General features: G+C 36.1%; 2 protein-coding genes and 1 long non-coding RNA gene across 6 annotated transcripts in view; all 3 read right to left on the bottom strand.

The window, feature by feature from the left end:
• LOC114269783 (Pectin lyase-like superfamily protein) overlaps nucleotides 1-85 on the bottom strand; it is a 7673-nt gene extending 7588 nt beyond the window's left edge. The window contains exon 1 of one of the 2 annotated variants that reach the window (XM_028211142.2): nucleotides 1-85. This exon is cut by the window's left edge and continues 147 nt beyond it. The gene's annotated coding sequence lies outside the window, so the exon portion shown is untranslated. The other variant, XM_028211143.2, reaches the window with a different exon arrangement.
• A 2159-nt stretch (nucleotides 86-2244) lies between these two features.
• LOC114269787 (uncharacterized) lies at nucleotides 2245-5720 on the bottom strand. Its single transcript, XR_014349116.1, has 4 exons — nucleotides 5591-5720; nucleotides 4035-4083; nucleotides 3647-3699; nucleotides 2245-2569 (listed from the first exon to the last, which is right to left on the bottom strand). It is a non-coding gene; the product is annotated as an uncharacterized LOC114269787 (long non-coding RNA).
• A 35435-nt stretch (nucleotides 5721-41155) lies between these two features.
• On the bottom strand, nucleotides 41156-50829 carry LOC114269784 (putative polygalacturonase). Of its 3 annotated transcripts, none has more exons than XM_082902606.1 (6): nucleotides 50666-50829; nucleotides 49817-50489; nucleotides 44613-44733; nucleotides 43860-44034; nucleotides 42628-42698; nucleotides 41156-41871 (listed from the first exon to the last, which is right to left on the bottom strand). In XM_082902606.1, exons 2-6 carry the CDS (start codon nucleotides 50150-50152, stop codon nucleotides 41225-41227), a joined length of 1350 nt encoding a protein of 449 aa, XP_082758732.1. In that variant the 5' UTR covers nucleotides 50153-50489; nucleotides 50666-50829; the 3' UTR covers nucleotides 41156-41224. The 3 variants fall into 3 exon arrangements, with proteins under 3 accessions (XP_082758732.1, XP_028066945.1, XP_082758733.1); XM_028211144.2 differs by having other exon boundaries at nucleotides 50608-50804; XM_082902607.1 differs by lacking the exons at nucleotides 49817-50489; nucleotides 50666-50829 and adding an exon at nucleotides 44838-46991.
• Between the last annotated feature and the right edge of the window lie 21260 nt (nucleotides 50830-72089).

Below are 72089 nucleotides of genomic sequence, written 5' to 3' on the forward strand. Positions count from 1 at the left end.
GTTAAAAGGAAGTGATGGAGGTAGATAAGAATATGAAAAATACTTGACAGTGTTGCTTTAATAGTGTCTTCAATGATGTGGCAATGGTCTTGCCTACCGTCTATGTCACAATTTTTTTTTTTTTATTTTATCTTCAATACATTAGTGTTATTAATGATTTTTTTTTAATAGCATGAATCATTGTTGTAAGAATATTAATCTTGAGAATTAGTTTAGTTTTTAAATTTAGAAAAATAATTAAAAGTATTAAAAGTGGTGCTCTAATAGTAACATCACTAATGATGGGGCAGTGCGACCCGTTCACTTCCTATGCCTTATTTTTTTTTTTGTTTTTTTTGACATTTTCAATACATTAATGTTATTAGTAGTCTTTTTTTAGTGATATAAATCATTATTGTTAAATTTATATTTGAATAAAGAAATTTAAAAAATATTTTTAAAAAATTTCTCCCCTCCTTTTTATTCTTACGTTATTTTCTCTACTCTCACATTAAATTAATAAACACAGTGGTAATTTTTAGTTAATAAATTATTAATTAATTAAATTTTTTCTCACACTTATTTATTTAATTATAAAAAAAATTAAAAATTATAAATTATTTTCAAAATTCATAATGAAATAAATTTTTAATTTTAAAACTCTTTTCAACAATTTATTTTTCAAAATACAGCTAAAAACTCTTTTCACAAACTAACCAAACAGAGCTTATGGTATACCATATACTTACCTTCAACTACACAAGAAAATCTCATAATTTTATATTTTCTGAGTCATAATTTAAAAAAAAAATTAAAAGCATAACTAAAATTTGAAAATAATGTCATAACTAAAGAAAAAAAAAATTTGTGTAACTAAAGGTACGTATGGGGTGTATATAATAGAATTGTCTTTAAAAAAATTTGTTTTTATATTTTTTAATTTTTTTCATTTTAATTTGTGATTTTAAGTGGACAAAATAAATAATAAATAACGAACGGACAGTTCATTCATATCCATGGGACTGGGCAAATTAAATTGCCGGATTAAGGCGGTCCCATGCACAGTTCGTGATGGATTTTATTAGGCGGGAGGACATTGTTGTAAGATGGCTATTATTATTATTTTTTTTGGGTGTCATTTATGGGTTTTTTTTAATTGTTAATTATTTTGTATCTAAGGTATATATGAATGAAAGAATTTTTATTTATTTATGAACGTGAATTCATCCAAAAAGAATTATTATAGTTTTTTTTTTTAATTTTAAAAACGCAAGATATAATGTGTAGGGAGAATTATATTATATATATCTCATATTATATATACCTTTAGTTACGTCATTTTCTTCTTTAGTTATGATCAAAATTGTTATTAGTTGTGACATTGTTTTAAGATTTTAGTTATAACTTATTTATGTTCGATTATGACTTTTTAATGTTTTTTTAGTTAGACCATCTCCAACGTTATAACAAATGCATCATCAAATTCAAATTTAGTGAAAAAGTCCCTTTTTTTGTACTCCAATGGTTTCATCAAACCTGTATCAAATTGAGAATTTAAAAAACATTTCACCAAACTAGGGATCTGGGCCACCTTTTATCATTTTACTGTGCATAACCGTTGAGGTGAGATTCACCAGACGACTGGCTAGACATCCGGCTAGATGTTCCCCAATCATCCTCTTCTTTGAACAATTCCCACAAAAATAGGTAACACAGAGTGTTGAAAAAATGGTTTGTGCAACCATAACCACTACAAAAAAATTGGTTTTTTGCGACGGTCAGCGACTTTTTGCGACGGCAAGTGGGGGGTCGCAACAAAGGGGTTGCAAAAGGGTTTTGCGACGGCAAAATGCCTTTTTTGCGACGGAAAAATTCTGTCGCAAATAACATGTAAAAATCTGAGTTTTTTTTTTAGACGGCACTGTGTTGCCGTCGCTAAAAATGTCTTTTGCGACAGCAAAAAATACCGTCGCTAAAGGTTTATTTGAGACAGCCCCTGAGCTATCGCTAAAGGACTATTGGCGACGGCAATAAAACCGTCGCTAAAGGCATTACATTTCAACCAATTCCCTATCTTTTGCGACAGTAAAGGTGCCGTCGCAAAAAATCCTGATTCAATTTTTTTTTTGAGACGGTGTGTGCTGCTGTCTCCAAAAAAAAAAAAATGTAATAAAATTATTAAAATTATGAAAATTACCTGTATTAAATGAAAAATAATTTTAAAAAAAATCGATAATTACATAATAATATAAAAAATCCAGTATATAAATAAAAATTCATCCATAATTAAAAATATGAAAATGATCTTCCATTTTTTTCTTTTTGCTGTCATACATTGTATAAGAAAAACTAACTAAGCAATAATATAAAGCTAACAGAAGAAAGGGCATCACTAGCATCATCTCACTAAAGTTTAGCAATAAGAACATATATCTTATTCACATCTTCATGTCTGCCATGGCACAGATGATTTCAAATGAACAGAATGGAAAAACAAGGAAAAATTACAGCTCTCAACACCGCCTTCTCCACTACTTTCACACTATGCACATATTCTTCCTTCAAGTCATCCGGTAGCCAATTACAAACCCTGAAAAATAAGGATTATATTAAAACTAGACTAAAACAAAAAATTTAAAATTAAAATGTGCATCCTTTGAAACCATCATTAGCTAAATTATCAAGACACACCGACAATTCTCCAAGTCACAAAATCATACACCTAAACACCAATCCCGCAACAGGTGACAAACATCAAATGTCTGAAATAAAAGCCACTACATTAATATGGCAATGATATCACAACAATTCAAACTAATTGGCCACTAGTACATGAAATTAAATCCTACAAAACTAACCCAATTAAACATGCTTCCTGGAATACAAGATAACTACATTTGATTATCATCCATGCCGTGATGAACTCAATTAAAAATCCCACAAACCTGATTCAGCTCAACTCAACAAAGTCTGGAATTTCAAATTAAATTCCACTAAAATCATATTTCAACAAATTGGATAGCTTTAATTTCCATGGAACATATTAGCACCACAAAAACCCATTTGAATTTGGGATACAACATTACTACCACTGTACTATATTAACTTTAAACATGAGATAGAACTTAATACCCTTCAACCCTTACTTGGAAAAACTGTAATCACGGTATGATGTAGTTATTGTTGTCTTCAAATATACAAATCTCATATATTTATAAAAAACCTATAAGAAACGTAAACCCAACTGAGATAGAACCTCTCAAATATACAAATCTCATAGAAACAAAAGAAAATCAACTTATTCTAATAGTTACTGTTTACATATATACATATATATATATATATATATAATTAGTTGACATCAATCTCTAATATTTATTCATATTTTATTACATATATTAGAACTAAGTAGAAAACAATGATTGTTAGAAACTTTTATATGCCCCCTCTTGCCCTCACTCCCGCTTCCACTCCCATCCCCGCCCCCCAATTTGTGCAACTAAGATCAAAGCTATACATGATTGTGTAATGCCTATCACCAGAATCACAACAGCAACATTCCACAATTTGTTACAAAAATATATAGTACATGGAAACTGATAATGGAGAAAGTGGCAAAACTAGCATGAGAGCATGAGCAATCATAGAGAAGAGTTCTCTTACATACTTTCCAGGAGCTATCAACATCAGGAAATAGGTTTACATCTGCTTGACCACCACCTAAGAGCCAGAAATAGAACACATAACTGTTTTGAATTCTTTGGGAAGAATGAATACAAAGACCACTAAACAGAATCTCTACGAGAGTTGATCAATGGTAAGCAGCTAATAATGACAGAGTGTACAAACAGCACCAATCTAACTATCAAAGAAAACAGAAAAATCACCAGACCATATATACAGAGCGATATTATGTAAACAAGAAAGACACCTCACAATAATGACAATGATGCCCACACTTAAATAACTAGAATTCTTGATACCAAACATATTAAAAACCAGAAACCAACAAATAACAAAATTTTCCCAGAGAAAAGTTAAATCTGGAATGATACCTGAGATAGAGTCGAGTGCTAACAAGTCATAGTCTGAAACAACACCAACCTGCAGCCACAATATACTTTTAATCAAATAGAGTCAACCTACTTTAAAAAGTTACACAAAGAGAAAGTGAAATGGTTTTCTTTCTCAAAATTCAAACTTTGCCTCGTCATTTACCGATACCACTTCGAGGGAATATCAACCAATTGAAACAAAGAAGCAATGAAGGTGACCAAAAGTGGTCTGATTTACCATATACAACTTCCATTTTTATAATTGGAAAGTACAATAGTCTAATCTACCATGTAGGCGTACACTCTAGGTATCTAAAAGAGGGGACAAGAAGCAATGAAGGTGACCAAAGAGGAAAGCTACAGAGTCAGAAGTTTACACAAAGCCTCACTCAACTGGAACATCAAAGCTGGAATATAATAACAACATGAAGCATGCATGCATAATCTAATTACATATAACCCAAGAGATGAAAATAGGTCATAGTTTGCCTATTCAATACCATACATTGAAAAAAAAAATTGTAATCAATTTGCATACTTAATTGCCTACTTCATTTTAACTTATCCCAATTCTAGCCAATCAAGTAACTTACAAATAACAAACTTTAATTGTAAACATGAAGCCTCATTAGCATAATCAGCATGAACTTCTTGTATCATAATCAAATGAGCACTTCTTTATATATCCCCCCCCCCAACCGCCGTTACACTGTAGAGCAATGAAGGTGCATCCTCTCTCTCCTCCACAGCCTAAACATCCCACCCCTTGTTGCATATTCTTCTAATCTAATAATAGATGGTTAACTCTACCACGAAAGTGCTCTGTAAATGCCTATTTTAAAGAACAGTATCTGATTCTTCTGCCGTAAGTTAGTAGTCAAATTGTGCTACTTACGTTGACAACTTGATTTAAAGCCAGCCTGCACATGAGTAACATGCTTTAGGCAGCTGGATTTATATAAAGCAAAAGAACAAACCAAATTTCATCCAAGATAGCTCTTGAATCACACGTCACATATTGTTTGCTTCTCAAGTTCTTAATTTCCAAAGAAAAATTCATAATAGCTAAAGATTTTCAATTCATGCTGAACATTTCATAAAGGAAGTCACAAGCTTCATCTTCTTTTCCCAATACAGGATTAGGACGAGATTCATGGCCAAAAAAATTCATTCACAAATCCTTTCAAATTTCAAGCAAGAAATTTACCATTTCTTGGCCATGAAATTTATACGTGTCCATAATGACAATTATAATCACTTCCTCACCTAAATATACAATCAAATACAATTCTATTGAAAACTAGAGTGACACATGTGGACACACCAATCACAACATTTATATCATAATTCTCAGAGAAAATTAACTTGTATAATTTGAAAAAAAAAAAATTGTTGTGTCCAATCCACAAGGAGCTGTATCTGCTAGACAATAATATAATCAGACAAATCATCAACCACAAAATCCAATATCTAGAACCTCACAATTTGATTTGTTGTATGTGCATCTTAAAAAAATAAAAATAAATAAATAAAACAGATACGGACAATAACATTACCAATTTCCAATCATCATCAATCACAGGAAAGCCGGTAATTCTTTTATCCACAAGAGTCTCGAGAGCTGTCGATAACAAGGCCAGTCATATTTGATCCACATATTTGATCTACATACCTACTACCCTTTTCTTACAATTTATTAGAACCTTAAATCTTGAAACTATAATTACTAAATATAATTACAATTTACAGTTTCAAAGTCAAGCCAATTTTTTCGAACTATAATTACTAAATATAACTCTATATATTTATATACATTTAAAAATATATATAATGTTTAAAATAAAATAAATTATCGTGTGGAGGTTGAGCAGTCGATTGTCGTGTTGATGATACTGAATCAGCCTAAAATTGTAGTAAAAGAGAAGTTGGTCCAAAACAAACACACAGATTCCAAAACAAACAGAACAGATCTGTTGGTCCAAAACAAACAAACAGAACAGATCTGTTCGATCGGTGCAGAGATGAGAGATCAGAGAGAGAGAGAAAGGCTTACCTGTGAGTCAATCAGTACAGAGATGCAAAACCAGAGAGTGAGACTGATGAGATTAGAGAGTGAGGGAGACAGATCAGATCAGATTAGAGAGATCTGATATATATATATATATAAAACAAAAAAAAAACAATGATCGGGGTGAGAGAGAGAGAGAGAGAGAGATTGAGAGAGAGTTTACCTGTGAAAAGATCGGCGGTGCGATGATCGGTGCGATGAGATGAACAACGAGAGAGTCAGAGAGTGATCGGTGCAGATATGAAGAACAACGAAACGAGAGAGTAAGAGAGAGACAGTGATGAGTTGAACTTGAGATGAGACTGGGAGAGTGAGGAGACGATTAGGGGTTTTTCATTTTGGTAGAAATTAGGGATTTTGGCTCTAAGAGATCGGGCATTTTGGGGGGCGCGGGAATGGAAGAAAATAGGGAAACCGAGCGGGCGGGATTGAGAAAAAATAATAATCATAATAATAATTTTCAACATAAATGAATATTTAAACAATAAAAAAAATAATAATAATTTTTATTTTTATTATAAATGAATATTTAATGAATGAAAAATTATTATTATTATTTTTTATTTGGTAGAAGTAAGGATAATATTTTAATGAAAAATATTTTCTATTAACAGTGATGAGTGAGTGAGAGAGAGAGACGGGAAGAGAGAGAGAAACAAATAGACAAAGAGAGAAAGAGATAAAGAGAGAGAGACAGGAAAAGAGAGAGACAGAAAAAAAGATAGAAGCAAGAGATGAGCGATACAAAAAGAGAGAGAAAGAGAGCGAAAAAAGATGAACGAGAGAGAGAATAGAAAAATAGAGAGATAAAGAGAAGAGAGATGAGCGAGAGAGAGAAAAAAGAGAGATGGGCGAGAGACAGAGAAAGAAAAGAGATGAGAGATAAAGAGAAGAGAGATGAGCGGGAAAGACAGAGAGAGAAGACAAATAAGAGAGATAGAGAGAAAAAAGACGAACGAAAGACACACAGACAGATAGACAACCGAGGTACAACTGCACGAGAACTTTGCTAGCTTCTATTTCATACAATATTTACAATTTTTAGAGATATTTTCATACACTATTCACATACTTCTATTTTTTTTTATTACTAAAAATCATGAACTAATTTTTTGTAGTAGAGGAAAAGGAGCGGCAGTAGTAGTGAAGGTGGTGGATAAGAGATGATGGTGGTGGCGGCGGTGATGGTGATGGCGAAACAGATTAGTGGTGAAGTTGTGGTAGTGGTAGTGTAAATGGAGTGATAGGGATGAAAGAGAGGTAATGGTAGTAGTAGTGGTAGTGGTGGTAGTGGAGTTGTGGCGATAGTAGTAGTAATGGTAGTCGTAGAGGTGAAGTGGCTACAGTAGAAGTAATGGTGGTGGTAGAATGGTGTTTGCAGTAGTGGTGAAGGTGATAGAGGAGATGGGTGGTGAGAGAGAGAAATGAGTGAGAGACAGATAGAGAAGAGAGAGAAAGACAGAGTGATGAGCGAGAGAGAGATAAAGAGAGAAAGAGATATAGAGAGAGATAGAGAGGCAGAGAGAGAAATCGATAGAGAGAGACATATAGAAAAATAGAGATAAACAAGAGATGAGAGAGACATATAGAAAGAGAGCGAAAAGAGATGAACGATAAAGCGAATAGAAAAATAGAGAGATAGAGAGAAAAGAGATGAGCGAGAGAGACAGAGAGAGAAAAGAGATGAGAGAGATAGAGAGAAGAGAGATGAGCGAAGGAGACATAGAGAGAAGACAAATGAGAGAGATAGAGAGAAGAAAGATGAACGAAAGACACACAGACAAACAGACAAACAGATAGATAGACAAACAGACAGAGAAATAAGAGTGATGAGTGAAAGAGAGAAAGAGAAGAGTGGTGGTAGTTAAATGGCATTTGCAGTAGTGGTAAATGTGGTAGAGAAGATGGGTAGTGAGAGAGAAAGATGAGTGAGAGACGAATAGAGAAAAGAGATAGAGAGACAGAGTGATGAGTGAGAAAGAGACAAAGTGGTCGCTAAAAGTGCATTTTCTTGTAGTGGATCGATAAATCGATAGGGAGCTCAATAAATAAAGAAGACAGATAATTCAAAACTCTGTTCAAAACTTAATTCAAATCAATTTTTTAAATATTTTAAATATTTAAATATTTTAAAAATATTTTAATTTTGTGAGAGACAGATAAAGAAGAGAGATAGAGAGAGAGAGACACAGAGATAGAGTGATGAGCGAGAGAGAGATAGACAAAGTGGTTGCCAAAAGTGTATTTTCTTATAGTGGATCGATAAATCAAGAAGGAGCTCGATAAATAGAGAAGATAGGAGTAAGAGAGTGAACAAGTCGAACATAGTGAGGGAGAAATAGACAAATAGACAAGTAGACACAGAGAGAGAAAAGAGTGATGAGTGAGAGAGAGACAGGAAGAGAGAGATAGACAGAAAAAGAAATAGAGAGAGAAAGAAAGAGAGAGATGGAAAGATAGAAAAAGAGAGAGAAACAAGAGATGAGCGAGAGATAGACAAAAAAAGAGAGAAATAGAGCGAAAAGAGATGAGCGAGAGAGAGACACAGAAAAAGAGAGAGACAGAAGGAGAAGAGAAATGAGCGAGAGAGATAGAGAGAGATAGAAAGACAAGAGAGAGAGAAAGAGAGAGAAAAAAAAGAAATGAGAGAGATAGAGATAAGAGAGATGAGCGAGAGAGACAGAGAGAGAAAACAGATGAGAGAGATAAAGAGAAGAGAGATAGGCGAGAGACACAGAGAGAAAATGAGAGAGAGAGAAACAGGCAGACATAGAAAGAGAGAGAGATAGAGATAGAGAGAAATGAATGAAAAAGAGATAAAGAAAAGAGAGAGAGATAGAGACAGAGAGACAGGAAAATGAAAAAATGAATGAAAAGAGAAATGTTATATCAAAAGAGTAAGACGACATTGTTTTTTTTAATTTTTTTTGCGACAGAAAAATACCGTTGAATTTATTCAAATCATTTTTTGACTGTATATATATGAAGCTATCTCAAAACCACAATCATCAAAATCTTTTAAAAATTCACTAAATACCAAAAATACAAAAAAAAAAATACCATAATTTAATACATTTTTTTTTGTATTTTTATGTATTTATTAATTTTTAAAAATATTTTTTCATAAATTTTTTATTTTTTAGATACATCTAAGTAAGGTACATCTAAAAAAAATATTTAAAATTTTAAAAATATTCACTAAAAAAAAACACGAAAGCCACTTTTTGTGACGGCAGAAAATGCCGTCTAAAAAAAGCAGAGTATTTGCGACGGCACCATTTGCCGTCTCAAAAAAGCAGAGCATTTGCGACGGCACTACTTGCCGTCTCAAAAAATGAGAGTATTTGCGACGGCAGAAAATACCGTCGCTAATACTCTCATTTTTTGAGACGGCAAATGGTGCCGTCGCAAATACTTTGCTTTTTTGAGACGGCATTTTCTGCCGTCACAAAAAGTGACTTTTTGAGACAGCAAGTGTGCCGTCGCAAATAGTTCCGTCTCATATACCCAGTTTTCTTGTAGTGAACTTTTAGCTAACTTTTAGCTAACTTTGAGCCTAAATAGAGATAGGCTCCGGACACCGATTGAAGTGTGTCAAGGTGGAAACACGCTCTTTGTCGGGTCGTGATTTATTTTGTATATTTGGTTGTTCAAACCATTTTCCAAGTGAATGCGAAATTGACTCCGAAAAAGGTTTCGGCAATACGATAGTTGAACAAATTCAAATTGAATTTGTCTCTGGTTTCTTCATCAACAATGAGTTCACAAGCTCCTAAATCTTCAAGATCAATCAACAATGAACTCACATTCCCAAATTCAATTTTCACACAGCCCCACCCCCACCCCCACCCCCACCCCCACCCCCATTTCTGATTCTTCATCAACAAAAAAATCAAACAACAATGAGTTCACATGTACTCAAATCTTCAAGATCTTCAAAAACCCAGAACCAACCTTCAAGATCACCTTTCTCTTCATGGTGGAGCTGAAGCAAAGAATCCTCACTTCTCTCTCTAAGCTCTCCGACAGAGACGCCCACTAGATCGCCATTTAAGACCTCGAAAATATCATCCAAAACCTCTCTCCTGAAGGCGTTTTGATGCACCTCAATTGCCTCTACAAATCTACCAATGACCTAAAACCCGCCGTGAAGAAAGAGTCTCTCCGCCTCCTAACCGTCCTCTGCACTTCCCATAGCGATTCTACAATGACCCATTTGGCAAAAATCATTGCCCATATTGTGAAAAGGCTCAAGGACTCCAATTCGGGGATTAGGGACTCGTGTCACGATGCGATTGGGGTGCTTTCGTCGCAGCATTTAAAGGATGAAAGAGAGAATGATGGGGATTCTAGGTCGGTGGTTTTGCTATTTGTGAAACCATTATTTGAGGCTATGAATAAGCAAACAAAGAAAACATGTTTTTCGGATTACCTTGCCGATTGACCTGCCGGACTTCCGACCAGTCGTCCTCCTGGTCGACTGACATTTTGCTGATAGCCAAAAATACACCCCTGGAGAGCTAGACATCAGATAGAGGAATTCCTCAAATTTTTACTCAGTTTGGTGAAATATTTGATACACTGTTGGAGATGACCTTATGAGTCAGAAAGTATAAAGTTATACCATTTTCTTTTATAGTTATAAAATACATATAGTACATACCCAAGATGTGGATTATAGTCTTTCCCAATGTGTATACAATGGGGGTGTTTGGGAAGAGGTGGTTTAGGCTAATATAGCCTCCAAAACAAAAATAGCCTAAAAGCCTCCAAATCAAAAGGTTTTCAAAAAAAAAAAAAAAAGAAAAATTAGGCCGGCAGTGGCTGTCACTGTGACAGTGGTAGGCTGTCACAGTGACAAGTAGTAGAATTACAATTTTGCCCCTATTGATTTACTTTGAAAAATGTGAGAATAGGGATAAAATTGTCATTTTAATTGCAAACATCATTTCAACACATTTTTCAATACACCAACTCAAATAAAAATCTATCCCATCTTCCCAAACACAAAAACTAAAATAGCTGAGAGGGAGATTTATGATCTGGAATTTGGCCGAGGTAACGGCCGAGCAGGTTGAGAGCCTCATGGTGCATGGGACCGAGATGACCGGCGATCCGCCACGGAGATGGGCTGCCAGGACTTGGGCCGGGCAGGAGTTGAGCCAAGTATGTGCCGCCCCAGACCGTAAAGAAGCTGCTCAGCAGGGCAGTGCTCGGTTGGACCGAGCTGCTTGATCAGGCGATGGTGGAGCCAGTCAAGCTGAGTGACTGGCGCCCAGAAAGGCGTGGTCAGCCGAGGTAATCGTTTGATCGGCGGGAAGGCCGACCACAGGAGGTGCCATGGACTCGGCTTTGCCGAGATGCCGCCTAGCCCAGTCCTCCTTGGGCTTAGCCAGTGAAGTGTTTGGGTATGAAGCACAGCACGGCCGTGGATAGAGAAGCTCGGCTGCCGAGCTCCAGCTGAGAAGGCAGGCAGTTGAGATTAGGTGATGTTCAGCAAGGTTTATGCTGACAGATGGGATAGCGGAGCCACGTGTCAGGAGATGACTGGGAGTGGATATGGGGCGCAGAGGGTATATATGCATGTCTGAGCCCCCCATACACGGAGAGACGAACATTCTGTAAGGAATTCCTACACTCTAACACTCCTCTCTCTTTCTCTTTATCCTAAGGTGCGTGCTAACTTAACCGTCGGAGGGGTTTTCCGGCCACACACCGCCGGGTAGCTCACCGTTACTTGCTCGCAGGTGATCGGACAGAAACGGAGCTCGGAAGAAAGGAGTACGGGCTTGCCGGAATATTTGCTCCCCGTACAATAGCCTACTAAAATAGTTAAAAAGCCAAAAAAACTTTAAAATAGCCACTTCCCAAACGAGGCCAATATAGTGCAATGTGAATAACAATATTTAAAAATAAATTAACAAGGGAAATTCGACAATTTGTTCAAAAACAAAAAGTGGACGATTTAACAAATTATAATTGGAATTTTTAATTTAAAATATCTAATCTTAGAATTTTATAAGAGAAAAGACATATGTTTTCATAATAGTTGGGTCCCTCAATATTTTCATAAATAAATTCCTTTGAGAAATTTCTCTAATAATATTATTAAGGGACCTTAACTAATAAGAAAAAAACATATTGGACCTTTTCTACTACTCAAAATTGGAGAGAGATATTTCACTGATTTTTCTATTATAATTCACCCTATATGGTTTTAAATTTTTAAATTTTTGGTTATATTTTAGTCAATTTTTTTTTAGATGCATCTAATTTAAATATTCTTATAAAATACTTGTGATTTTTTTTTAAAAAGAATTCAATATATATAAAAAAATATGAAAATATACTAAATTTTGTATTTTTGTATTTTTGTATTTATATGTATTTTAACTTTTTTTTTGTTTACAAAATTTGTATCTTTTAAGTATATCTAAAAAGTAAAAAAAAATAATGAAAATATTTAAAAAGTTTACTAAAAATAAAAAAAAGCAATACAGATTAAAAACTGAAAAAATTATTTTTAAAACTTCCCAACCAAAAGAGAGTCAATAATCTTCTACTCACAAAATTTAGAAAAGAAATGACAATTCATAAACTTTGAGCTTCTATTGTGTGTGTCAATTATGTCCTGACTTTTTGTTTTTCTTTGCTTGTTATATTACTGGACAAAAAAGAACACATTACATTTGTATGGAGTCCTATGACAAATTTAAATTTAAATATTAAAAATGATATATCATCAATTCATGAAAAGGAAAGTTTATTGTACAAATGGAATGGGGGGCTTTTTCCTAATTATGCTAAAATACTAAACTATTTTCTAAACTGGGGCTAGTTTTGACGAATTTCTCAAAATAAGCTGAAACGTGGTTAGAAATCACGCTTTTACTGTTTTTGTAACCCAACCGCAGAAAATTTGTAAAATCGTAAAAGTGTGATTACAAACTACGCTTTTAATTAAGAAAGTGGGATTACAAACCACGTTTTTAAGAAAATTTGATTAATAAATAAAGCGTTGTTTCTAACCACGCTTTGAAATAATTTTTTTTCTTTTCAGAAAATGTAGTTTCTAACCACACTTTCTTAATTAAGTTATGTTCACGCTTTCAATAACAGACCAAACAACATCACGCACTCACAAACACACACACACACACTCTCTCTCTCTCTCTCTCACACACACACACATCACTCACACTCACACTCACACTCACGCTCACATCAAACATATATAATTTTTAATATATATAAATTTTATTTTATAAAATTATGACCAATATTAAATATATATAATAATAATTTATAATAGCAAATAATAATCAACTATATAAAATGATTATTTTTTTATTTTAATTCTTAAATTTTTTATTTTATTTTAATGTTTAGGGAGAAAATTTATTTTTTTTTTATTTTAGGGTTTAAGGTTTAATTCTTAAAATTTATTTATTTTTATTTTAGGGTTTAGGATTTATAAAAAAAAATAAATTTTAAGAATTAAACTATAAATTCTAAATCCTAAATCCTAAAATAAAAATAAATAAATTTTAAGAATTAAACCCTAAACCCTAAAATAAAATAAATTTTTTTTTTATCCCTAAACACTAAGGTAGCGTTTGGTAACGTTTACGTTTTTTGTTTATGTTTACAAAAATTTTATAAACTGGTTTTTGTTTATTTTTAGAAAAACATAAATTACAAACACGTTTGGTTTGAACAAAATATTTAAAAAAATTTAAAAACATAAACTAAAAAATATATTTGTTCAAACCTAAAATATTTATATTTATATTTATTATTTATGACAATGGGATCACACATATTATAATTGAAAAAAAAAGTAATTAAAAAAATAATTGAAAAAAATTAATTGCAAAAAAAATTAATTGAAAAAAAAATATTTGAAAAAAAAATTATTTGAAAAAAATTATTGGAAAAAAAATGAAAAAAAAGTAATTAAAAAATTAATTGAAAAAAAATTAATTGAAAAAAAAATTATTTGATAAAAAAAATTGAAAACGTAAACTCATTTTTTGAGTTTACGTTTTTGCCTCAAATTTATAAACTGAGACAACCATTTATAAACCAAAAAAAATTATTAAACAAGTTTTTATGACAATTTTTAAAATTTTTACAAATATAAACTGAAAATTAAAAACGGAATGATTACCAAACAGAAAATTTAAAAAAAAAATAAGAATTAAACCCTAAATCTTAAACCTTAAAATAAAAATAAAAATAAAATTTAAGAATTAAAATAAATAAGTAATCATTTTATATAGTTGATTATTATTTGCTATTATAAATTATTATTATATATATTTAATATTGGTTTCAATTTTATAAAATAAAATTTATATATATTAAAAATTATATATGTTTGATATGAGTGTGAGTGTGAGTGTGTCACAGAGAGAGAGAGAGACAGAGAGAGAGAGAGACAGAGAGTGTGTGTGTGCGTGATGCTGAAAGCGTGGTTTAACCACGCAGAGAGAGAGAGAGAGAGAGTGTGTGTGTGCGTGATGCTGAAAGCGTGGTTTAACCGCGCTTTCTTTACAACACAACTTAATTAAGATAGTGTGGTTGGAAACCACGTTTTCTGAAGAAAAAAAAATTTATTTAAAAGTGTGGTTAGAAACAATGCTTTATTTATAAATCAAATTTTCTTAAAAACGTGGTTTGTAACCACGCTTTCTTAATTAAAAGCGATGTGTGTAACCACGCTTTTACGATTTTATAAATTTTTTGCAGTTAGGTTACAAGAACGGTGAAAGTATGATTTCTAATCACGTTTTAGTTTATTTTAGGAAATTTGCCAAAACTAAGCCTAATTTAAGAAATAACTTGGTATTTTAGCTTAATTAGGAGAAACCCCATGCAATGGTGAGTAATTGTTGCAAGAAATAATTAGTAATCATGACATTGCTCATTTTATAATTAAACGGGGCAACTTCATCAATTCACATCTTTTTTGTCTTATTTTTTATTTTTTAAAAATAAAGTTGTTGAAAAAAGGTAATATAATTAGTCAATGCTACATGTTGTTTGATTTCAGTTTTCAGAATTTATTTTTAAAAAATTCTACATTTTTATTTTTCTTATTTTTTTTGTTTTCACTGAATTTTTTTAATTTTTTAAGTAATTTTTTAAAATTTTTAGACACACCTAATATAAATACTCTTAAAAAATATAATATTTGTGAAAAAAATATTTAAAAAATTCACTAAATGCCAAAAATATATATATAAAAATACGAAGATTCAGTATATTTTTTATATTTTTGAGTATTTATTAATTTTTAAAAATATTTTTTCACAAATATTTTATTATTTAGATACATTTAAGTAAGCTGCATCTAAAAAAGTTTTAAAAAATTACTTAAAATTTTAAAAATATTCACTAAAAATAAAAAAAATACGAAAAATAAAAAACTCAATTTTTAAAAAACTAAATTTAGAAAATTAAAACTAAACACATTGAATAATTTTTTTTATTGTTATCAAAACAGTTGAGTGAATCTTTTAAAACATGTGCTTTTTTCATTGTTAGCTTATCTAAAATTGAAAATAGGCATTTTTTTTTATAACACGGTAAAGGTTGTGTTTGGTTTGTGTTTTTTAATTACTTTATTTTTTGGCTAAATAAATCAATTTGTTAACGTTTATGTTTTCCACTAAAAAATGCAACATATGACAATAAAATTATTTTATTTAAAACGACTCACTCAATTTTCACCTAAATAAATAGTAATTCTTTTTAGAACTAGGTAAGAAATTCATAAAATTTGTAAATTGAGCCGGTCCAGTTTAACCTGATAAGTTTTGTTTAGTTTTTTGAATTCATAGTTTAGTTCTAGATTGAAAAATTGAGGAACCATTCCCCATGAAACGGTTTTGGATTTTAGTTCACGGTTCCGGATTAGAACTGATCAGGACTTTGTGTAACTTAGACCATATACATGTCATACACTCTTGATGCATATTATCCTATCCTCTTGTTTTATGGGAGTTTTATGTTTGCTAAATGTTGAACAATATGTTTATTTACTAAATATTATGTTTGTTTAAATTAATGGTGGAACAATATGGATATTTATGTTTCGAAAAATTATGGACAGATTAATATTGAAATAAAAATATTCTATGATTTTTATTTGTGAATAGATTATGTGAAACAATGGTTCAAAACTAAGCTGAACCGTGTTTAAATGGTTTGGTTTGGATAATGGATTGGTTTAGTTCTAATTTTTATGGAATTGTAAATAACGGATTAGTTCTGATTTTATTCCGAATCAAATCAATCTGGACCATGTTTTCCCCTAATTCTTTTAACATTTATCTAATATATTAGTTTCGGGGAATTCTTATATGCACCTTTTTAAAAATAGTGTACCATATGCACCGCTAATTATATCATTTTTCTTTAGTTATAACTAATTTTTTATTTAGTTATGATATTATTTTAGTTATGACTTATAAATTATTTAGTTATATCTCATGTTGTGTTTATTTATGATTTTTTTTAATTATAACTCAAAAAATTAAAATTATATAATTTTTTTTTTAGTTATAAAGTTGTTGGCTTTTTTGGCTTTCGAAGGTTAGTATTGTAATTTTAAACGTACCAGCAAAGATCAATCAATCCTTACAGAAGATTAATTGCCAACCAATTATCAGGCGATTATGTTTTAGTTCTTTTAACCTCAATAAAGAGGACTTTTACTGGTGGCTTGTTTAGGAGAATTTAGTAAATAACAACTATGTGAATAAAAATTTTAGAATTTCATTAAGTAAAATGAAAAACTTCTAATAATCTGACCCAGCCTTGTAAAGGTTTACAGCAACAAACTATTTGAAACTACTCCTATGAATGAAATGCAATACAGGAATTTAAAGTACATAAATGTAAAGAACTGTAAAAACTGGAAGGGAAATAAAGTAAATAAAACTAGTTTTTTGACCTAAGTCTCGATCCTCCTTTCTGGGGCCTTCTCTGCTATTTATACTTCTCAATGATAACCGTCGAAGTAGGCTTCTAACTGTCGAAATGTCCCTCCATGATTGCTGAACATGCTCTCTCATAGTCAGTCCCACTACGCTACATTTGCAATTAGGTTTCTCTCCTGATTTTGAATTTGAACCTTGTGAGTAACCGTTAGGTCACATCACCTTATATCCCTCGATCATTCTAGTGCTACGCAGACCCATTATTACCAATATGGGCTGACACATGTCTGACTATGGTTGGCAACTTGTATTAACTCCCCAAATTGCCCTTTTCATGCCACGTGTTGAATTGTGATTAGCTTATACAAATTAAACAGCCAACATTACCCCTACCCAATACTTAGTGATATTAGTGGATCAAAACTAATGAGTCGTTGAACACACCAAAAATAAATCACTAAACTATATCAAATTCTTTTAGAATAATGGCAAGTTCAGGTATCGATCCACAGGGCAAATGTGAAACTAGGTTAATTCAATCGCTAAATTCCTAAATTAATTTTGATTAAAAAGATAAAATTGATTTCACAACTAAACAGCAATTAAATGAAATTAAAGAATTATATTGACAATTAAAATTAGGGTTTGAGATATTAATTTTCGGGAAAAATCCTAGGGCAGAGAATTCACCGCTAACCACATGAATGAGACTTAACATTGGCCAACAATCACGATTTGGTTTGAACTACCCAATATTTCACAACTACAAGTTTGAAATATTGATCAAGAGAGTTGTCGCATTCAACGTACAGGCACGAATCATCCCAAGTAGTATGAGGCGTTTGCTCTAAACTATGGTACCAAAACGACCCGTCTCTCATAGCATGACTCGTCTCGTACTTTGAATACAAACACAAAGAAAACTAATGTATGGAAAGTATTAAACAATCACAGAGAGTAAAATGCTTGAACAGATGAAAGAAACAATTATTAAAAACTTATGAATCATCCATACATCCATTCAAACCAATTCACAATTAAAGCTTAGGAAAAATCCTATTACATGGCTAGGGTTTCATCAAAACCCTAGAAAAGACTACTAGCCACTCATAGAGGAGTGGGAAGAGGAAGAAGATGAGGAAGAAACCCCCATGGAAGTGTGTGTCAAGCTTTAAGAGAAAGTCACCTCTTTAGAACCCTAGCCTCCCTTTTTCTGAATTAATTTTTCAAACCGTAGGTCTGGTTATTTTTCTTTCTTTTATTCTGAGCAAAACAGACCACAAATTCTGTGCACGCATCCCTAGGTGGGCCGCATGTGCGGTGATGCTTGGCCGCACGTGCGGTGGTTTGGATGGCTCGGATTCTTCACTTCTCGCACGGAGGATTTGCTTTCGCGCCATTTTTTATTGAATTTTCATATTTCCTGCCAAATTTGTACAAGTGCATGAAATGCATCATCTTCATCAAATAAACAAAATTGAAAGACTAAAAATGTAACTTAAGTAGCCTCAATGTGGTACCTTTCGGCCTACATCACACCCCCCAACTTACATTTTGCTAGTCCTCAAGCAAAACAAAATAAATAAGAAAAGTAAAATACTCTTAGCCATTTTCATAGGGATCACGATTGCATTTAGCATATGCAACAAGCCTTTAAACCACAAGGTTACCCCAAGTGGACGAGTATAGTTTCGTGAGGGTTTTCAGAAATGATACCCAGAAACATCAACATATATTCATATCCGCTCAACAACAATTAACCACACTACTCCACACAATAACCAACTTATGTGCCACTACGGTGTGATATATGATGAGTCATTGAAAGCATAGTAGACAAGTATGAAGGAATCTATTGAGCTAAAACCACAATTTAGTTAATACAAAAGTAAAGTCCCCTGTACTTGTGAATGCTAGTAGACACATCATTGGTACCCTCGGTGTAAAGTGCAATCTCCATATTAGTTAACTGTCCACTATAATAGCCCAATGTAACTCATAATAACACTCAACATATACAGAAAAATTAAACTGTTGCAACCAAGATTCTCAATTTTTTTTTTGAAAGACTGTGCAATGTTCTGATCCATTAAGCTTTCTAATCAGCCCATGTAACAAGTATTGGGCCAATGACTCACAAACCAGATGGTTTTAGGGCACTAGGTGTAAAGACACCCCTACGGGCTTAATAACTCGAGCTGAAAAGGCTACGAACCCGAACAAGTCATTCTTATTTTTCATTAACTGTGCAATGTCTAAGTCCCTTAAGCTTTCTAATTAACCCATGTAGCAAGTATTGGGCCAATGACTCCCAAACCAGATGGTTTTAGGGCACTAGGTGTAGAGACATCCCTACGGCTTAGTAACTCGAGTTAAAGAGGCTACGAACCCAAACCAGTCAACTATTTTTTTTTTTAACAAGAATCTTGGCTACTCATTTATTCTTTTCTGCAACCTTAGCCATTATCAATGATGTACACCAGAGATTATAATAAAGAGGTCACTGCTATGATAGTGTGTTCATGTGAATTAAGGCATATTCATGACAAGTATACTAATACCACAAACACAAACAATTATCCTAGTGCAAACATCACATGTGAGTATTTACCCAATAAACCATTTTCATACAAGCCCACTATGTTCCTCAATTAACATATGCTCATATCATTACCAGATTGGCACAACGTAAACATTAAGTGAAGTGGTGCAATCAAGTGCAGCAAGTACAAACATGAATGGTTATTACAAATACCCTCACCCCCCCAACTGCAATATAACATTGTCCTCAATGTAAGAAATTATACATTAGATAGTAAAATGAGAGAGAGGATCTTACCAGACAGCGTGGGGCGCACATCCAATGAGGCAAGGACACCCAAACACACACACACTTTCAATTTTTTTTTGGTACAGTAGAAAAGAAAAAGAAAAAGAAAATAAAACAAAACAAAATGAATAAGGAAAGAAAATAAAGGAAACATACAAAAATCACTGTTGTGGATCTGGCGGTGGTGGGAAATGCTGCTCAAATAGGGCATGCATCAGTGTCCGAGTCTCGAACGCCTCATCATGAACCTTAGTGCCAAGCTGATCAAACCGCTGTTCAAATCGCTGATCAAACCGTTGCTCACTCGAATCACGGTATGCATAAAAGTCAGTTTGCAAAGATGCAACTGACTGCTGATACCCATCAAATGCCACTTGTAAGTAATCCCGATATGCCTGGTAGTCGGTCCAAAGATCAACCACAGATTGCTGAATGGCGGCTTGATTATCCAGAAGAGCCTGATATTGTACCCTTGTCATACGGAATGGCGGTGGTGTTGGCGCTGGTGCCGCGACGGGCTCGACTGGGGCATTATTAGGGTTGGCCAGGACTTCGATAAAGAGTAGTGAAGGCGACAAGTAAGCATGGTTTGGCGCCAGTAGGTTTTACCATAAAATGTAGGCGGTGGAAGCTGAACCTCATTGGCCTAAAGTGGGTATGTCTCTTGGCCTTTTATGAGCGCAGTAATGAGATTGGCAAAAGGGAGGGCCCATGTAGAATTGCCCCGGGTATTGCGTATTTTGACTTCATTAAAGATTCGGTGCATCTGGTTGTAGATCAAAGTAAGGATGTCAACCCAAAACTGGAAGTCAAATCGATGCAAGGCACGGAGGAAGTCCCCTCGCCGCTCTTCCTTGTGGCCAAGAGGAATGACATTCTTTTTCAGTACCACATCAATGAAGAGAAGGCAGCGTGGTAAATTAGCCCGCCGGATGCTAGTACGGTTGTCATCGTCCTGACGCCCCTCATAAAACTCAGTTACCAGTGCCAGGACAGTGAGTTCCCGAGCGAATATCGGGAACTGTTCTGCATACCTCGGCAATTAAAGCTGGAGTGACCACTAACTCCACTCCGTCAACAAGGGAGCAAAGAGCTCCCGGGGCCTTGTCGTTGATGCACATATGTTGATAGAAGAGTCGCACAATGCGCGGGTATGGTGGTTCAGTGACGGTGCAGATGCCCGAGAGGCCCCGGTCTTCAAGTTGTTAAATACTCCACGCAATGGTTTGATGGCGACGAAAGAAGTCCACATCAAATGATGTATCACGTGCAACTGGTTTGGTGGCCCAAGCATCGGTTGGCACATCCCTAAAGGCAATGTTGGCATTCCGAGGCCGTTTGGTTGATCGGCGGGATGGTAAAGACATATCTACACAAAATAATTCAACCAACACAACCAAAAATGTAAAACCATTATATCAGCACTCATCAAAAACAGCATGTATGCATGATTCACTCAAAACCGCATTGTCCTCACCTCATCGAATTGATTGTTATTTATTTACAAACACACAGTGGAACTACAAAGATGAAATAAATAAGAAAATTAAATTAAATTAAATTAAACAATTTAAGTTAGTAGACAAGAAGAAAATAAAATAAAATAAACTAAAAACTAAACTACTTAACAATTAAACGAACAATTACATCATAAAAAAAAATAAATTAAATAAATAAATAAACATAAAAAAATAACCAAACAAGTAAAATCAAAATAACAACAATCCACTAACTAATTAAACTAACTAGAATCACTAACGAAACAATTTAAACTAAACAAATATAGTAAATAAAAATAAGCTAAATTATTATTAGTATTAGCACCTTTATTTCTGAAGTTTTTTTTTGGGGCCGCACGTGCGGCGATCGTCTTCTTGCCTAGATTTTTGATTTTTGAGGGATTATTATTATTATTTTTTTTTTTTAAGGATGAACACTAGATCTATGCTAAACTAACCTTAAATCTAACTACAATGCAAGATTGATAGAAGAAGTACAAAGTTTGAAACAAAAAGAGATGATTTACCTTTAAGTAGTGAAGAAAGAGATGGAGAAGGATGATTTGTCGAAAAAAATGGTGGTCGCTGGAGATTTGACGAACGGAGAGGAAATAGGGCGCCGGCGGTGAGATAGTGGTGAGGAGGAATGAGGGTGAAGGTTGGTGATGGCGGGTTTGATGGAGTTTGTGGGTGTGTGGAGTTTAGAGAGAGAAGAAGAAATTGAAAAAGAAGAAAAAAGTGAGAGAGGTAGAGTGAGAGAGATGGCTGGGAAAGTGATAGTCAACACGTGGTAGGGTTTGGTTAAATGTTTATTTTATTTTATTTTATTTTTACATATGTATATATATATATTTATTATTAATAATAAACAAAATAAAGAAGAATATATAAATATATATAAATATACACGAATATATATATATATATATATTTTTTTTTTTTTTTTGTTTTTGAAATATAAATAGATAAATAAACAAATTGCAGATTTTTTTATTTTATGTTTTTTTATTATTTTTATTTTTAAAAAAATAAAATAAAATAAAATCAGATAAAATAATAAAAATTAAAATAAATAAAATAAATCTGTAGGTTTTTTTTTTTTTTTTTATGGGCCGCTCGTGCGCCCATTTGGGCTACACGAGCGCCTATTTTTGCGCCGCTCCTGCAGCGTGAAAGTAGTAGGCTTTTGGGGTTGGGCCGCACGAGCGCCTATTTTGGGCCGCTCCTACGGCATGAAAGTAGTAACCATTTGGGTTAGGTTGCTCGTGCACCCAGCCTAACCACTCGTGCAATTAAGCTTGAGGGATCCACTCATGCGCCCATGTGGGCCGCACATGCGGTCTGGGATTTTTTTTTTTTTTTAAATAAGCAAGTATAACACATTTTTTTTTTAGTATATATATAAATATATTTTTAAAATAGTAAAGAAAAGAAATTAAAAACCAAGTACAACCCAAATCATGCTAAACCATTTCTACCTTCATTTGACATCCGGAATAAATATAGCACTAAAAAAAAAAATATTGGAATGCCAAACAACGGTATAATCTTCACGCGAAAAACACGGGTACTACTTTTCTCCCTAACTGTGTCTGTAACTTTCCATGTTCTCCAACATGGTGACAGACTAGGTTGATTCAGTATCCAAAATCGAGGTGCATAAAGCTACCTCGACCTATGGGGCTGCCATACAAAGTTCAAGCCGAGGTGGTTTTGAAACAATCTCCACACCCCTAGGTATTTAAACCAAACTCTAGTCTCGGAAATTCTAAGCCTTTGTGTTCTAGGCTTTGCCATTCAAACTCTAGTTTCCACCGTCTCAGTTGGTCTCCTAGGAACTCACTACAAACACAGTTTGGTGGCTATACCAGATCGTCAGATGCTGTTCGGGCACGGCTAACACCAAAGGAATTACACCTTTAAAGGAATTAAAGTCTCATAGACTCAAAGTAATCACTATGGAAGATATATTGGGTCCGTCAAATGGACAACCTCAATCATCTCCCCTTTCTCAATACCATCCACATAATGTTTCAATCTTTGGCCATTGACCTTGAAGGTCGTACCATCTTGTGGATTTTTAATTTCAACTGCCCCATGCGGAAAGACTTCTATAACCTCATATGGGCCATCCCATCGAGATCAGAGTTTACCCGGGAACAACCGCAATTTGGCATTGAATAACCACACTTTTTGGTGAGGCTCGAAGGACTTACGAGAAATATGTTTATCATGAAATGCCTTAGTTCTAGCCTTGCAAATTTTAGAACTCTCATATGCATTATTGCGGAGCTCCTCTAACTCATTGAGTTGGAGTTTTCGATGGTCACCGGCTTTAGCCATATCAAAATTAAATTTCCTAATGGCCCACAAAGCCCGGTGTTCTAACTCAATAGGGAGATGACACGATTTTCCAAATACAATCCTATATGGAGACATCCCGATGGGTGTCTTATATGTAGTGCGATAGGCCCAAAGAGCATTTACCAACCCAGTGGAACAATCTCTCCTATCAAGCCTCATAGTTTTCTCGAGGATGTGTTTAACCTCCCTATTAGAAACCTCTACCTGACCACTAGTCTGGGGATGGTAGGAGTGCCAACTTTGTAAGTGATCATATATTTGCGCACCAACGCCTCGAAGAATCGGTTGCAAAAATGTTTGCCACCGTCACTAATTATGGCACGTAGAAACCCAAAACGATAGAAAATGGTCTTATGGAGGAATTTAACCACAACCTTATGATCATTCGTTCTGGTTGCCACTGCCTTCACCCACTTGGAAACATAGTCCACAGCCACCAAAATGTATTCAAAGCCAAAAGATGGTGGAAAGGGACCCATAAAGTCGATGCCCCAAACATCAAAAATCTTAACAATTAAAATAGGGGCCATTGGCATCATATCTCACCGTGACATAGAGCCCATGCGTTGACAACGCTCGCAAGCTCTACAAAAGTTATGGGCATCTTTGAAGATAGAGGACCAGTAGAACCCACATTGTAAAACCTTGGCGGCCATTTTCTGCCCACTGAAATGGCCGCCACATGCATGTGAGTGACAAAAGGTGAGAATACTATGGGTTTCACTCTCAGGCACACAACGCCGAATCACTTGATCCAGACAATACTTAAACAATTTTGGGTCTTCCTAGAAATACTGCTTGGCTTGTGAAAAAAATTGGTCTTTGTCTTGCTCAGACCAAGTTTTCAGAATTTGACCAACTGCCAAGTAATTTACTATATGAGCAAACCACGGAAGGGTCAAGTGTGAAACCGCAAGAAGTTGCTCGTCAGAAAACGAGTCGTGCAAGGCTAAGGGATCACTCGTGTGCTCAATAAAGATGCGGAATAGATGATCCGTAACTACATTCTCGGATCCCTTCTTGTCCCGAATTTCTAGGTCGAACTCCTGAAGGAGTAAAATCCACCTAATCAATCTAGGTTTGGTCTCTTTCTTTGATAGTAAATATCGCAAAGCAGCATGATCAGTGAAGACGATGACCTTGGAACCTAGGAGATAGGACCGAGATTTCTCTAAGGCAAAGACCACAACTAGCAACTCTTTCTCGATGGTAATGTAATTCAATTGAGCATCAAAAAGAGTACGACTAGCATAGGATATGACACGGGGCACTTTATTCACCATTTGGCCCAAGACGGCGCGAAGGGCATAATCAGATGCATCGCACATGATTTCGAAAGGAAGGGACCACTCAAGAGATTGCATGATAGGGGAAGTAGAAAGGGCCGCTCGCAATGTTTCAAAGGCTTTAAGACAAGCCTCATCAAAGAAAAAAGGTGCATCCTTAGTAAGTAAACTACACAAAGGACGGGATATTTTACTAAAATCTTTGATGAATTGACAGTAAAAACCTGCATACCCTAGGAAAGACCTAACTTGACGCACAGAGTTGGGTGGAGGAAGACCTGTAATGAGATCAACCTTAACTTTGTCAACCTCTATACCTCGAGGGGACACAATATGTCCCAATACTATCCCCTCGTGAACCATAAAATGACTCTTCTCCCATCTCAAAATCAGATTTGTCTCCACACAACGAATAAAGACTTTAGTTAAGTTTTGGAGACATTCCTCAAAAGACGGCCCAAATACGAAGAAGTCACCCATGAAGACCTCTAAAAATTTCTCTACCATGTCAGAGAAAATAGCCATCATACATCGTTGAAAAGTCACCGGTGCATTACATAGCCCAAAAGGCATGCGCCTATAAGCAAAAGTGCCAAAAGGGCAAGTGAATATGGTCTTTTCCTAGTCAGCAGGGTACACTGGGACTTGTTTATACCCCGAGTAGCCATCAAGAAAACAATAGAACCCCTGCCCCGCTAACCTCTCGAGAATTTGATCGATAAATGGCAGAGGAAAATGGTCCTTCCTAGTCATGGAATTCAATCTCCTATAATCAATGCACACTTGCCACCCAATAGTGGTTCGTGTGGGAACCAACTCTCTTCGCTCATTCTCAACAACAGTGATGCCCGATTTCTTGGGCACCACTTGTGTGGGACTCACCCACTTGCTATTCGAGATGGGGTATATAATACTCGCATCTAATAGTTTCAATACTTCCTTTTTCACTACCTCTTTCATATTAGGATTAAGCCTTCGTTGCATTTCACGAGAAGGTTTGGTGTCCTTCTCAAGATGTATATAATGCATGCACACAGAGGGATTTATCCCTCTCAGATTAGCCACCGACCACCCTATAGCACTCCGATGTGCCACAAGAACACTCATTAACTGACTCTCCTGCTCTGCAGTTAAGTCCGATGCAATGATGACTGGTAAAGTATCCTGGGGCCCTAAAAATGCATACTTGAGTCTGGCCGGGAGTGGCTTCAACTCAAGTGTAGGTGGTGTGACCAAAGATGGTATGATGGGCTCCTTTGACAGAGGAGGAAGTGACTTAAACCGGGCTTTCCACGAAGGAAAATCCGGTGTAGAAGAAACATTAAGTAAAGCCTTTACCTCCTCAACCGACCCGTCAATATCTAAATTCTCAAACCCAAAATGAGCTAGACAAGCCTCTAGAGGGTCCTCTACAAGAATGAAGGATAAAGCTTCCTCCACAATCTCATCCACAACATCCACAAATAAGCACTCATTTCTCTCATGGGATTGTTGGGATGCTTGGAAAACATTAAGTTTCACTTGCATGTTACCAAATGAAACATCCATAACCCCAGTCCGACAATTAATGCATGCATTAGCTGTAGCCAAGAAAGGTCGACCTAAGATCACCAGGATTTGTTTCCTGGAACTAGCTATCGGTTCCATATCTAAAACCAAAAAGTCAACAAGAAAGTACAACCTATCGACCTTCACTAGCAAATCCTCAATCATGCGATATGGCACTTTGAGGGACCGGTCAGCCAACTGGAGAGTGACAGTAGTGGGCTTCAACTCGCCAAGCCCAAATTCCTCGTACACAGAGTACGGCAACAAATTGACACTAGCCCCTAATTCTAACAAGGCCCTATCAATGAAATAGTCCCCTATAATGCATGCAATGGTTGGGGCACCTGGGTCCTTAAGCTTAGGAGGTGTGTCATTCAACAAGATGGAGCTTACTTGCTCCGTGAGGATGACCTTTTGGGACACGTGTGTCCTGGATTTACACTTTTGCGTACAAAGGTCCTTCAAAAATTTAGCATTGGAGGGTACTTGCTTAATCACCTCCAATAGGGGGAGTTTGATTTTTACCTGTTTAAAGACCTCTATCATTACTTCCATAGATGTCGCATTTTTATTAAAAAGGGACGGTGTATCAAGGCATTGGGGAAAGGGTGCCTTAGGCACATATGGTACCTTGGGCTCATATAAAGTGTTAGGGACTAAGTCATCCTCTTAAGTGTTTCCCCCTCACCTTTGCTCTCATTGGGTGTAGACGCAACTGACTGAGACTCTAACTCCCTCCCACTTCTCAAAGTAATCACCACTTGCACCTGCTCATGGTGCTTTCCATTTCCACCCGAACTCTCTGCCCTGTATTGTCCCTTAGGGTTGGCCACAATTTGACTTGGTAATTTTTCCTCCTCTCTCCGATTCATGTTGTTAGCCATTTGACCCAATTGGGCCTCTAGCTTGGCAATAGAGTGAGTATGGGAGTGAACTACCGGTGCTAACCCCTTAAGTTCTGTGAGAACTTCCAACACCTGAGTCTTAAAGGCAGAGTTGCCCTGAGGAACAGGCGGGGGTTGTGGTTGTTGGTACGGTTGTGGGGGTCTATAAGGTTGCGGTGGTTGGTAAGATGATTGGTTGGCAAAATTATTAAAATTCTGCCTTGGTGGTGGAGGATTGTAAGAAGTGCCTTGTGAAGGGGGTCTCCATGAAAAATTAGGGTGATTTCTCCATCCCGGATTGTATGTGTTGGAGTATGGGTCATTACCCGGGTTGGAGAATCGTTGAGCCGCATTCACATGCTCTTGGACTAACTCTGGAAATTGTGATGCCGAGGGACACTTACTCAAGTCATGAGCAGGGCTTGCACATATAGCACATGTCTCGTGAAATTGAGGCTGATCTTACTGTGTAGGGGCATGTCCCGCAGCTAATAATTGGTCTATTTTGTGGGACAATGCCTCTACTTGTTGGGCTAACTTTAGGTTTTGCCCGACCTCATAAATGCCCCCTATTTTCAGGGCTCCAACTACTGGTTGTCAGACTTGTCTGGCTGCAGAGGCATGGTGAAGGGAATTATCACTTAGGTTCTCAAACAATTGCCATGTATCGGCATCATTTTTGGACATAAATGTCTCACCACAGGATGAATCCACCATTTGGCGGTGCAGCTCAGTTAAGCCATAATAAAATGTTTGAACAAGTTGCTAATGAGGCACTTGGTGGTGAGGGCACTGTTGGAGAGGATCTCGAAGTCTTTTCCACATCTCATGGAATTGCTCGCCATCCATTTGAGCAAAATTGGTGATGGCTCGCCTAAGTTGGTTGGTTTTACCTATGGGAAAGTACTTCTCCAAGAACCATTGCTGTAATTGGTCCCAAGTTGTGATTGAATTAGTAGGTAAGAAATTCAGCCAGTGTTTGGCTTTATCCTTTAATGAGAATGGAAACAATTGCAACATTAAGGCCTCGTTTGTAAAATTCTAGATCCTCACTGTCAGGCGAATTTTTAGAAATTCATTCAAATGTTTGTAAGGATCATCATGAGCTAGTCCATGGAATGATGGGAGCATTTGTATGGTGCTGGACTTAATCTTATAATGAGCAGCAATGGTGTTGGGTAATTGGATGCATGATGGTGATGTATATGCAGTGGGTGTGAAATAATCCTTAAGGGTCCGGTTGGGTACATTCGGGACATTTTGGTTTTCCATCTCTAATGGCTCAATGTATGAATATGACTATTCAAGCCTAGGAATACGGGCAGAGGCTCTAAGTCTCCTAAGAGTCCTTTCTAGTTCAAGGTCCAAACTCCACAATTTAGGGCGACAAGAACGGCGCCTGTGCATACACTACTCACACACACACAAAAAGTTCCGACTCTGTGCACTAAGTTACGAAAGCAAAATACCAAAGGGAGAAATACCCACAGCGGTTTAACGAAAACGATTTACTCGTCTTGCGGCTTCTTGACGTGTAGAAGTTGTCTCCAACCTCTAATTGAGCGAATTTTTTCTTTTTAGCACTTTGGTGCTTTGCTTACGAGTGTTTGCTTCTGTTTAAGCACTTTAGTGCTGCAATTTTTTTTTTAAAGCTCGGTTGCGCTTCGCTTGTACTTCGGTGACAGTTTCCACTTTCAAATGCTTTGCACACTTAGCAACACAAAAGCATAAAATCCTAAACTAAAAATTAAAATAAGAATATAACTTTAAATTAATTAATTTCATCAGAAGTCCCCGGCAACGGCGCTAAAATTTGATGAGTCGTTGAACACGCTAAAAATAAATCACTAAACTATACCAAATTGTTTTAGAATAATGGCAAGTCCAGGTATCGATCTACAGGGACAAATGTGAAACTAGATTAATTCAATCGCTAAATTCCTAAATTAATTTTGATTAAAAAGATAAGATTGATTTTATAACTAAACAGCAATTAAATGAAATTAAAGAATTATATTAACAATTAAAATTAGGGTTTGAGATGTTAATTTTCAAAAAAAATCCCAGGGTAGATAATTCACCGCTAACCACATGAATGAGACTTAACATTGGACAACAATCGCGATTTGGTTTGAACTACCCAATATTTCACAACTACAAGTTTGAAATATTGATCAAGAGAGTTGTCGCATTCAACGTACAGGCACGAATCATCCCAAGTAGTATGAGCCGTTTGCTCTAAACTATGGTATCAAAACAACCCGTCTCTCATAGCATGACTTGTCTCGTACTTTGAATACAAACACAAAGAAAATTAATGTATGGAAAGCATTAAACAATCACAGAGAGTAAAATGCTTGAAGAGATGAAAGAAACAATTATTCAAAACTTATAAATCATCCATTCAAACTAATTCACAATTAAAGCTTATGAAAAATCCTATTACATGGCTAGGGTTTCATCAAAACCCTAGAAAAGACGACTAACCACTCATAGAGGAGTGGGAAGGGGAAGAAGATGAGGAAGAAATCCCCATGGAAGTGTGTGTCAAGCTTTAGGAGAAAGTCACCTCTTTAGAACCCTAGCCTCCCTTTTTTCTGTATTAATTTTTCAAACCCTAGGTCTGGTTATTTTTCTTTCTTTTATTCTGAGCAAAACAGATCAAAAATTTTGTGCACACGTCCCTAGGTGGGCCGCTCGAGCGCCCATGTGGGCCGCACGTGCGATGAAGCTTGGCCACACGTACGGTGGTTTGGCTGGCTCGGATTCTTCATTCCTTGCACGGAGGATTTGTTTTTGCGCCATTTTTGACTGAATTTTCATATTTCCTGCCAAATCTGTACAAGTGTACGAAACACATCATCTCCATCAAATAAACAAAATTGAAAGACTAAAAATATAACTTAAGTGGCCTCAATGTGGTACCTTTCGGCCTACATCAAAAACACTTTACCCACGTCCTAAGACGTACATGGGTTTTGCATATTCTTAGAACTGCAACCGATTGCATTAAATTCTTTTATACACCTTGAATATTTCCCACTATCTGAGCATTCGAAAAGACTGATACAGTTCGCATGGCCAAACAAACCTTCTCTAGCATAGATCAAGCATACAAAGAGTTGTTAGATAATGATGTTCGCCCTCGAAAGGAATTTCATGCATTTATTAGCCACACCTATCTATCTCCATTTATTCAAGTCATGGAAGCTTTTGCAATTCATCGACCTTTGGATGAAGAACCTATTGTTCACAATTCTTTAGTCCAAGACTTTGCAAAAATGGATATTGGAAGCTTTTCTTCTGCCACAAAACCTTCTGCATGGGATGAGGTTGCGACTTCCTCTTCTTCTTCTAAAACTTCTGGCTAGGGAAGCTGGCCAGAACCTGATGAATCTAAGCTAATAGAGCGAATTAACCATCGATTCGTCGAATTCATTGATCCTCTGTCTTTCCCTCCTTTTGCTCGGAGCTCGGTGGTTTACCCCTATGTACCATTGATCGCTGACGCAGTTTGGAAGATAACTTACTTATAGCATGGTATACATCTTCCACACCTACGAAGATAGTGCGAGCCACTCCTCGTCCAGAGGAAGCACAAGGATACAACCCATCATTCTTAGCCTAGAGGGCAAAATTTTGCTCTTCTGACTGGCTTGCATGTGTAAATAACCCCCAGTTCCCTTCTTCCTTTGGAATGGATCCTCCTGCGCCTCCTCTTCCTCAAAACCCTCACTGGATGGAAAAACTGAGACTTACTCTCTTTGAGAATCAGTTTCTTCCTTTCTACTAATCTCTAGCTCTCCCCACTATATTTGAGCGATATCAAGCTTAACTTCTGCTTGCAGCCTTTTCTCACTTGCCCTTCAATGTTCTTCGAGGTGATATTCCTCTTAGAACTTTTGATGGGCTTGTGATATTATGACTCAGGGTCATGTCCTCAACCCCATTTCTCAAGAAAAACTTCATATATTTTTGGATCATCTCCAACTTCTTCTTCATTGGTACCAAACTTCTTTGGCTACCTCTCAATCTTTGGACAAAATCTCAGCTCATCGAATTCACACCCAGTATGAAGCAGAGAACCTTATAAACAAATATAATGACTTCAAGAATAAAGATTCTACATACTGGGATGGTCTAGATATGGATGAGATAGATCATGGATTAAAGGAAACTGAGTTCGAAATAAAAGCTGAACAACTTTTTCATTAAATAAGAACATATCAGCTACAGCAACCCAGTTTGGAGAGGATAGAGGACAAAATAAAAAAGGAACATAAATTCATTGACCACTGTTGGAACAAATTCCATGACCTTATTATTCTTTCTATTCCTTATTTTTATAAAATTGAATTTGTAGCCAAGAAGTCTTTCTAATGTAATTACTTTCATATTAATAAAGCTAGGTTTTTCTTTCTTTATTTGGCATGGTCTGATTTTATTCTATTCGCCTAAAGCAGACAAAATCAGAGCTTCGAATTTACTAATTTTGTCATTCGAAACCTGATTTGAACATTTCTAATGGAATACTAGAAACCTAATTTGAACTTCCCCAACATATGGAGTATAATTGACAATCCTTGTCTTAGGTCTTTTCATTCCAATCATACGGTTAACACTATCAACAACTTTGAATTAACTATCTTTGCTTCGAAAAAACAGTCTACGTATTTCGAAGTATGAAAACTTTTCTTAGGGATTGCACTGTTTTATTCTAAAAGAGTGAATCCCTTTGTGTTCTTCACTACTTAACCAAATATTGGTTTTTTTTTTTTTTTTGGTACATCGAAGTCTAAAACAAACAAATTCTAGCTGCGGAATATTTCAAATTTTACTTCGAATGATTTTACTTTCAACAAGAAACTTAAAAGCAAGTCTTTAATCTGCTTGAAGTAAACAAACACCTGAGCATTCTTGTATTCTTAGGTATGAAACGTGCTTCGAAGTCAACTTCCTGCTTTCGAAGCCCTAGCTGGATGTTTGTCATCTAGCTTTGGAGCCAAAGCTTGGCTTCGAAGCCAAATATTTTTTGTATCCGTACCTTCAGTACTTTATGAATTCTACCCATTTAAACTGATTGGGCATTTTTTGGACAGAAAGTTTAAAAACCCTTTCCTTTCATGCTTTTAATTTACTTTCTCACTCAACACACACCCTTCATCTCTATTGACCTCTCCTCTTCTTTACCCTATTTCCCAACTTCGTCCTCTGAAAACTTCTATCAATGGCTTCTTCCTCCTTGAAGATACTAGTCGTAAAGCGTGTGAGTCCATCCGTAGCCTTAAAAAAGACCATTGCTGAAGAGTGTGAGAAATACAAAGCTGGCGACAAAAGTGCTATTGATGGGCGCATTTTCATTCCCTGTCGCCATGAGCAACAGGAATATGTGCTTGGGTCTATTTTTAAAGAGGTCCCTACTCATCTTCCAGCTCTGTACCTGCATTTGGAGGACCATTGCCTCTTTTATGAATGCGGTCTTGATCGGAGAAGCTGGAGAGTGAACCGACCTCATCGCTGCTGGCCCACAGTAAGACCAGAATGGGAGGAATAGTATGATCGGGTCGTCCTTACTAGAACATTGGATCTCTAGGAACTTTGCCTCTTCGACACCCTTCAACTATTCAGGTTCACCATTTCGGAGGACTCATTTTTAATACCTGCTGCTCTTTGTTTTTGGAATTCTACTTTCAATTTCTTCCAATTTAGATGTGGTATGATGGCTCCTACTGTCCTTGACATCTGCCATCTATTAGGGTTATCTGCTATTAGTACTCCCTTTGGTCTCGAGTACCCTGACCTCAGCATCCCTTTTTCTCTTTCCCCTCTGAACTCATCCTATAATGACTTTGTCAAGACTGAGAACAAAAGGGAAGGCTCTGTGACTGATAGCGAATTCTTTTCCTTTTTATTGTATTGGCTTTGCAAATTCCTCTTCTGTACTTCTTCTTAGAGGATTATGCCTGAGTTTGCCCCCTTTGCCAAAGCCTTTGTTTTTCATAAACATGTGACTTTAGCTCCATATGTTTTGGGCCATGTCTACAAAGCTTGTTCCCTCTTTTGTGAAAAAACCCATGGATGCCAATCAAGGAGGCCCATTGTGGATACTTCAACTCTGGCTTTTTGCATACTTCACTGATTTGCGTTCTAAGTGTCTAAAGTTTTTGATACCAAACCCTACCACTTATGGCATGAAGTTAGCCAATATCTCTTTTTATCCTTCCAATTTTGCCTGGTATTTTTCTTTCTTTCATCAACTCCCAGCTTCCCCTTCTTCTCACACCTTCTTTTGCCCCTTCGAAGCCAATATTGGCCCAGCCTGGTTGAGGACCTTTTTGAACGATAGGTCGTGCTCTAGGCCTCAGCACAAAAGTATGTGGGCTTTTATTTTGATCCCGAGGGAGCTATTCATTGGCATCATGAACTCCAGAGCTTATAAGTGTATCTCTGACCCTTATTGCCCTACTCAATTTGTTAGGCAATTTGGACTTTCTCAAGGGATCCCTATCTCTCTCTGCAATCAATCCAACACAAACCTTGCGAACAGAGAACTGAAAGTTCCCAGATCCATATTAGAAGAGGCAACCTCCAAGTTCATCCGAAACTTGATTGATTTTGAATACCTATCCTTCATTCCCCAAAGCAACACACTTAAAAGGTACCAGAATTGATAGATGACCAATATGGAGGTGTACTTGGCCACTTCTCCTCAAGATCTATTAGTGGTATTAGATGTGCCTCAAGCCAAGTCCAAAGGGACTGGAGTTATTACTTCCTCCGCTGCTCATGCTACCCCAGCTCTTACCCCTACTACCACAAAGTCTGTTCCTGCTGCCTCACCTCTTCCTAGAGTCACTTGAGCTGCATCGAAGAAAGATATGAACTGCTATTTCTTTTCTTTTCTGTTTCTTTGTGATGCTTTTGTTTTTTTCTCATAATTCCTTCTTTGGTATAGGTGGTGTAGGTGTCTCACAAGGAGACTCTCCTCAAAGAGTTCAAGCTTTAAATCTCTTCAAGAGCAAGCAATAACAACAAAGGAAAAGAAAGCTCTTGCTTGATCCTGAAAATGAGGTACCTGAGGCTCACATGGGAGAAGAGGAAGCAGAGAAAGAGCAGGAGACACCATTAAAAAAAAAGAAGAAAATAACGGTTTTTCTCTCTGATTTCACTGGGGATCCTATTCATGAAGCATCTGCTAAAGCAGTGGAAGTGGAACACTCCAAAGAGATCATTGTACTCCAGAAGGCTAAGAAAAGGAGACAACAGCAAATGCTTAGGGATGAAGTTGCTATTGCTAATGCACTCCAAAGAGAAATTGCAAGGAGGCAACAAGCTGCTGAACATTATACCCTTCGCAGTTCTCCAACCATTGTTACCACTTCTGAAACTAGTAATTTCCTTTCTTGTCTCTAGTTTCCTTTCTCAAGTTTTCGATACTGAAACTTAACATTGCTTCGTATTTCTTCTTTTGCAGCAACAACTACTCTACCTTCTCCTTCGATAAGGACTTCTTCAGTTTTATCGAAAGTTGAAAGACTATTAGAAACATCCTCAAAAGGACAAAGAAGACTGACACTAAAGTGCCTCTAAGTGTAGAGCCCATTCAGACAATACTCCCACTTCCTGGTTCTACACTTTTCATACCATTTTTGAGGCAAAGCATTCCTATATCCTTGTCCTTTTGGCTTAACTCCATACTGTCCTCTTCTAACCTTTAACTTAGCCCAATTTATTCTCCCTACAATCCTTGCTGCTCCTTCCCCTCCTGAGGAGATTCCAGTTATTACTTCATCTCTAGTAATAGCTAATTTCCTCAGAGAAAATACTAGTAGCTCACCAATTCTTTGTCCACCATCACTATCCAGCTCCAGCCCTTCTTCTCTTGACCTACTAGTAGCCAGGACTATGGAAATTGCTAGGCACACTTCATCTTTCTCTCTTATCCCTATGCAGCTATTTGTTCTTACCACTAGAGCCCTTACTGCACCACCAATGTCAATGGAAGAGATGGACATTTTCGAAGCTAGATTGGCGAGCCTTTTTGACATGCCTTCTACCATTTCAACAGCCAGTAATGAAACTGACCCATTGGTTCTGGCTAATTCTCTCTTGGAAATTTGTGAGAGCTCTTCAACCATCAGTAGGGCTTCCTCACTCCCACAGGATTTGGGCATCTACTTGAAGTTGCGGACATTGTTCTCGAGGATCCCATTCGAAGCCTTGCAATGACCTATTATTAAGAATGGTTTCCTCTAGTGCTGCAAGGTCATTGAGCAATCCAACATGGCCATTTCAAGTCACTTGTCTCAGGCAGCGGCTACTATTGACTTTTATGTCAACACCTGCCATGTTGCCAAAGCTGCAGAGGAGAAATTGTTGAGAAACCAGGAATTTGTTTCCCATATACATGTTGAAGTGTCTGAATTGAAAGAACAACATTCCTTTGTCTCTCAATTTCGAGAAGAAAGCTCAACTAGAAGAAGAATTATCAGCAGTTAACCTGGCTTTGGATCGAACTACCACAAAGCTGCAAATCACCAACCAAGGACTGGCTGATCGAAAGCAGGAGATGACTACAACCATTCAGTTGTTCCCATCCCTTAAGAGTAGAGAATCAATTGTAAGGGAACAACTAAAATATTGGACTGACTTTTGGGCTAATCTATGATTGCATGTACTTAACTCCTTATGAAATAAATTATTTATTTACCATTTGAGGGTTTAGCATTTATTATACTCCTTATGTTTCCCATACAGTTGGATAATAAGGCTTCAAATACCTGCCATTAATTTTCTTAGGGTGTACATACCCATTCAAATTTCTTAAATGGTATGTTCCCCAAGGCAAAACTTTATGAACTTGATATGGTCCTTCCCAATTAGGTGACAATTTGCCAAACTTATGGCTTTTAATTCCTATTGGAAGTATTGTCTTCCATACCAAATCACCTTCATCAAAGCTAATGTGCTTGACTTTCTTATTATATTTTTTGGTTGCTTTCTTCTTTTGGAAAAGAATGCTATTTAATGCCAAAATTCTAACTTCAACCACATTTTCTAATTCCAAGAACATGCTCTAATGGTACTGCTCAGGAGCTAACTAGTCCTGGCATCTCACCCTCAAGATCTTAATGTTAATCTTTACCAGTAACACTACATCATGTCCATATACTAAGGCATAAGAAGTAATTCTTGTACTTGACCTTGGAGAAATCTTATAAGTTCACAATACATCCAACAATAAGTTATAACAATCCCTTGGATTGTCTTCCACAACTCTCTGTATTCCTTTTTTCAAAGACTTATTGGATGATTCTGCATGTCCATTTTCTTTGCATAATAAGGGGTAATATTAACAAGGCTAATTCCAAACTCTGCCGCAAAAGACTTTACCATCTTTCCATCGAATACAGTCTCATTATCCACAGTTATGGTATGCAGGATGCCAAACCTGTGAATCAGATCTTTAATAAATCCAATAACTTCAGTTTGGTCTACAACCTTATATGGTTTAGTTTCGACCCACTTAGTGAAGTAGTCTGTGGCCACTAAGATGAAACAATGATGCTTCGAAGAAAGTGGATGTATTTTCCTTATTATATCCATAACCCAACCTCTAAATGGCCAAGGCTTTACAACTGCATGTAAATCAGTTATTGATACATGTCTTATCATGCCATGTTTTCGACATGCTTGGCAACCTCTAGCATATTCTATACAATCTTTAAGGATGGTGGGCCAATAATAGAAATGTCTTCGAAGCAGCCATCTTATCTTCACACTAGGCTGATGAGCACCACAGATGTCTTCATGAACTTCAGCCATGGCTGTCAATGCCTCCTTTGGTCCTAGACATTCCAATAACAATCCATCTGCTCCCTTTTTGTAAAGAGTATTACCATACACTATGTATTACATAGATTGTAGTTTTATCTTTCTGCTGGCCTTCGAAGATGGGCCAGTTAAGTACTGCATTATTGGATGCCTTCAATCGTGATCTTGCAAGTCATTATGATTGGCTTCTAACATCACATCTTTTTTAGTTAAGGGTGGTATTAATTTTTGATATGTTGCTTGACTTATGTTCATTTGAGTGTCATCCTTTCTCCTGAAATTCGAAACTTTCTGAGCTACATCATTGGCTTTGTTATTCATGAATCTCGGGATATAAGTCACATTTGCTATCTGAAACTGAGAAAGCAAATGTAATGCAACAACATAGTATGGCAACATGCTTGCACTTTGACATTTGAAAATTCATTTCACTTGGTTGACCACTAATTGAGAATCCCCAAATATATCAACTGCATGAACTTGTAATCCAATAAGCATTTTCAGTCCCATTATTAAAGTTTCATATTCAGCTTGATTATTGGAACAAGTAATTTCATGTGTGGTTTATACCCCCTGTGGTGACTTAATCACCATACCAATTTCAGTTAGACCATTGGCTTTTGATCCATCAAACCATATATGCCATGGCTCAATACTAACCATACCTAGATCCATTATCTCTTGGCTTTCTGTCTAACATGGATGATCTGTTAAGAAATTAGCTAAAACTTGTTCTTTTATTACTTTTTGAGAGACATATTCAAGATGAAATTCTAATAAGACTAGTATCCATTTGCCAATTCTTCCTCTCAACATAGGTCTAGATAACATATACTTAACCAAATCTGTGATTGCAATTACCAAGACAATTGTAGGCAAAAGATAGTATCTTAATTTCATTGCAGCAAAATACAATGCAAGGCATAGCTTTTCTACAGCTGAATATTTATATTCACAAGAATTTAAAAACCTACTAAGGTAATAAACTGCTTGTTCTTTTCCTTCTTCATTATCCTGGGCTAAGAAAACTCCCAATGAATCTTCTGCTGCAGCAATATACAACTTCAATGGCTTATCACTCTTTGGTGGCATCAGCACTAGAAGCTTGGTTAAGTAGGCTTTAATTCCTTGGAAAGCAGTTTGATGCTCTTCTGTCCACACAAACTCCTCCTCATCTTTCAACCTTAATAAGGAAGAGAATACTTTAGTTTTCCCTATAGTGTTAGAAATAAATCTTCGAAGAAAATTAACATGTCCAAGGAATTTTTATACTTCTTTCTTATTTGATGGAGGCTTGGCTTCAATGATGGCTTTGGCTTTATTCTGATAAATCTATATTCTTTTATTGTGTACTACATAGCCCAAGAAGTTTCTAGCTGATACACCAAAAGTACATTTGAGAGGATTACGTTTCAACTTGAACTTTCTCATTCTTTCGAAGGCTGCTTCCAAGTAAATCAAATGTTCCTCCATGGACTGGGATTTTACTACAATGTCATCATTATAACACTCTAAATACCCTCCAATGAGATCATGAAAGATAGTGTTCATTGTCCTTTGATATATAGCCACAGTATTCTTTAGGCCAAATGACATTTTAACCCATTCGAAGGTGTCAATGCTTCCAAGACATCTGAATGCTGTCTTATGGACATCCTTCTTTGCAATGCAAATTTGGTTATAACCAAAATGCCCATCCATCATAGATAAAATCTTGTGCCCTGCTGAACTATCCACCAATAAGTCTACTATAGGCATGGGGTACTCATCTTTTGGAGTTGTTAAATTCAAGTTTCTAAAATTGATACATACCCTCATTTTATCATTCTTTTTAACCACATGCACAATATTGGATAGTCATTCAACATACCTGGCTGTTCTAATAAAGCTTGCCTTAAGGAGCTTAAGAATTTCATTCTTGACCTTCTGAATCAATTTAGGACTCATCTTTCTTGGCTTCTACTTGTATGGCTTGAAATTAGGCTTCATAGGGAGCTTATGTTCCACTAATGACCTATCCAATCCTGGTAGTTCATTATAAGACCATGCAAAACAATCTTTATATCTCTTTAAGACCTTCAATAACCGATCCCTGTCAAGAGTACTTAACCAAGCACTGATGTAAATAGGTTGCTGTGCAGAACTTTCCCCTAAATTAACTTCTTCCAAGGGGTCTTGTATTTGAGAACTCACTGATGCTTCTCTTTTGATTTCTTCTATCCTCAAAGCAATTTCTTTGCTTTGTTCTGCTCTCACTTTCTCTAATTTAACATATTTGCCTTATTCCTCATAGACAAAATCTGTCCATAAGACTTCTTCTTCCGGTATTTCCTAGACTTTTGTTTCGATGTCCAATGCACAGTATTTATCAAAGGTCAAAGGTTTGACATGTTGTTGTTCCTGCTTACACCCAACTACCATGGCTTCCTTCTCTTGTTCCTGGACCTTTTGGACTATTGATTTTAAGTCCAATGCGGAAAATTTGCCTAAAGCCAAGGGTCTGGCTTCTTGGGTTTCATTTTCTTGCCTACAACCAGACATCATTATCATCTTTGATGATGAATTCTTTATTAGCACTCTCTTGTACCAAGTGTTTCAGGTGTGTTACTTCCTCATCAGCCTCCACTTTGGCTGAACCATCAGGTTTTCTCAATATACTGAGCGGTGTCACTCCTTCAGTATACAACTTGGCCTCTGCAAAGTCAGCACAAGCGACAAAGGGTTGAGAGTTTGCATTGATCTTCTCTGTTTTCCATTGCATAAGGCCATCATTATCTTCTGATGTAGAGAGGAAGACACACATTTGTTGGTGTGAATCCAATCCCTGCTAAGTAAAGCATTATACTTAGTATTACTATCAATAACAAAGAATGCCGTCATGCAATCTCTGGTTCCCACACACAAATTAATGGGCAGAATACCTGAGCCATCTGCTTATCTCCAGCAAAACCAGCAATGGTTGTGCTGGTTGGGATTAATCTGGAGTTCTTTTTCCCTAGTTTCTTCAAGAGGATTTCGAAAGCAGGTTCACTGCTGCCTCATTATCTACCAATAAAAAATTGTTTCGTATATTATATAGTGCTTGAATGTGATATGCAAGTAATTTTGGTTGTTGTAATAATAGCATGATGATTGTCAGATGTTGCATAATAGAATGTTTCATTAATTTCAAATTTCACTTTTAAACTTAGGTGTTGTTTGGGAAGTGGGTTGATTTTTTGATTTTTTAATTTTTTTGGCTATTTTAGCCTAAGGCTAAAAGCCCTAGTTTGGGAAGGACTTTAAGCTTTTTTTAGTTTTTTTGACTTTTTTATGAGATAAAGAATATAATGATTATGGATTGGATGTGATGTTTTGTCTTATTGGACTAAAAGCCTACTGTAGCTAATTTAGCCAAAAAAGCTTCAAAACTATCTTCCCAAACAGAGCTTTAAATTATTACTATTTTTTTTTTTCATTCTATTGAGATATTATCAATTCCATCTATTTACTTCGTAAAATTTATAATTTTATAATTTAATTCACAACAATTATACAAATGAATACAAATTATATAATTACCTTTTTGCGCTTTAACAGTTTGCGATTTATAGACTCATCACAAATTGAAACACATGAAAGACAGAAATCACAAACCTTAAGAATCAAATAGATAAAATTAATACTTTAGGTTGATGAAATGAAAAAAATGGTGATAGTTTAGACTCTAATGTTAGGAAGTGTTTATATGTTCTATCTGAAGATGAAAATAACACTATCTAATTGCTCTCATTCTCCATTTGAAGTGCAGTTTAAAATCAACAGAGGTGTAGGATAAAAAATAAAATAAAAATAAAAATAAAAAATAAAAAAAGATGAAATCTTTAATATCTAATCACAATCATAGTTTTTATTACTTGCTTGGACAGAGTTTTAAAGAACAACAACAATCTCAAAAGGGAATGGAACATGCACCAGTTTGATGGGTGCTAGCCAGTTCAGAACATGGCCATGGGCTGACCTCAACAGCACCACCGCTAACATCAGAGCACTGCCAAGGAGTTTTTCTCCGTCCTGTTGTAGTTCCACCATGAATGTTGATATTAGAGAGACAAATCCCAGTGAAAGGGGAGTTACTCAAGCCATGTATCGAACCTGGTTGCTGGACGTTTTCACCCCAGACATTTTTAATTGTGACATCCTTAACGACTGGAAGAGCATTTGGGTCGAACTTGTCATCAGGATGTTCCCCGAAATCTCCTGCAATCTTTATACCCTTTCGCACGTTTTCCATGTACACATTCGTCACAGTAATGTTTCTAATGATCCCTCCTCTACCGATGCTTGTCTTCAAGTGGATGCCAACTCCCATGTTAGAAAGGCTTATGTGCTCAGCAAATACATTCTCTATCCCACCAGACATTTCACTTCCAACTGCAATTCCAGCAGATGGGGACGATCCTGTGACCCGCCGAATGGTGATGTCGATGCTAGGGCGACCATAAGCAATGCCATACTCATCCCACCCACTTTTCACCGCCACAAGGTCATCTCCCGTAGAAATGTACGAGTCCTCAATGCAGACACGGCTGCTTGAATCTGTCTCAATTTATCAAGAGTATATATTTAGTTAAAATTTCATTAAAAATGTCCCTTCAATAAACAAAAAGCATGTAGTACTGACATTGCACTGATCTGCATGAGTTATGGACCATCTAAGTAATGAAATGTTCATTCACAAAGCCATGCCTTCCACACCATCCAAAAAAATAAAAGCACTGATCTGCATGAGTTATGGACCATCTAAGTAATGAAATGTTCATTCACAAAGCCATGCCTTCCACACCATCCAAAAAAATAAAAAGTACTGCGTTCCTTGCGCAAGATATGTAGCAAATCTAAATACAAATGTGGAACTACATACAGGTGGAAGAAGGGAAAAAAAATTACCAACACATGGGGAGTGCAAGTGACACTTGCAACCCCACAGCACTTTATTTACATCCCACCCCAGACACACTTGCACCCCTACATGTTGGTAATTTTTTTCACTTGCTCCCACCTGCATGTAATTCCCCCTTATATAAACATATATATGACCCGAGTTAATGGCATACCACATAGCTACAATTCAGAAATAAAATAATATATATATAATAACCTTGAGGTTATAGGTTCAAATCTCAGACAACCACTTTGTGTACTATGCCAAAGGTTAGATGTGTACCTAATCTTTCTCCTTCCAAACACACATATTTGGGCATAATTGTTGTTGTCAGATATACATATATATAATAGATGAGAAGAAAAAGAAAAAGAATGTACTTCACACTAAAATTGTTTTATACAGCATACCTGGATCAATTCCATCCGTATTGGGAGAGTCAGGTGGAGCCAATATGGTCAAATATTGAATAACGACATTGCTGTTAAGAAGAAATTAACTGTCAGAGGACTCAGAACCAATAAAAGTCACTGCCTTGCAATTTTCTGGGAAATCATACTAGTATCAAAGAGTAATATAAGGATGCAGTTCAAGAAAATTGAAAAATGGCCGACCATTCTCGTTCCTAATCTCAGCTTCCTAATACAATTTTAAACTTTAAAATAACTCGTGAAAAAAGATGCAAATTATAGATAAACCTGAATTTTCTTGCAAACCATGCCAGTATATGCTCTGCAATTGTGTTTGATCATGGCTGACCCTATGCTTCTCTGACACTACTTACTTTCTGACTACTGAGAATTACAGATTTAGACACCAGTTACAAGTAATTAGACGCCAGAAACTTTGTGGGAGAGTTCATAAATAAGATCCAGATTTAAAAATTTACACATCATCCATAAAATTCAATTTTGGAGGAACAAGAAATGGAGGTGTTATTTTGTCTTAGAATGTGGCCTGTCTCAAATCTACTTGGGTGGACAAGATGATGTAGTTGGGCCTGTGGGGCCCACTGTGGGGCCCACCATGGGTCCATTGTGGTGATTCAAATAGTTCATCTTGTGAACTGTTGTGTATATCATCCATGAAAAAAAAAATTACATTGATCCGATAATTATAACCACATGATTTCATTATATTTGTCTTCAATAAAATGGCCTGCATATCTGATTTTGAAAATAAACCGTTCATTTTTCTAAAATCAAATATGATAAAATCATGTCACTGTGATTAGTGGATCAATCTTTTTTCTTTTTTTTTTCACGAAAGATCTACACATACGGGCCCACAAGATGAACTGATTAGATTACCAGAGTGGGAACCATGGTGGCCCCATGGAACCAACTGCACCATATGGAGGCAAGCTCATTTCTTATGGATGAATGACAACTTTAACAACCTTACATGAACAAGACCGGAAATGCATATAGTTACAGTAAGTTTTTTTTTATCAAATGTTACTTGTCATTAAAAAAAATATATAAATAAAGTTCTATGTTATCAGATGGATAGGATTACTAAGCTTCAGTACTAATCAAAAAAGGGATTACTAAACTTCAGCAAATATTCATTAGAATAAGAACATAGGACATGTTAATAAAATGTATAGTATCCGAGTCCAAAAACAATGTTCAATTATTACCTGCAATAGACAGGGTGAATGTTCCAAAAGGGGGAGTTCTTGAAAATGACATTGGAAATGATAATGTTCTCGGAGTTCATGAATTCAATAAGATGTGGCCTTGTGAATTGGAGGGTTCTTTGCCTCCACATGTTCCACCAAACACTTCCCTGGCCATCAATCGTTCCATTCTCACCTAAGAAAGAACCAATTCATCAAATCTAACTAATATTGACTGCTTAGCAGAAGAATCACAAAAAATAATAACAATAATAAGGAAACAAAAAAGAAAGAAACTAAAAAAACATAAGAAAAAGAGAGAAAAAAAAAGAAGAAAAGGCCTGGGGTAGGGATATAATTAAAATTTGTTAGTTTCGTGGAAACGTATATATGCAAGTGAAGATCATATACAAACACTAAAACTAACTACATAAAATTTGTCCCGGACTTCAGCTACATGAATTCTATTTCACCATTTCACTCGATCAAGGAGGGGCATATTTTCAGTTAAACCATTAAACATAGAAAAAGAAAAATGCTAAGGTCCTCAATTGAGAAGAATGAATACGAAAGAGATATATCCACACACACAAACACAAGAAGAAGGAGGAGGAGGAGGAGGAAACAGGATTCATTTTGTTATGACAAGATCATAAGAAACAACATTTGTGTGGCCCATTTGATTAGGCAAGTCGTTGTAGGTTGAAAGTAGGCATCCACAAATGTGCTGGAAAGCAATCATCAAATGATAAGAGGCATTATATTCATACTGACCAGTAATGATCACATCATGAAGTCCATCTCCATGGATAAAGCTTATATACCTTCCTCCTGGACGCTCCCTCCCCCGTCCATATGAAGGCAAGGGGGCAATCAAAGGCCAATATCTTGTATCCTACATATCAAAGCCAGAAGAGTTTCACATTAGTGCAACATAAAAAGGTAATGTATAAATTAAAATTAAAATTAAAAATTTGAAGCGGTCTGATGTAAACCAACTATAATATGTCCATACTGTTTCTTGGTAAATGACAAACTTTGGCCCGACATCATACATGTATTTAGCTGCATAAATGGCTTAAAGACTCCAGCAAAACAATTTACATCTAAGATCATAACCACCAGATGTAAAAATACTGCAGTGAGATTGACACTGGGACAGACTACTTATGGGCATTAGGACTTCTCATGTGAGCAAAATTTTGATTTTAAAAAAAAAAAAAAAATTAAAAAGAGGCTGTGTGTGTGTGTGTGTGTGAGAGAGAGAGAGAGAGAGAGCCTAAAAAGCATGGACACTTCTAAGAAGGTGACGTGTGTCCGACACTCTTTGGACACTTCCCCAACACTTATCTGACACTCTTCAAAACGTATACTATTTTTTAATTTTTTTTAAAGACAAGGACACGCTTTGGACACTTGAAGAACACACGTGTCTACTGATTAAATACATGTGAAACTAATTATAAATTTGAACAAAATAACTTAAAATTAGTGTCATATTGTATTTTTTATTATCTTTGAATGATATATTTATATATATATATATATATAACGTATAATAAATATATAAAATTATATATTTCATGCATGTCCTCCACGTGTCATGTCCTGCATTTTTTCAAATTTGGCGTGTCGGCGTGTCCGTGTGGTGTGGCATGTCCGTGTCCATGCTTCTTGTGAGAGTACTATTGCAAGTGCTGTCATTTCTTGAAATCAATTTGATTTTACCAATGCATAAAGAAAATATTTTATTCTAATGCAAAAGGGTTAATTATACAATTCAATGCACAAGGAATACTCTGCTTAAATGGAATTTATTATTAGTTTTTTATAAGTAAAACAGTTTGTGCCTAATCCGAGGAAAACTCCGCATTGAAAATGATACGCAATTTGAAAGTAAAACGATATGCAATTTAAAATTGTGTTGCTGTGGGATGCTACAATAATTTAATATACCCACCTACACAAAAGCTGGCAAATTGTTTAAGTTGGGACCACTGTATTTGTTGAGAAGCTAGTGATCAAGATCAAGGCAAATGTTATACCATAAGACAAAGGAATATACCAAATGAACAAAATATATTGGGGGTGTTTGTTTGGACTTTTTTGAGCTAATTTTTGGCTTCTGGCTTTTGAAAAGCTATTTTAGACTGTTTGGTTAAACTTATTCCAAATATCTTCTGATTCTAACAACTTATTTTAAGTCAAAAAAGTTGATTCTGAGAAACTGCCCGCCTTTTGCTTCTGATTATCAGCTTCTCCTATGGACATGTTAATTTACAGTTATACTCTTAAATTTTTTTATTTTTTATTTTTTTAAAAATAGAAAAAGATCCCAATGGACTGTAGAATATTATTTTTTTTTATGAGAAATGTAGACAAGTAATGAATAACAAAAAATAAAAATTAATTGAAAAAACTATTTCATAACTTATTTAACAAACGCTACTCAGCAACTTAAATTTATAATTCAACAGTTACACCAAATAGATTAACAGCTTTTGATTAAAGTCATAATTTATAATCTGTTAAACTATAATCTATAATCTGTTTTAACAGCTACACCAAACGGGGCCATTAGCTCTTGTGACATAGTAGGGTATATACCTACATTTTGAGATCATAATGTATGGTGGATGATCTGACCATTATTGTGAATTCAAAAGTTCACAACCGTGTAGAAATAGTTGTTGCTTTACCTTGTCCCTTAATACTCCTACTTTTTTCTAAATGATAATTCAACATTGCAAATCAGACACGGTTTATGACTGCTAAACAGTGTATCCAGCATTTATCCTTTTACTATCATTTACAACAATATTTTTTTCTTGTTTTATTATCTTTTTGTCCCCCATAGGTCACAAGTTGCAACAAGAACAATAACAATGCCATACTGGTCAGTAAAGTGAGCATGAAATGATCAAATTGTCATAAAATAACGTCGTAGCACAGATACCAACATATCAGTGTCATTCCACATAGCTGTCCTCCCATCCTGTTTGTCACTAATCCAAATGCCATGCACATGCAATTAGATCCCCACCAATTTATCCCCTGGACCCATCATGGGCTATGGCTGTCCCTTAATTTCCAAATAATCTACGAACACAAATGCTTCTTCTATAGCCTCAACAGTACAACACCCATTTTTTTTAGTTCACTTTAAACAGAATGTACACAAATTGAAATTCACGGAACCCCAATTCCTCCGCCGAAGACATGATGAAAAAAACAGCATACTTCAATTGTTAAAAGACCCATTTGCTTGTTGAAACTGAAATCAATTTAGCACTCAAAGCACTAAATTCCATAAACATTGTTTGTTTGGGTTATAAAGCCAAGAACGCAGCAAACAACAAATTCACCAATATGATAGTCCTACATTATGAATAAGCCCAGCTTGTTTATCTTTATTTAAATTATATAATAAATATATTATTTACATATTAAATATTAAATAGATATATAAACAATAGCATAAATACATTATTTATATATTAAATAATATAAATAATTAAAAAAAAAAATCTTATCGAGCCAAGCCAAGCCGAGCTCGAGTTTTATTAATATTAACCAGTCAAGCCGAGTTCGTGGCCAGTTAATAATCAAAACGAGCACGATTGGCTTGGCTCATTTGCAGCCCTGACTGCGCAATCTGGAGTCAATTCAAACATCTTCCACATTTTTGATTAAAGCATAAAAGGTGATGATTGTAATAGCGGTGATTGTACCAAATGTTTGTTGGACAATTTTCACTGTATTTAAATTAAACTGCTAATGTACAAAGTCAACATATCAATTTATCATTCCAAATCACATGAAATTATTTTTTTTAAGAAATAACTTGAGTTGATATCAATACATGCATATCAAACGCATCAACTAAAAATAATGAATTTAACAAAATAAATTAATCATGCATGATCTCATAACTTGCATCATGAGATAGAAAAGATTCTCAACCCATAAATAAAATCCAACGCATTTTGAACTTTAAACTCTAAAAATGACAAAACATTCCTTCATTTAATCAGTTTGATTTGTACAAAAATAAACTAATTATATATACATTTAAATGTTCTTGTGTATGTATATATATATATATATATATTTTCCAACTCATGTGCAGAAACTATTCACGACTACGGATCCAAACACAGAAATTAAAGAACAAATCAGTAAACCAATAAAGAAAATAAACTTGCCACAAAGATTTTTTCGTAATAAAAATGAAATTAGTTTGTAAAACTAATATTTAACTCCAGAATCAAATACTTTCATGTATACTAACGATGAACTAAGATAAATTAACAAAATTAATTTTCTAGTTACTAAAATTAGAAAATAAATTATAACACAAAATAATTTTATTTTTCTTGTTACTAAAACTAGTAAAATAAAATACTGAAATCATATCTGATTACAAAAATTAGAAAAACAAACCACAAATTAATTTTCTAGTTACTAAAACCAAAAAATAAATTATAACACAAAATAATTTTATTTTCCTTGTTACTAAAATTAGAAAAATAAAATACCAAAATAATTTTCTGTAACACCAAATAATATTCTGCAATTGTTAATGACACCAGCATATTACTACTAGTTGTCAAAGAAAATAGACAGTATATTACTACTATCCGTCAAATAATTTATAAATACCATTTGTATTTTTCAACCAGAATATTACTTTGAAAACACAGGAAATTAAATACAATGAAGACACCAAAAATATATGTCTTAAGATTGTCCAACAATCTTCGCTGTAATTAATTAATTCTGTTTGTATACTTAACAACAAATAGAATAATAAAGAAATAAAGGAAATGCGAGAAATTTGTTTGATTACAAAAATTAAACTAGATGCAGAAATAAATAAATAAAAACAGATTTTATTTTGTTACAAAAACAAAATTAAAATCTGATTTAAATAAATAAATATAACAGAATAATAAATTAAACAACTTACTTGATTAATTTCTTCGAATAATAATCTGATCAAGTCCAGTATTTGACACTGTGTCCTTAAGACAAATTCGTCCTCTCCACGGTGCTTTCAGAATGTGGACGTCCATCTCCCAGGATGAAATGATTAATTACAAACAATAACAGCACTACAAATTGTTTGCCTAACGAACACACTAAGTGTTTAATTATACTTTTTCTCACAAAAAGATTAAATGCAGCAAAATGAAGAATAAATTTGCAGAGGTGAAGTATGAATTTTCTGAATGTATTAAACATCAAATGAGGGCTGTCCTATTTATAGATGTAATGATGGCTACAGGTTTTGAATTAAACAGGTGCAAACCTGTTTGAACAAGTATGAAACCTATTTGGTTTTGAATTTAAACAGATTTGAATCTGTTGAGTTCAAAATTCAAACAGATAAAAAACGGGAAGAGCCCTGTTTGGGTGTACAGTAAAACCAGACCAGTTTATTTCCGGAATTAATTTGAATTTTGAATTTTATTTTACCAAAAAATAAAATTAAATTCAAATGTTTTTTACCCAAAAAGAAAGGTATTGGGCTAGACAAACCCAACCCAACCGAACGGCTGGGCGCGTGGTGATTTTTTGGTCCAATGGGTCTAGCCCATTTTGACCATAACCTCCCTCTCTAAAACACTTGGGTACTCCTTGGGGCACACCCCAAGTTCCAATCTCATGCCTTATAAATCCATTCAAAACTTCTCACCAAATCAATGTGAGACAAGTCTTATTCAAACCTTTAAGGGTTTTTACCAAAACTCCATTTCTATGGAGCATAATTTGGTTTCAATTTCTCATTCACCCGGTAATGGTTTTGAGCAACCAAATATATCACGCGAATCACAACACGGCATAGAACGCGTTACCACTTTGACCCGCAAAAATCGACGCTCAGGTCCTACATAAATATTAGACCAAAGTTAAGAAAAAATGTGTTATTTACCCAGATTTTCCAAACCATTTTCCAACAATGTTTGTGAAAGTACCTGAGTAGCCTTGATCACAGCACCTCTGGCCAAGTAGAGGGTCATGTGGCTGGTAAGATTGAAACTCTCTGTTAAATACTCCCCAGGAGGTATATATAGAAGTGTACCACCTCTCCGCCTCAGATGCTCAATCCGATAAATCGCCGCCCTAAACGCCTTCGTGTTCATTGTCACTCCATCTCCCACACCTCCAAAGTCCATAATCGATATCATATCGTTCCGATACCTCATCGGCACGATCCCAGAGCAAGTCACCACATCAGCAAGAACCCCGCAATTCAGGAACGGCGCAATAGCCGCGAAGCACAGGAAAATTGAAAAAACAAATCGATGCATTTTGAACTTCTTCTGAATTTCAAGGTCTTTTGGATAAAAATTTATATAATTATCCGAGAAAATTTTATCAGAGTGACAAAGGGAAAGCTACAAAAAATACTTTAGGAAAGGAGGAGGATGATTTTGGTGAGAAGGAAAGAATTAATTCGAAGCAAGATCTTGACGTGATTAGGTTGAGGTTTTGTCGGTGATTTGCAATTAGGTCCAAGGAGGTAGGTACAAGAAAGCCTACTTATTAATTGCTTCAAAAAAAACGTATTAAAAGTTGAAGATAAACTGCTATTACATAGATCTAGCCAAGAAGAAAGCTCCAAATAGGTCGTCAATGGTGGTTAATCTGCAACAGAAATGTCTCAAATCAAAGAGAATAATAATAATAACACAACAGATCAAAGATCACTGAAATCAAAACCACAACATATATATAATTATAATAGTGTGATAGTGTAACAGACCTCTCAATTTGTGAGTGTTTATAATTTATAGAACAGCTTGGAAAACCGAAGGAGCTACCTGGAGCTAAGCAAAGCAGGGCTTGTCGAGAAGTGATTGTTATGGACGCGAGAGACAGAGTGAGTGGGTTTACACTTTACAGAGAGTCCGCACAGTGGTAATGTTGTTAAAGGGGAGTGATGGAGGTAGATAAGAATATGAAAAATAGTTGACAGGGTTGCTTTAATAGTGTCATTGATGATGTCACAATGGGCTCGCTGGTTGTCTATGTCTTGCTTGTTTTATTTGTTTTGTTTTGTATTATTAGTAAAAAATATTTAATAGTATGAATCATTATTGTGAGAATATTAATCTTGAGGGCTGATTTAGTTTTTAAATTTAGAAAAATAATTAAGAGCACTAAAAGTGGTGTTTTAACAATAACATCACTAATAATATGATAGTGTGCCTAGTTCACCGCCTATGCCTTATTTTTTTTTTTGTTGACATTTTCAATACATTAGTACTATTAGTAGTCTTTTTTTTAGTAGTATAAATCATTGTTGTAAGAATATTAATCTTGGGGACTGGTTTCATTTTTAAATTTGGAAAAATAATTAAGAGCACTAAAAGTGATACTCTAATAATAACATCATTAATGATGTGGCAGTGCGCCCTGATCATTGTCTATGCCTTGTTTTTCTTTTTTTCCTGTCATTCTCAGTGCATTAATATTACTAGTAGTCTTTTTTTTAATGATATGAATCATTGTTGTTAAATTTATATTTGAATAAAGAAATTTAAAAAATATTTTAAGCTAATAAATTTTTTTTAATTTTTTATTAATAAATTAATAAAAAATTTCTCCTCTCCTTTTTTATTCTCTTACGTTATTTTTTCTCCTCTCTCACGTTAAATTAATAAACACAATGGTAATTTTTAGTTAATAAATTATTAATTAATTAAATTTTTTCTCACACTTGTTTATTTAATTATAAAAAAAATTAAAAACTATAAATCAATTCAAAATTATTTTCAAAATTCACAATCAAATAAATTTTTAATTAAAACGCTTTTCAACAATTTATTTTTCAAAATACAACTAAAAATTCTTTTCACAAACTAACCAAACAGAGCTTATGGTATACCATATACTCACCTTAAACTACACAAGAAAATCTCATAATTTTATATTTTTTGAGTCATAATTAAAAAAAAATTTAAAAATCATAACTAAAATCTCAAAATAATGTCATAACTAAAGAAAAAAATTTGTGTAATTAAAGGTACATATAGTATGGGGTGTATATGATAGAATTTTCTAAAAAAAATTTGTTTTTATATTTTTATATTTTTTTTCATTTTAATTTGTGATTTTAAGTGGACAAAATAAATAAGGAAAAATTATTTATAAGTCATATTTGGGAGACTTATGCTACATATGGTCCTACTAAAAAATTTATGTTTCCATTAATTCTGTGGGAAGTTTGTTGACACATTTACCCTCAATATTAGTTGTTAATATCATAAATAATAACAAAACCATATATAGAAAATTAAATATTACCATAGATCATATCTATATAAACGTAACGTAACGTGACACCTACAAAAACGTAACGTGACACCTATGATCTATGGTAACATGCAATTTAGGAAATTACATGTTACCATAGATCATATCTATATAAACGTAACGTAACGTGACACCTACATAAACGTAACGTGACACCTATGATTTATGGCAACATTCAATTTCCTATATAGAAAATTGAATGTTGCCATAGATCATATTTATATGAAACGTAACGTGACACCAACATAAACCAGCAACATTTTCACATTCAATTTAAAAAAATAAAAACTCATTAAGTTTGCGAAACGTAACGTGACACGTTACGTTACGTTTATGTAGGTGTCACGTTACGTTACGGTGTCACGTTACGTTACGTTTATGTAAGATCTTGTGGAATACATTCCTATCTAAATAGGACTTGAGACTCTATAAGAAATTACACAAGACTTAGCCTGCCATAAGTGTCTGAAAAATGACTTATAAATAAGTCTCCCAATAAATAATACATAACTAACGGATAGTTCATTCATATCCATGGGACCTGGGCAAATTAAATTGCCGAATTAAGGCGGTCCCATGCACACTTTGTGATAGATTTTATTAGGCGGGAGGACATTGTTGTAAAAGGGCTATTATTATTTTATTTTATTTTATTGGTGTAATTTATGAGTTTTTTTTAATTGTAAATTATTTTGTATCCACGGTATATATGAATGAAAGAATTTTTATTTATTTATGAACGTGAATTGATCCAAAAGGAATTATTATAGTTTTTTTTATTATTATTTTAAAAACACAGGATATAATGTGTAGGGACAATTATATTATACGCATCTCATATTATATATACCTTTAGATACGTTATTTTCTTCTTTAGTTATAATCAAAATTGTTCTTTAGTTGTGACATTATTTTGAAATTTTAGTTATAACTTATTTATGTTTGATTATGACTATTTAAATTTTTTTTAGTTAGACCATCTCCAACGTTACACTAAATGCATCACCAAATTCAAATTGAGAATCTAAAAAATATTTCACCAACCTTGGGATCTGGGCTACCTTTCATCATTTTACTGTGCATAACCATTGAGATAGATATTCACCAGACGACTGGCTAGACTTCCAGCTGGATGTCCCCCAGATCATCCTCTTCTTTGAACAATTCCCACAAAAATAGGTAACACAGAGTGTTGAAAAAATGGTTTGTGCAACCATGACTTTTAGCTAACTCTGAGCCTAAATTGAGATGGGCTTTAGACACCGATTGAAGTGTGTCAGGGTGGAAACACGTTCTTTGTCGGGTAGTGATTCACTTCGTATATTTGGTTGTTCAAACCATTTTCCAAGTGAATGCGAAATTGACTCCGAAAAAGGTTTCGGCAATACGGTAGTTGAACAAATTCAAATTGAATTTGTCTCTGGTTTCTTCATCAACAATGAGTTCATAAGCTTCTAAATCTTTAAAATCAATCTTTATCAACAATGAACTCATATTCCCAAATTCAATCTTCACACACCCCCACCCCCACCCCCACCCCCACCCCTATTTCTGATTCTTCATCAACAAAAAAATCAAACAACTTCTGATTCTTCATCAACAAAAAAATCAAACAACAATGAGTTCACATGTACTCAAATCTTCAAGATCTTCAAAAACCCAGAACCAACCTTCAAGATCACCTTCCTCTTCATGGTTGAGCTGAAGTTAAGAATCCTCACTTGTCTCTCTAAGCTCTCCGACAGAGACACCCACCAGATCACCATTTAAGACCTCGAAAATATCATCCAAAACCTCTCTCCTGAAGGTGTTTTGATGCTCCTCAATTGCCTCTACAAATCTACCAACGACCTAAAACCCGCCGTGAAGAAAGAGTCTCACACTCAGCCCCACTACGCCACATTTGCAATTAGGTTTCCTTACTGATTTTGAATTTGAACCTTGTGAGTAACCGTACACCTTATATCTCTTGACCATTCTAGTGTTACGCAGACCCATTATTACCAATATAGGTTGACAAGTGTCTGACTATGATTGGCAACTTGTATTAACTCCCCAAATTGCCCTTTTCATGCCACGTGTTGAATTGTGATTGGCTTATACAAATTATACAGCTAACATTACCCCCCACACTAATATACCCAATACTTGGTGATATTAGTGAATCAAAGCACTTTACCCACATCCTAGGATATGCATGGGTTTTGCATCTTCTTAGAACTGCAACCGACTGCGTTAAATTCTTTTTTACACCTTGAATATTTCCCACTATCTGAGCATTCGAAAAGACTAATACAGTTCGCATGGCCAAACAAACCTTCTCTGACATAGATCAAGCATACAAAGAGTTATTAGCTAATGATGTTCGCCCTCGAAAGAATTTTCATGCATTTATTAGCCACACCTATCCATCTCCATTTATTCAAGTCATGGAAGCTTTTGCAAATCATCGACCTTTGGATCAAGAATCTATTGTTCACAATTCTTTAGTCCAAGACTTTGCAAAAATGGATATTAGAAGCTCTTCTTCTGTCATAAAATCTTTTGCGTGGGATGAGGCTGCGGCTTTCTCTTCTTCTTCTAAAGCTTCTGGCTGGAGAAGTTGGCCAGAACTTGATGAATCCAAGCTAAGAGAGCGAATTAACCATCGATTTGTCAAATTCACTGATCCTCTGTCTTTCCCTCTCTTTGCTCAGAGCTCGGTGGTTTACCCTTATGTACCCATCGATCGCCAATGCAGTTTGGAAGACAACTTACTTATAGCATGGTACACATCTTCCACGCCTACGAAGATAGTGCGAGTCACTCCTCGTCTAGAGGAAGCACAAGGATACAACCCATCATTCTTAGCATAGAGGGCAAAATTTTATTCTTCTGACTGGCTTGAATGTGTAAATAACCCCCAGTTCCCTTCTTCCTTTGGGATGGATCCTCCTGTGCCTCCTCTTCCTCAAAACCCTCATTGGATGAAAGAACTGAGACTTACTCTATTTGAGAATCAGTTTCTTCCTTCCTACCAACCTCCAGCTCTCCCCACTATATTTGAGCAATATCAAGCTCAACTTCTGCTAGCAGCCTTTTCTTACTTGCCCTTCAATGTTCTTCGAGGTGATATTCCTCTTAAGAACTTTTGATGGGCTTGTGACATTATGACTCAGGGTCATGTCTTCAACCCCATTGCTCAAGCAGAATTTCAGATGTTTTTGGATCAATTCTCACTTCTTCTTCATTGGTACCAAACTTCTTTGGTTACCTCTCAATCTTTGGACAAAATCTCAGCCCATCGAATTGACACCCAGTATGAAGCAGAGAACCTTATCGACGAATATAATGACTTCAAGAATAAAGATTCTGCATACTGGGATGATCTAGATATGAATGAGATGGAAAATGGATTGAAGGAAACAGAGTTCGAAATAAAAGCTGAACAATTTTTTCATCAAATAAGAACATATTAGCTGCAGTAACCTAGCTTGGAGAGGATAGAGGACAAAATAAAAAAGGAACATAAATTCATTGACCACTGTTGGAACAAATTCCATGGCCTTGTTATTCTTTCTATTCCTTATTTTTTTGAAATTGAATTTGTAGCCAAGAAGATTTTCTAATGTAATTACTTTCATATTAATAAAGCTAGGTTTTCCTTTCTTTATTCGGCATGGTCCGATTTTATTCTATTCACCCAAAGCAAACAAAATTAGAGCTTCGAATTTACTAATTTTGTCCTTCGAAACCTGATTTGAACATTTCCAATGGAATACTGAAAACCTAATTTGAACTTCCCCAACATATGGAGTATAATTGACAATCCTTGCCTTAGGTCTTTTCATTCCAATCATATGGTTAACACTATCAACAGCTTTGAATTAACTATCTTTGCTTCGAAAAGCAATCTACATATTTCGAAGTATGGAAACTTTCCTTAGGGATTGCATTGTTTTATTCTAAAAGAGTGAATCCCTTTGTGTTCTTCACTGCTTAACCAAATATTGTTTTTTTTTTTTTTGGTACTTCGAAGTCTAAAACAAAAAAATTCTAACTGCAAAATATTTCAAATTTTACTTCGAATGATTTTACTTTCAACAAGAAACTTAAAAGCAAGTCTTTAAGCTGCTTGAAGCAAACAAACACCTGAGCATTCTTGTATTCTTAGGTATGAAATGTGCTTCGAAGTCAACTTCCAGCTTTCGAAGCCCTAGTTGGATGTTTGTCATCTGGCTTTGGAGCCAAAGCTTGGCTTCGAAGCCAAATATTTGATTTCGAAGCCAACATGAGTGTTTGAGATACATTTCCCTCCCAAATTATCACTCTTGAGAGAAACTTTTTGTATCCATACCTTCAGTACTTCTTTATGAATTCTATCCATTTAAACTGATTGGACATCTTTCGGACAGAAAGTTTTAAAACCCTTTCCTTTCGTGCTTTTAATTTACTTGCTCGCCCAACACACAAACCCTTCATCTCTATTAACCTCTCCTCTTCTTTACCCTCTTTCCTAACTTCGTCATCTGAAAACTTCTGTCAATGGCTTCTTTCTCCTTGAACATACATGGCGTAAAGCGTGTGAGTCCATCCATAGCCTTAAAAAAGACCATTGCTGAAGAGTGTGAGAAATACAAAGTTGGCGAGAAAAGTGCTATTGATGGGTGTATTTTCATTCCCTGTCGTCATGAGCAACAGGAATATGTGCTTGGACCTATTTTTAAAGAGGTCTCTACTCATCTTCCAGCTCTATACCCGCATTTGGAGGACCATTGCCTCCTTTATGAAGGCGATCTTAATTGGGAAAGCTAGAGAGTGAACCGACCCATCGTTGCTGGCCCACAGTAAGACCAGAATGGGAGGAATGATATGATCAGGTCGTCTCTACTAGAACACTGGATCTCCAAGAACTTTGCCTCTTCGACGCCCTTCAATTATCCAGGTTCACCATTTCGGTGGACCCATTTTTAATACCTGTTGCTCTTTGTTTTTGGAATTCTGCTTTCAATTTCTTTCAATTTAGATGTGGTATGATGGCTCCTACTATCCTTGACATCTACCATCTATTAGGGTTATCCCCTATTGGTACTCTCTTTGGTCCAAACTACCTTGACCTCAGCATCCCTTTTTTTCTTCCCTCTCTGAACTCATCCTATAGTGACTTTGTCAAGACTGAGAACAAAAGAGAAGGCCTTGTGACTGATAGGGAATTCTTTTCCTTTTTATTATATTGGCTTTGCAAATTCCTCTTCTGTACTTCTTCTCAGAGGATTATGCCTGAGTTTGCCCCTCTTGCCAAAGTCTTTGTTTTGCATAAATAGGTGGCTTTAGCTCTATATGTTTTAGGCCATGTCTACAGAGTTTGTTCCCTCTTTTGTGAAAAATCCAAGGATGCCAATCAAGGAGGCCCATTTTGGATACTCCAACTCTAACTTTTTGCATACTTCACAGATTTGCGTTCTAAGTGTCTAAGTTTTTAACACCAAACCCTACCACTTATGGCATGAAGTTAGCCAATGTCTCTCTTTATCCTTCCAACTTTGGCTTCTACTTTTCTTTCTTTCACTAACTCCCAGCTTCCCTTTTTTTCTCACACCTTCTTCAGCCCCTTCGAAGCCAATATTGGCCCAGTCTAGTTGAGGACCTTTTTGAACGATAGGTCTTGCTATAGGCCTCAACACAAAAGTGTGTGGGCTTCTATTTTGATCCCGAGGGAGCTATTCATTGGCACCATGAACTCCAAAGCTTATAAGTGTATCTCTGAGCCTTATTGCCCTGTCCAATTTGCTAGGCAATTTGGACTTTCTTAAGGGATCCCTATCCCTCTCTGCAATCAGTCCAACTCAAACCTTGCGAACAGAGAACTGAAAGTTCCCAGATCTAGATTAGAAGAGGCAACCTCCAAGTTCATCTAAGACTTGATTGATTTTGAATACCTACCCTTCATTTCCCAAAGCAACACACTGAAAAGGTACTAGAATTGGTGGATGGCCAATATGAAGGTGTACTTGGCCATTTCTCCTCAAGATCTATTAGTGGTACTAGATGTGCCTCAAGCCAAGTCCAAAGGGACTGGAGTTGTTACTTCCTCCACTGCCCATGCTACCTCAGCTCTTACCCCTGCTACCACAAAGTCTGCTCCTGCTGTCTCACCTCTTCTTAGAGTCACTCGAGCTGCTTCAAAGAAAGGTATGAACTACTGTTTCTTTTCTTTTCTCCTTCTTTATGATGCTTTTGTTTTTTTTCTCATAGTTCTTTCTTTGGTATAAGTGGTGTAGGTGCCTCACAGGGAGACTCTCCTCATAAAGTTCAAGCTTTAAATCTCCTCAAGAGCAAGCAATAACAACAAAGGAAAAGAAAGCTCTTGCTTGATTCTGAAGAGGAGGTACCTAAGGCTCACGTGGAAGAAGAGGAAGCAGAGAAAGAGCAGGAGACACCATTAGAAAGAAAGAAAAAAATAACGGTCTCTCTCTCTCTGATTTCATTGGGGATCCCATTCATGAAGCATCTGCTAAAGCAGTAGAAGTGGAAAACTCCAAAGAGATCATTGTGTTACAGAGGGCTAAGAAGAGGAGACAACAACAAATGTTTAGGGATGAAGCTGTTGCTGCTAATGCACTCCAAAGAGAAACTGCAATGAGGTAACAAACTGCTGAACATTATACCCTTCGCAGTTCTCCAACCATTGCTACCACTTCTGAAACTAGTAATTTCCTTTTGTGTCTCTAGTTTCTTTTCTCAAGTTTTCGATACTGAAACTTAACATTGCTTCATATTTCTTCTTTTGCAGCAACAACTACTATACCTTCTTCTTCGATAAGGACTTCTTCAGTTTCATCTGAAGTTGAAAGACTATTAGAAGCATCCTCAAAAAGGACAAAGAAGATTGACACTAAAGTGCCTCTAAGTGTAGAGCCCATTCAAACAATACTCTCACTTCCTGGTTCTACACTTTTCATACCCTTTTTGAGGCAAAGTATTCCTATATTCTTATCCTTTGGCTTAACTTCATACCTTCCTCTTCTAACCTTTAACTCAGGCCAATTTATTCTCTCTGCAATCCTTGTTGCTTCTTCCCCTCCTGAGGAGATCCCAGTTATTAATTCATCTCCAGTAATAGCTAATTTCCATATAAAAGATACTAGTAGCTCACCAATTCTTTGTCCACCATCACCATCACCATCCAGCTCCAGCCCGTCTTCTCTTGACCTACTAGTAGCCAGGACTATGGAAACTGCTAGGGACACTTCATCTTCTTTTCCTATCCCTATGCAGCCATTTGTTCCTACCACTAGAGCCCTTTCTGCACCACCAATGTCAATGGAAGAGATAGACATTTTCAAAGCTAGATTGGCTAGCCTTTTTGACATGCCTTCTACCATTCCAACAGCCAGTAATGAAACTGACCCATTAGTTCTGGCTAATTCTCTCTTGGAAATTTTTGAGAGCTCTTCAACCATCAGTAGGGCTTCCTTATCTCCACTGGATTTGGGCATCTGCTTGAAGTTGCTGACATTGTTCTCGAGGATCCCATTCGAAGCCTTGCAAAGACCTATTCTCAAGAATGGTTTCCTCTAGTGCTGCAAGGTCATTGAGCAATCCAACAGAGCCATTTCAAGTCACTTGTCTCAGGCAACGGCTACTATTGACATTTATGTCAATATTTGCTATGTTGCCAAAGCTGCAGAGGAGATATTGTAGAGAGACCAGGAATTTGTTTCCCATATACATGCTGAAGTGTCTGAATTGAAAGAACAACATTCCTCTGTCTCTCAATTTCGAGCCCAACTTTTGAAGAAGAAAGCTTAACTAGATGAAGAATTATCAGCAGTTAACCTGGCTTTGGATCGAACTACCACAAAGCTGCAAATCACCAACCAAGGACTGGCTGATCGAAGGTAGGAGATGACTACAGCTATTTAGTTGTTCTCATCCCTTAAGAGTAGAGAATCAATTGTAAAGGAACAACTAAAACATTGTACTGACTTTTGGGCAAATCTATGGCTGTATGTACTTAACCTCTTATGAAATGAATTCTTTATTTATTATTTGAATGTTTTCATGCTTCTCTTGTTTAGCATTTACTATACTCCTTGTGTTTCCCATAAAGTTGGATAATAAGGCTTCAAGTACCTGCCATTAATTTTCTTAGGGTGTACATACCTATACAAATTTCTCAAATGGCATGCTCCCCAAGGCAAAACTCTATGAACTTGATATGGTCCTTCCCAATTAGGTGACTATTTGCCAAACTTATGGCTTTTAATTCCTATTGGGAGTATTGTCTTCCATACTAAATCACTTTCATCAAAGTTAATGTGCTTGACTTTCTTATTATAGTTTTTGGTTGCTTTATTCTTTTGAAAAAAAATGCTATTTAATGCCAAAATTCTAACTTCATCCACATTTTCTAATTCCGAGAACATGCTCTAATGGTACTGCTTAGGAGCTAACTGGTCCTGGCATCTCACCCTCAAGGTATTAATGTTAATCTCTACAAGTAACACTGCATCATGCCCATATACTAAGGCATAAGGAGTAATTTCTGTACTTGACCTCGGAGAATTCTTATAAGCCCACAATAACCATTGGATTGTCTTCCACAACTCTCTGTATTCCTTTTTTCAAAGACTTATTAGATAATTCTGCCTATCCATTTGCTTGTGCATAATAAGGGGTAGAATTAACAAGGCTAATTCCAAACTCTGTTGCGAAAGACTTTACCATCTTTCTATCGAATATAGTCCTATTATCCACAGTTATGGTCTGTGGGATGCCAAACCTGTGAATCAGATCTTTAATAAATCTAATAAATTCAGTTTGGTCTACAACCTTATATGGTTTAGCTTCGTCCCACTTAGTGAAGTAATCTGTGGCCACTTAGATGAAACAATGATGCTTCGAAGAAGGTGGATGTATTTTTCCTATCATATCCATAGCCCAACCTCTAAATGGCTAAGGATTCACAACTACATGTAAATCAGTTATTGGTACATGTCTTATCATGCCATGTTTTTGGCATGCTTGGTAACCTCTAGCATATTCTATACAATCTTTAAGAAATGTGGGCTAATAGTAGGAATGTCTTCGAAGCAGCCATCTCATCTTCACAACAGGCTGATGAGCATCACAGATGCTTTCATGGACTTTAACCATGGCTGTCAATGCCTCCTTTGGCCCTAGACATTCCAATAACAACCCATTTGCTCCCATTTTGTAAAGAGCATTACCATACACTATGTATTGCATAGATTGTAGTTTGATCTTTCTACTGGCCTTCGAAGATGGGCTAGTTAAGTACTTGTCACGACCCAAACCCGCCCCTATGGGTTTAAGCATCGTAACTAGCCAGTAATCCGTGATAACCGAAGGCCTTCTTAACAGTAATGACAGTAATACAGAGTAAGGGGCTGGCGGAAGCCAAAATAGTAAATAAAAGATGTCCAATGAGTTGTGACAGTCTGTATGCAAAAAGTCTTTTCTGAACATATTCACATTCATAAGCAAAATGTATATACACCATATGTACAAACATCCAGGTTAGGGACCAAATCCCTAATTAGCACAGTACAATATAAGTCTTAACATTTATTACAGAACAAAGGCAAAAAGGGAAATCTAAAACACCCCAAACCAGCCTTGGCTTGAAACGACTTGGAACCTCGCAGTGAGGCACAACGATTGGCTTGACAAAATGAGAGCTAACCCGACGCCCCTAGCTCCGGTCCGGTGCCTGGACACCTACATATATATATATAAACAGTGAGCTAAAGCCTAGTGAATAACAGTTGTGTAAAGAGGTTAAGAATGAATGTCCTTTCAAAAATTAAATAGTCATAACAGTCATTTAGAAACCATAGTAGTCATATGTGGTACATCCCATAACAAAACAGTACAATAGGTCTTAACAGATCGAACAGTCAGTTGATGGCCATCATAACAGTAACAGTAGTGGTTCCAAACTTGGGAACCGATAGAGATCTCTGTGACAGTAACAGTAACAGTACCGTAACAGTAACAGTAAATTGCTAAGGATGCCACGAATACAGTTTACAAATAGGACAAAAATTCGTTCATTAAATAGTAACGTTTCAGTAAACAGAACAGTTGATCATTCAGAAAATATTCATAATTGAACATATCTTTACAACATTGTTACTCACAGAGCACTGGGCTATAAGCAGCTAATGAGCATCCTCGGATGCCAACCCTATAGTTACAGAACGAACACACACTAAGTTATACACTTGGGTTTAATAACTTAACCCCTAACTTGACTCGATGTGGTTCCACATCAATATCCTCCTTAAGATGCCTTAAACATGCCCTAGGAATGCCTAGGATGGAAAGATGATGTAAAGAGGCACTTTAAAACACTTTTCAAAATTTGCTGAAACAGGGGTCCACGCTTGAGCATGGCTTTCTACGCTCGAGTGGACATGCAGACAAAGGAGCTCTGCTCGAGCGTGACTTTTCCCGCTCGAGCGGACTGCAAACTTAGGCAAAAGTACTGGATGCATAAAAATCACGCTCAATGGGCGCTCAATCCACGCTCAAGCGTAAGACTCAGGTTCACGCTCGAGCGTGAAGTCCCTTGCTCAAGCGGACTGCAAAACAAATGAACTTCTGGGCATATGCATTTCACGCTCAAGCGTGGCTTTCTACGCTCGAGCGGAAGTGCAAGACTCAAAGTGTATGCTCGAGCGTGAAGTCCTCCGCTCGAGCATGGGTCCAAAATCTGGAATTTCCAAATTGAACCTCAAGCACAAAATTCAACTTTTAAAACTTCAAATTCGATCCTTTTGGGCTAATTTTCTGGAAAACACTATAAAACCCATAATATGACATGTTTTAAAGATCAATTTGCAAAATCAAAGCCCAAAGGTAGATCAATTAAACACAAATTTCAAATAAACTTCAAGAACAAGATGTACATTCAACATGCATGTATTCAATTGAATTCAAAACCTCTAACCCATGATCAAATGAGCCAATCTTTTCAAAAACATGATGAATTCATGAACTATAACTAGGAAATGGACATGCATGTAAGGATTTCATGAAAAACAACTTCAAAACATTATGATATGAACATGCATGCAACCATAGCTACTCAATACAACATTTAAAGCCATAATTTGACTCTAATCTCCAATGTTCCCATGAACCATGCAAGGTACAACTAGAATTCACAATCAAGAAGATAATTTCCTACCTTAGGTCTTGAATATCAAGGTATGGTAGCTCAATATGCAATTATCCTCCAAATCTTCTAAGTCTCCAAGCCAAATTCTTGATAAACTAAATTTCCTCTTACTCTCCTTCTCTTGCTCATGGTTTTGCCCTCAAGAAGATGAACAAATTGACATATAATCAAGTCTCAAGATGATTTATGAAAGTGGCCCACTAATGGCATTTTGGTAATTTACTTGAACTAATGTGATTTACATTATTGAATCCAATTTAATCATTCCAAATCAAATTTAAGTTAAAACTATCATAACATCACATAAATTCTAATTAACATAAAATACCAATCGATTTCTGATTTGGTCGCCGATAGGACCTTCAATTCGCAATTCAAAGATAAAACATGAACAGATCATTTAATGACTAACAAATAGAAATGCATTTAAAATAGTATACACTCGTAATCAATTCGGAATCTCAGTCAAATCAGTTACTTATCATTCTCAGTCGCAGTTTAGCATTAATCAGAGGTGAGGGTTGTCACAGTACTGCATTATTGGATGCCTCCAATCTTGAACTTGTAAGTCATTATGATTGACTTCTAACATCACATCCTTTTTAGTTAAGGGTGGTATTAATTTTTGATATGTTGCTTGACTTATGTTCATTTGAGTGTCATCTCTTCTCCTGAAATTCGAAGCTTTCTGAGCTACATCACTGGCTTTGTTATTCGTGAATCTTGGGATATAAGTCACATTTGGTATATGAAACTGAGAAAGCAAATATAATACAACAACATAGTATGACAACATGCTTGCACTTTGACATTTGAAAATTACTTTCACTTGGTTGACCACCAATTGAGAACTTCCAAATATATCAACTGTATGAGCTTATAATCCAATAAGCATTTCCAGTCCCATTATTAAAACTTCATGTTTAGCTTGATTATCGGAACAAGTAATTTCATCAACTCTGAAACCATGTGTGGTTTCTACTACCTGTGGTGATTTAATCACCACACCAATTCCAGTTAGACCATTGGCTTTTGATCCATCAAACCACATTTGCCATGGCTCAATATTAACCATACCTAGATCCATTATCTCTTGGCTTTTTGTCTGACATGAATGATCTGCCAAGAAATTAGTTAAAACTTGTCATTTTACTGCTTTTTGGGGGACATATTCTAGATGAAATTCTGATAAGGCTAGTATCCATTTGCCAATTCTTCCTCTCAACATAGGTCTAGATAACATAAACTTGACCAAATCTGTGGTTGCAATTAGCAAGACAATTGTAGGCAAAAGATAGTATCTTAATTTCATTGCAGCAAAATACAATGCAAGGCATAGCTTTTCTACAACTGAATATTTACATTCACAAGAATTTAAAAATCTACTAAGGTAATAAACTGCTTGTTCTTTGCCTTCTTCATTGTCCTGTGCTAAGAAAACTCTCAATAAATCTTTTACTGCAGCAATATATAACTTCAAGGGCTTATCACTCTTTGGTGGCATCAGCACTGGAGGCTTGGCCAAGTAAACTTTAATTCCTTCGAAAGCAGTTTGATGCTCTACTGTCCACACAAACTCCTCATTATCTTTCAACCTTAATAAGGAAGAGAGTACTTTAGTTTTCCCTGCAGTGTTAGAAATAAATCTTCGAAAAAAATTAATCTGTTCAAGGAATTTTTGTATATTTTTCTTACTTGATAGAGGCTTGGCTTCAATGATGGCTTTGGCTTTATTCTGATTAATCTGTATTCCCTTCTTGTATACTACATAGCCTAAGAATTTTTCAGCTGATACACCAAAAGTACATTTGAGAGGATTAAGTTTCAACTTGAACTTTCTCATTCTTTCGAAGGCTGCTTCCAAGTGAACTAAATGTTCCTCCATGGATTGGAATTTTATTATAATGTCATCAATGTAACACTCTAAATATCCTCCAATGAGATCATGAAAGATAGTGTTCATTGCCCTTTGATATGTAGCCCCAGCATTTTTTAGGCCAAATGGCATTTTAACCCATTCGAAGGTGCCAATGTTCCCAGGACATCTGAATGCTGTCTTATGGACATCCTCCTTTGCAATGCAGATTTAGTTGTAACCAGAATGCCCATCCATCATAGATAAAATCTTGTGCCCTGCTGAACTATCCACTAATAAGTCTGCTATAGGCATGGGGTACTCATCTTTTGGAGTTGCTATATTCAGGTTTCTAAAATTGATGCATACTCTCATTTTATCATTCTTTTTAACCACATTCACAATATTGGATAGTCGTCAACATATTTGGCTATTCTAATAAAGCCTACCTTAAGTAGCCTAAGAATCTTCTCCTTGACCTTTTGTATCACTTCAGGACTCATCCTTCTTGGCTTCTACTTGTATGGCTTGAAATTAGGCTTCATAAGGAACGTATGTTCCACTAATGACCTATCTAATCCTGGTAGTTTATTATAAAACCATACAAAACAATCTTTATATCTCTTTAAGACCTTCAATAACTGGTTGTCACGACCCAAACCCGCCCCTATGGGTTTAGCACCGTAACCGGCCAGTAATCCAAGATTACCGAAGGCTTGCTTAACAGTAGTAACAATGATACAGAGTACAAGGGCTGGCGAAAGCCAAAATAGTAATTAAAGATGTCCAATGAGCTGTGACAGTCTGTATGCAAAAAGATTTTTCATACATATCCACATAAACAGTACATATACATTTATATACAACCATACAGGTTAGGGACCAAGTCCCTACCATAACAGTACAGTAATAGTTTATACAGTCGATACAAATAGATACAGAAAGGGAAAATCTAAAACACCCCAAAGCAGCCTTAGCTTGGCAGCACTTGGAACCACAAGGTGAGGCATGATGGTTGGCTTAACGAAACAAGAGCTAATCCGACACTCCTAACTCCGGTCCGGTGCCTGAACACCTACATATATGTATAAATAGTAAGCTAAAGCCTAGTGAATAACATATGCGTAAATAGGTTAAGAGTGAATGCCCTTTCAGTATTGAAAACAGTCGTTTATCAGTATATCAGTCATTTAGTTTGTTGCTCATAATTCATGCCATAACAGTCATTCAGAAACTATAATAGTCATATGTGGTACATCCAATAGCAAAACAGTACAGTAGGTCTTAACAGACCGAGCAGTCAATGATGGCCATCATATCAGTAAACAGTAGTGGTTTCAAACGTGGGAACCGACAGAGATCTCTGCAACAGTAGCAGTAACAGTTCAGTAACACTAAATTGCTATGGATGCCACGAATACAGTTCACAAATAGGACAAACATTTATTCAGTAAACAGTGTCATTTCATAAAGCAGTACAGTCATTTGTTCAAAAAATAATCTTAATTGAACATATCTTTACAACATAGTTACTCACAGAACATTGGGCTATAAGCAGCTAGAGCGTCCTTGGATGCCAACCCTACACAGTTACAGAACGAACACACACTAAGCTACACAGTTGAGAAATAATAACTTAATCCCTAATTTGCCTCGGTGTGGTTCTACATCAATATCCTCATTAAGATGCCTTAAACTAGGCCTAGTAATGCCTAAGAAGGAATGAGGATGCAAAGATGCACTTTAAAACAGTTTTAAGAATTTTCAGAAAACAGGGGTCTCGCTCGAGCGTGGCTTTCTACGCTCGAGCGGACATACAGACAAAGGAGCTTCACTCGAGCGTGACTTCTGTCGCTCGAGCAGACTGTAAGCTACAGTAAAAATACTGGATGCACAAAAATCACGCTCCACGGGCGCTCGATCCACGCTCGAGCGTGAGACACAAGTCCTCGCTCGAGCGTGAACTCTCTCGCTCGAGCAGACTATAAACACATGCAAAGTACTAGATACACGCATTTCATGCTCGAGCGCCACTTTCCTCGCTCGAGCGGACTGCATGAACACAAGGCGTACGCTCGAGCATGGAGTTCCTCGCTCGAGCGTGAGTCCAAAATCTGGAATTTCCAGATTCGAACCTCAAGCTCAAAACTCAACTCTAATGCATCAAAACTCAACCTCTTGGGTCTATTTTCTGGAAAAACACTTTAAACCCATAATATAACATGTTTTGAAGATCAATTTGTAAAATTAAAGCCCAAGGGTGAGTCAATTAAACACCATTTTCAAATAAAACATCAAGAACATGATGAACATGCAACATTCATGAATTTAATCAACTTCAAAACTTCCAAAGCAAGATCAAATAAGTTAATTCACTCCCAAACATGATGAATTCATGGACTATAACCCAAATATGGACTTGCATGCAAGAATTTCCATGAAAACAACTCTAAACTTCAAGATATACACATACATGCATGATACAAGCTTCAATTCAACAATCTTAAACCAATTTATGACCTTAGGCTCTTATCTACCATGAATCATGCAAGAACCAACTTGATTTCACAATTAAAAGGATGAAATCCTTACCTAGGTTCCTCAATTACAAGAACGGAAGCTTAAATATGCAAATAACCTTCAAATCTCTTAATCTCCAAGCCAAAACAAGATGAAATCACTCTATCTCCTATCTCTCTCTCTCTAGTCGGTTGTGTATAAGGAAATGGGCTGAGGAAATGTTGTATCAAAAGTGTAATAGACTTCAAACATGAATTGATAAGTGGCCTACTATTATGGCATTTTGGTGAATAAGTCCAACTCTTGTAAATTAGCATTATTTAATCCAATTTAAACATACCAAATCACATTTCAACTAAATATATCATAAAATCACATAAATTCCAATTAGCATAAAACATTAACCAATTTCGGATTCGGCCGCTGATAAGGCCTTCAATTTGCAGTTTAAAACATAAAACACGAATAGATAATTTAACAGTCAAATAGATAGACATGCGTTTAAACTAACACTCTCAATCAATTAACTCAGAATTTCAATCAATTCAATTACTTATCATGATCAGTCTCAGTTTAGCAGTAATCGGTGGTGTTATCAGTAAACAGTAGTGAGGGTTGTCACACTGGTCCCTGTCAAGAACATTTAACCAAGCACTGATGTAAGTGGGTTGTTGTGCAGAACCTTCTCCTAAATTAACTTCTTCCAAGGGGTCTTGTATTTGAGAACTCACTTATGCTTCTCTTTTGATTTCTTTTGTCTTTGAAGCAATTTCTTTACTTTGTTCTGCTCTTACTTTCTCTGATTCAACATCTTTGCCTTCTTCTTCATAGACAAAGTCTATCCATAAGGCTTCTTTTTCCTGTATTTCCTGGACTTTTGTTTTGATATCCAATACACAGTATTTATCAAAGGTCAAAGGTCTGACCTGTTGTTGTTCCTACTTACAGCCAACTACCATGGCTTCTTTCTCTTGTTTCTCGACCTTTGGGACTATTGATTTTAAGTCCAATGCTGAAAATTTGACTAATGTTAAGGGTCTAGCTTCTTGCGTTTCATTTTCTTGCCTATAACTAGGCATCATTATCATCTTTCATGATGAATTCTTCATTAGCACTCTCTTGTACCAAATGCTTCAGGTGTGCTACTTCCTCATCAGCCATCACTTCGGTTGAACTATCAAGTTTTCTCAATATACTGAGCGGTGTCACTCCTTTAGTATATAACTTAGCCTCTACAAAGTTAGCACAAGCGACAAAGGGTTGAGGGTTTGCATTGATCTCCTCTGTCTCTCCCATTGCATAAGGCCATCATTATCTTCTGATGCAAAGAGGAAGACACACATTTGTTGGTGTGAATCCAATCCCTGCCAAGTAAAGTATTATACTTAGCATTACTATCAATAACAAAGAATGCTGTCATGCAATCTCTGGTTCCCACACTCAAATTGATGGGCAGAATACCCTGAGCTATCTGCTTATCCCTAGCAAAACCAGCAATGGTTGTGCTGGTTGGGATTAATCTGGGGTTCCTTTTCCCTAGTTTCTTCAAAGAGAATTTCGGAAGTAGGTTCACTACTGCCCCATTATCTACCAATACCCTATTCATCTGTATCCCATCGAAAAAAGCCTTAATATACAATGGCTTGACATGCTGTGTCATGGATGTTGTAGGATACTCAAAAGGATATGAAAGATTAATACTCACTTCTTCCTCACTCTCATCCTCAATTTCCATTAGTGTGGCCACTTCAGATTCATCTTGAACCATACTAACCTGTGAATCTTCATTAGAAACTATAATAGGGTCAATCTCCTGACCTTCTTAATTTCTGTCTTCAGCCTAGAACTCCTGTGGTAGTATATGCACCATATTCATTGACACTGGAGGAAATGAGCCAAACTAAACTACTGGCTGCACTTGCTTCTTTTCTAGGCTAACTTGTTCAGTTATTTCAGAAGCATCTTCCATGCTGCATTTTGGCACTTCAGTACTAGTGACTTCCTTCGAATGGTCTATTCATGCTAGTTTTTTGACCAAAAATGTCTGTTCGGCCATGAAGGCTTCAAACATCTCCTCCTCAACCATTTCTTTCCTTTGGCCTAGGTTAACTACTCTTTTTGTCTCACTGTCGCTCTCCATCAAGGCCTTTTCAAGACCTGCTAAGCTGAATCTTTCCTTGGCTTTCAGTTTAGAGTGAACTTTAGCCAATTGCTCTTTGTTGAAACTTCTTCTATTCTGAGGAGTCGATTTTGGACTATGGTCCAATTTTGGACTTTCTCTTTCCTCTGTCTGGTCTTTTAGCTGGGCCAATAAAGAACTCTTCCCACTTTCCTTTAGATTCTTTTGGTACTGAGTGTACCTTCGTTGAATCTTCCTTCTTTGGGATCTAGAAATTACTGGAACCATATTTGGTTCCTTTGTTTTTGGGTGCTTCAGTAACACCCAATTATTTGGAGCTACTAAGGAAGGTTTAACCATTCTACCCTAGTCTCCAACAACATTTCTCTGGGTAGGCATTTCCTTAGACTTGTTCTGTATGACAAACCAATCTAGAACCCCAGGTACCCATGAACTCACTAGCTCAATTGCTGGACTAGCTCTTTCTACCTTCGAAGCCAGTTTCGAAGCTACTTGTGGAGTCCATTGCTTGGCCCTGATTCCCTATCTTGGGCCTAATTCAGGCCTTCTATCAGGGTGGTTACCTTTCATCTTGTTTGAGGCTGATCTAGAAGGCCAATCTCCGGCTCTGATTCCATAACTTTAGCCGACTTCAGGCTTCCTCTCAGGATGATTGCCCTCCATCATGTAGTAATTGGGTGGTCTGAACTCGTGTAGAGGTCTCTTGCCCTTGAAATGCACGCTAGTAGCTGATGGTCCAGCCAAGAATAGCTGTTGTTTGGGACCAGTTGGGTATGGCCTCTTGTTGTAGGTACTGGTTGATTTAGGATGTCTCTGCACATCCTTCTAATACTGTTTCCCATCAATTGGGAGCCTTTTCAACCATTTGTAACTTAACCTGCATCTGGGACACATCCTTTGCATGACAACTAGCTCTAAAGAGTTATCATCCAGTGCCTCCTCACTAGAGTCCTCCCTTTGGTCTGCAAAGCCCTACCCATTTGCTGGTGAACTTCTAGTATCTTTCTTGATAGTAGTCTGGCTGGCAATATGCATCTGCACATTAACCTCTTCCAATTCCTTTAAGGATAAGTTCTGAAAGTCTGGAACAATAACATTAGCTGTAGCCCCTCCAATCTCCGGGAATGGATTAGTGTCAATCCCCAAAGCTTTCTCTGCTTTAGCTAAGAATTTTAAACTCCTCTTTCTAATCTGTTCTTGGATCCTGTCCCCCAAAACAATACAGTTTTTAATTGAGTGAGATCAAGAATTGTGCCATTTATAATACATTTTTCCTTTAAGTTCTTCTGGAGAAGGAATTTTAACTCCTTTTGGTAACTTTAGGAAATTCGCTGCAAGCAAATTATCAAAAATGTCATCTGCCTTTGTTAAATCGAAAGAGTATTTCCTATGAATGTCTTTCTTTTTAAACTATTGGTCTATCGTAGTGTCTTTATGAATGCCTCACAGATCACAGGCTCTTTCCTTACGGTCTCTGCTGCATTAATCTCATAATTAGGATTTCTATAATAAGTCTTGTATGATGCATTATTTCGATCTTGTTCTTCCTTAAGTAATGATTCATATCTAGACACCTTATAGGTTAATTTCACTAAGTCTCGAAACTCAGTTGAGTCAAACTTTTTTCGAAGCCTAAACTCTAAACCATTTTGAGCCAACCTCACAAATTCAGGCTCTAATATAATGACCCTACACTTGTTTCGTGCTCTTTTGAATCTGGCAATAAATTGAACAGCCTTCTTATCAAGCCTTTGACTCAACCTTGCCAAGTCTGCCATGGAAACTTCTGGCTGCGTTTGGAAGAATTGGGCATGAAATGCCTCTTCCATTTGCTGCCAAGTTTGGATAGAGGTAGGTGTAAAGTTAATATACCATACAAAAGCTGCCCCAGTTAGAGAATTTGAAAAAAGTCTTAGCTTCATGTAATCATTATTGGTAAACTCACCATATTGGGTAGCAAACCTAGCAATGTGTTCTACTGTTGACTGGTTTCCATTTCCATAAAAAAGAGTAAAGTCTGATATTCTAAACCCCCTTGGATATTCATGCACCCAATCCACTCATTCTGGGTATGGTTTCCTATACACATGAGTTTAAACCCCCCGAGCCATAGGTCTACACATTTCTCTAACAATAGCAGCAATTTGGTCCCTAAGAACCATATTTTGTGCTTGTTGGACTACCACTAAAGGAACAAACATCGGATTTGGTGGAAAACCTTGTGCC

Source organism: Camellia sinensis, chromosome 13 (assembly GCF_055761805.1).
Source record: "Camellia sinensis isolate YWXY chromosome 13, ASM5576180v1, whole genome shotgun sequence".
NCBI lineage: Eukaryota > Viridiplantae > Streptophyta > Magnoliopsida > Ericales > Theaceae > Camellia > Camellia sinensis.

Coding starts and splice junctions, on each gene's coding strand:
- LOC114269784 (XM_082902606.1), bottom strand. CDS start 50,152: ATGCATCGATTTGTTTTTTCAATTTTCCTGTGCTTCGCGGCTATTGCG. Junction 44,035..44,612: donor TCATGATGTGATCATTACTG/GTCAGTATGAAT, acceptor GTTCTTTCTTAG/GTGAGAATGGAACGATTGAT. Junction 41,872..42,627: donor TACGGATGGAATTGATCCAG/GTATGCTGTATA, acceptor AAATTGAGACAG/ATTCAAGCAGCCGTGTCTGC.